Source organism: Hakea prostrata, chromosome 3 (assembly GCF_041222555.1).
Source record: "Hakea prostrata isolate BN-2017 chromosome 3, UWA_Hpros_2, whole genome shotgun sequence".
NCBI classification, from domain to species: domain Eukaryota; kingdom Viridiplantae; phylum Streptophyta; class Magnoliopsida; order Proteales; family Proteaceae; genus Hakea; species Hakea prostrata.
The window spans coordinates 67406235-67478323 of record NC_142602.1 but is presented as its reverse complement, the minus strand read 5'-3'; the positions used below and the strand labels follow the sequence as shown (position 1 = coordinate 67478323).

Here is a 72089-nt window from a genome sequence, read left to right as displayed (position 1 = left end):
ATATGCATTACGTTGATCTTCTTCTTAACTTCATATGTTCTTGTCCTAAACTGAGGTATATAGTGTACAATGTCTATGATCTATGCTAGCATATGATTCTAATCCATTTCCCATCAGTTCCCCTAGTTAATTCATTCAATTCCAATGCAATTTCATTTGATTTCAAGTCATGCTATGATTCTTGTCTTTAGAACATAGGGTTTCAATTTGGGGGTTTCCAATTGGGCCATTAGATTGTGTGAATTCTTGCTGTATAGTGTCCTTACATTGTTATTAATCATCCCTCCAAGTTTCGGATCGATCCGAGCTCTGGAATACCGATTTTAGACCAAATCACCAAAATACTCTATGCAGCCCGATATTGTTCTTGGTCCATCCTCTTTGGTTGATCCCATTGACCAAGCTGGAGTTGAACTGCATTCTTCGCCGTTTTGACCCGTTTGACCTCCGATTCCCGATTTCTTTTCTAATCTTTCATTTATGTTTGTCTATGGTCTTAATACCATCTTTGGATCATTATTTTGAGCTTATTGGATTATCATCATCGCGACTTAAGGTAAGGATGGTTATCACCATAAATACATAGGCTATGTGATTATGTCTTGATGTTCATAACTTAGTGAACATAGTTCCTTTATTACTTTTGAACGTCATAAGACTGTTGTACAGGCTTTAGAACAGTAATATTATGTTTATAAATATTCTTATTATAATGATTAGTCGTTCTTGTTACTTATATATACGATGAATCATTGCGATGTTATGACTTAACTTCTATTATGATGATGTATCATTTGTATATGGTATGATGGACTTGAGCATGTGATTTCTTAGATATAATTTGGGATTGGGGAGTGTCCTATTGACGCTTCTGTCCTTGGGCATCGGAGGGAATAGTATGGGATGTTCTCCGAAGGTGCCCATCGACACTTTTCCGGATTATTGGATAACATATATAGGGCTTGTCTAATGGTGTTTGGTTAGGATGTCCCTATCGTATCAGACCTGAATCGAAAGGGTATTGAGACCGAACGACCCATGGTAGGGTATGGTTTGATGGGCGCTCAAGACCGGTAACCAACCCGTGAGAGGACATAAACCATACTACGGATCCCCGAAAGGGGCCATTTATTGGTAGGGTTGCAAATAGCTAGACTTGGCCTCACGGGTGCTCGAAGATCGGTGAGTCATATCCGTGAGAGGACGTGAGAGCTTCCAATCTACTATTTGTGGATGACCAATAGGGTTGATGAGTCCGGTGGGTAATATTAGTGACTCTAGTGTGAACGATACCGGAAAGGATCCCGGGATGGGAGGAATGGACGTATCTGGATCTGACATGATATGACTGAGTAGATGACTTGCATTGGGCTAGGCTTTACCTTGACATGCACCAATACTAAGACCAAATGGTGATGTGAGAGAGCGGGTGACCGAAACCCCAACCATGGATTGTCCGAGAGGGATGCAGGACCCAATTCTCCCCGGTGTTGAGTGACTCAGACTTACCTAAAGAAGTATGGTGCTATGACTTAAAGCATGTCTACCTTAGAGACTAGCATTCATAGAGTTAGAATCATACTTGTATCATGTGTTTCATATCATATTGCATCATGTTATGGCTTGCATCATATGGCTTATGTTTTATGAAATAATTGTCTTGCTGAGTTATTTTGAACTCACTCCTTTTTACAACATATTTTGTTAGACTTTTCTGCAGGTACTACTACTATTAACTATGACGGTCAACACTCTGAAGACCAAGTTGGTGACTCGGACCACACTAGTTATGGTGAATACGTTGATAAAAACTAGCAGTCCGAGATTGAGACTTATCTGGAGAAGTTCGGTTTTGCACTTGTGTGTTAGGGATGGGATATCGTCTCATTCTCTTTTTAACATTTTATTTGATTTGTTGAGACGTAGTTTAGTTTGTTCCCTTGTCACTTTGGGAACCAGTCGTAACCCTTATTTTTAGTCGATCTACCTTCCGCTATTATTATAGGATGGGTTTCCCCCTTCTTTCTGCTTTTTGGACTATGTATTTTATTGGTATCTTTTCCGCACTCTGATGTTCTTTTGTGATCCTTCTGAGGTCCTTTATTGACTTTTATTATTAAAGTAATTGAATACAAAGATTTGTTATTGCTTTTGATTATGTTATTGTGCTAAGTGGCTATGATTGTTCCTAAACTTGATCGGCGGGACCGTGAATCACTCCCTCGGGTAATCCAGATAGGGTACCCCTTAGTGGATTTAGGGCAGGATGTGACACTTGGTCCTAGGTTCCTCTCCCACCTAGTACAAATTTAGTTGAGTGTAAGTGGGTTTATCGAATAAAGCGAAAAACATAAGGAACTCTTGAACACTATAAGGCCTGTCTAATGGCTAAGGGATACCATCAATAACATGGGCTTGATTATATGGACACCTTTAGCCTTGTGGTCAAACCAACCACTACTCGTACAATACTATCTCTTGTAGTGGCCTATAGCTTGTCAATTCGCCAGCTTGACGTTCAAAATACATTTCTTCATGGCAATTTGATCGAAGAAGTTTACATAACCCATCACCTGGCTTTGTCGTGCCCCCCCCCCCCAAAACAAAGCGTCGGATGTGGCCCGACCGCGCGGAGTCCACCTCCGAAGGCTAAGTCGGTTGATGAACTTAATCACAAACGGCTCGCTGAAGCACGAGCTAATGATGAAGCGGGAAAGGTGATCTGATGCGGGCGCCCGATGTTGGGTCTATCGGTATGTATCCGAACCGAGTCTCGGTGATATTCTCCTTGATCAATTGATCCGTCCCTCACCTTGTATAGTAGTGAGGTTTATATAGAGTGTACCTTCGAATCTCCTTCGTTGGATGCACTCGAGCCTTCTTCGGGTAGTCGTTGGATCTTATCAATAAGACCCGTTGAGCGATAGACTTCTACTAGTTTGGGCTAGTAGAGGACTCCTGAGATAACCGTTAGGTTATGCGATAGTTATCCCTTTGATGATGATTATCCACAGCCGTCAGTTTGAGTCTACTGTCATCAGGGTGATTACCCTAATCCATAAGTAAGATTAGGGCACGCTTGCAGAATAATCTTTCTTCTTCACAAGCCATCTTCGGATCCGGTTCGCTCGGGGCGGTTCCGGTTTCTCCGTCTCGGCCGGGGTCGAGGGTCGGACCAGGTGTGAACCCGGTCTGATCATAAACTCTCCATATCATCGACAAAGCAAATCCACATTTTGTATGTTGGCTACATATCGATCACTATACAGTTAGAAGCAAGCCCCTTGTGTCTAGTTTCACATGTTTACAGAGTTCATGATTCGTACTAGTTTTAAAACATCCATATAGATCCATCTTTGTTCATTTACAATCATAAGGATACTCTAGTTGATGTGCTCATTTATGTGGCTGACATCTTACTGATCGATTGGAAATAGTTCATCAAAAGTTTAAAATGTTATCTCAACCCAACAATTGAATTCTCTATTAAAGATTTGAGGCCAGCCATTCAACTTCTTCTTGGGTATTCAGGTTGTTAATTACAACAAATCAAGGCCTAATTAAATCTCTCATAATCACGCTATATTGATGATCTTCTGGAGGCGTTCTGGTATTTCCGATTGCAAGGTTGTCCTCCCCCTATGGCCACAGCTGGTTCACCTTCATCTTTAGTGGGTGCTGCATGCCTTAGTGATGTAACTCTCTATAGATTGATTGTTGGGGCTCTACAATATATTAATTACATTGACCCATCCATCGGTTTTGAATTAGAGACGTTCAAAATCATGAATCAACGTCGCTGTGAATTTATGCATGCACCCATTGTTGAGCATTGGGGTATGGCCAAACAAATTCTATGGTACCTGAAGCAAACAAGAGATTATGGTCTTTTTCTTTGTCGCAACATCATCTGATCTCACTCTTTAGGCTCTCTAATGCAGATTGGCCGACGATGGAGTAGATTGTCAATTAAAAAGTGGGTTTGCAATCTTTCTTGGCCCCAAATATGATCTCTTGGAGCTCTAAGAAACAAAAAAAACCTATGGCTCGATGATCCAAAATTATATGGTTGGAGTCACTCTTCGATGAAATTGGTTTCCCAATCAAGGCTACACCCATTTTGTGGTGTGACAATATTGGCGTAACATATCTCTCGCCTAACGCTATGTTCCATGCCCGCACCAAACATATAGAGATTGATTTCTATTTTGTGTGGGACTAGGTTGCCCAACGTCGGCTTACAGTTCAGTTCAGTTCATTTCAACCCATGATCAGCTTGCAAACAATTTTACAAAGGCCCTATCCAACTCATGTTACCAATTTCTACGTGACAAGTTGAAGATCTATTTCAACAAACCTTCCACTTGAGGGAGGGGGGGGTGTATCAGTGGATATGTGATTCTCATTCCATATATTGTGGAACCTTCATAGATCGTATATTTTTATATCATATACTGTGAATCCTCTACAGATTGCATGATATCCACTTTTCATTATTTTAGAAGATTTGAGCGACCTCACTTCACAATCTTAACATTGATATTTCCATGGTGGCACATGTGTTATGTATAATAGTCGATATTTCCTTTCAAACACAATGTATATTGTCTTTCCATTTAATCTCTGATTATGTCTCACAAGTTCTTGGATTACAAGCTATTACTGGCCATTGGAGTTGTAGCAATTCCTTGGCTAACATGATTCCCATGTAACTCAAGTGCATATCCTTCGCTTCTACTTCAGCTTCTTCACTGGTATTCTTCTTTTCATTATCCTCATTATACAGCACTTCTTGTCTGCTTCCTCTTCTCCCATCTTCTCTTCTCATCTTCTTGTGCTTCTTCCTCTTCTCCGCACAAAGATGTACCATTCCTTCCCCTCAATCTTGGCTAGCCCTGCAATTTGGCATTTACAAAGTTTAAAAACACTAACCAAGTTGGTACATGTTAGAATGCAATATTTCTTTTTTCATTTGTTTATATATATATGGGTAATTTTCATCTAGACCTCCTGAGGTTTGGTCCATGTCATTTTTAGTCCAAATAAATTGACACTTTGCATCTGTCTCTCCTGAGGTATCCAATAAGATCAATTAAGGACAAATTGTAATTTTTATGACCAAAATACCCTTATATTTATTTTAACGGTGAAAATCAAAATACCCATCTTCTTCATTAATTCGTACTATGCAAATTCTTTCTCTTCAACGGTCACGATCTTCAGGTCTTCTCATCGTACGAATAAGGCTATCTTGTGCCTTCTTCTTCCTCATCCTCTTCTCCTCTTCTCCTCTGTCACTTATTTTTCTTCCATAATGTCTGTGTTTTTGTCTGATTTTTTTAATATTTGATTCCTTATTCCATTTATTCATTGAATCTATTCACTCTTGCTTCCCTGAATTTCTTCTCCTTGGCAGTGGAGAGATCCCTCATTCTACGAAATTGGATTTCTTCTCCTTGGCAGTGGTAGCCGGCTTTCGTGTGGCATCTCGTGTGGTCTCTATAGCTATAAATACTGACTTCCTACTCATGCCGAAACCCAGAACTCATCACTCTTGACAGATCTGGTGGTGTCAGCATATGTCTCAAAGAGAGAGACTCACCATTCCTCATTCTTCTTGTACAGCTTTTGGCCTCCACTCTCATCTGCTGGTCTCCAGTAAGATGAACCCTAATTCCGACTGGTCTTATTGTTCTTGTTAATTAATTTTCCTCATTTTCCCATTTTTCCCTATTTAGCTCCAGCTCCATTCTCAGTCGTTCTTTACCTGTTTTCTTCTCATTCTTCAAGAGGGTTCTTGAAGATCCTCAAGAAAGCTAATAAGGTTATTTATTAGTTTAGTCGAATCAAACCCATATCTCTCAAATTACGTGATGGGTGTAAAAGGTTCCGTAAGAGGAGGGATCTCACCACTGCCAAGGAGAAGAAATTCAGAGAAGCTAAGAGTGAATAGATTCAATGAATAAATGGAAGGAATCAAATATTAGAAAATCAGAGAAACACAGACATAAATGGAAGAAAAATAACAGAGAGGAGAAGAGGAGGAGGGAGAAGAAGAAAGGCACAAGATAGGGTAATTAGGGTAATTTTCATCTGGACCCCCGAGGTTTGACCTATGTCATTTTTAGTCCAAAAAAATTAAGACTTTACATCTACCTCCCTTGTACTATAGAAAAAATCAATGTAAGGACAAATTATCACTTTTATGACCAATTTGTCCTTATTAAGAAATATTTTTTTAATTTAAAATTTTAACATGTTTACATTTCGTTAACCTCGTGCTTCTCTTCGTCTTCGTCTCCGTCTACCACTGATGTCAGGTGAGTTGCAGAGTTTAGAGCGGAGCAATTCGCACGAACCTCTCCATTTTTCCCCATCGTTAAGTTGCCCCATCTTAATCATGCCTCGAACGAACTTCTCGAAAAACAGTTCCTCATCTTTTGCGAAGCTGACGACGATGTCCTTGGTTCTACTGTTCGTGTAAAGATCCTGATCAGAGGTGAAGAGTCTCTGTCGCTTCACCAAGTTAACGAAATACTTGTTGTCGAAGAGGTTGGGTGTACGGACATCTATGTCGGTGGTGACGTTGGGACCGGATTCTGGGCAAATGGTCTTCAGGTCCTCTGCAAATTCGTCTTCCAAGGTAGGATCTTGGGTTGGGTAGAGGAGGTTGGTGAAGGAAGAACAGTGGCCAAGACCAATGGTGTGGCCACCGGAGAGTGCCCTTATTATTATTTTTTTAATTTAAAATTTTAACATACTAAATTAAATTAAACACTACATAGAAAACCCATGGATTCATCACTAAATCCAAAAGAAGAAGAACAAAAAAAACAAAAGAAGAATGGATTAGAATCCTTTGAGATAAGATTGTCTTGTCTAGGAATCCTTACTGTCGCAGACGGATTCATCATTTTTTTGAAAGTTTTGAAAGTTCATTGGGGATTGGACGTTTAAAACTAGGTTGATCGAAAAGCCTTGCACTTTTGGAAGAAAGAAAGAAAAAGTATAAACTTCACGAGAACCTCTAACAACCCATCGGAATTTCAAAACGACTGACAACGACAACGTTCATTTCCAGTGAGAATCCGTTCAAAAAATGTTGCTTTGTGTAGTTCCATGAACGCAGTTCTCAATCAATCCTTCGGCATCCGAATCGATCTCTTTCGCGGTCGATTTAATCTTTGGGATAGGCGACCAGCTAAGATTTCCGTTGGAGAAATGGCCTATCTAAGACTTGAAATGAAGGCGAACTGGGTGGAAGACGATGGGATTTCTTCTTGTCTAGGATTCCTTCTTGTCGCGCGACGGATTCATCATTGCATGATTCACAAAACACACCAGAGGAATCCATTTCCTAACTTTGTGAGTTGTACACAGGGATAGCAGCACTAAAACCTCATTGATTAATCACCACACTGCTTGCATTATAAATATTATACAGCCCACGCGAACCAGGAGTGTATCCATACACCGATTTGGCTGGAGAAGTTGCTCCAGCGTTTACAAACTGAGCACCATTTGCAGATCCTCTAATCACATTAGAGTGACTCACCGGAGCAGCTACCACGACAGACGGGCGGAGCTTTCGCATCAGAGCATTTCGCAGCAGAGTCAAATTTTTAGGTTGCCTAGACTATTAAATTTTAGCGGTGGTTGGAGGGTGTATGTAAAAGTTTTAAATTAAAAAAATAATAATAATGGCAAATTGGTCATAAAAATGATAATTTGTCCTTATATTGATTTTTTTCTATAGTACAAGGGAGGCATATGCAAAGTCTAAATTTTTTTGGATTAAAAATGACAGAGACCAAACCTTAGGGGGTCCAGATGAAAATTACCTTACAAATTATTGATATCATCATTTATTTCTTTTTCTTTTTTTTTTGGGGGTTTGTTGTGGGTTGAGCTTGTGATTTAATCATAATATGTACAACCACTCAATTTATTAGGATCCCTTTGGTTCAAAGCTTTTTTGGTTTACCATTTGAAATAGTTTTAATTTTTAATGAAAATTTAAAATAAAATTAAAATTAAAAAAAATTAAAAAAAAAAAACAGTGAATGAGCCCTTTCTTGTTAGAGTCTTAGCGTGAATAGTCTGTTTAATTTCCATTTTTCTTTGACAACACACAGGTAAGGGTGTCAATTCGGAGCAAATCCAATATTTGGTATGCTAATTGTACGATACTAACTAAATTTACCTCATACCAATATACCATTTCCGTACCAAATATCATATTGTTACAGTACCATATTTATTCAATACAAAATGGTTCCGCTATTCGATATTGTATCAGCTCAGTGTGGTTCATTTGTATCATTTTGTCTATACCATTACCCTATCATTTATTAAATGGTACAACTTAAAAATCGTCTTGCTTATACCAACCTACAGCCATGCAATCAAGATCAAGTTCTCAAGTGACAAAGGAAAATTACAACCCAGCGTGTAGAATAATATCAAACTCAGGTCAAGTGAAGATGGAGATGAAAGGATGCCTCACCCCAATATTTATCCAATTTGGAAGGCTAGAAACTGAGATACAATGACAAACACAAAATACAAAATTAGAAAGTTATGGAGTATCTTGCAGACCAGAACCTGGTTAGGCTCAAAGTCTATCTAGTATCAGCCCATAATGAAATAATTCTTTGCTCCAAGCTTGATTCAATTCTGATGTACAAGGGATATATATATATATATATATATATATATATTATATATATATATATATATATATATATATATATATATATATATATATATATATATATATATATATATATATATATATATATATATTCCTTTCAACAAGCGGTTTAATATATTGGGAATCGAGATATCACATAATAAGCCCTAAGGGGATTCCAACGTCTGATCTCCTATTTGAAATTGTTGGTTTTTTACCAACTGAACCGCCCCTCTAACGTTGATGGACAAGAGTTCCATTGACACATTGACCAGATTTGGCTTCTTGTATTTCTGCCACTTCCATAAGCACACCTGATTCCATTCTATTTGGCACAAAAAAATGCTGCCTTTGGTTTAATCCATCCCAAGGTGGTTTTTGCAGGGATCTACCACTCTAGGTGCAAACTCAACACTATTGTTATTCCCAGATTGACACTGAGAGCGGGGGTGAATCAGTGTCTTCAAAAATTCGCTTCGATGTGAAGCTTCTTTAATCTCGAAACAATATTAATTAGAACATTCTTGTAGCTATCAACTGCACAAGGACACGTCCACCACACACCACAATGTGGCTGGGTCTACCAGACAATGTACCACCACTCTGCAATCAAGGCACTCCAATATGTGCAACAAAGAAAAATAAACCAAAGACACAATGCACCAGAGTTTACGTGATTCGGCCAAATTGCCTACGTCCACGAAGTAATACTCTACCTAGGGTTTCATATATTACTCAATACACTCTTAGATATTTTGACTGCTACAACAGTCCAAGAACACCAATCCCTGCTTTAGTCTAAAATGCAATTCAGACAAGGGCACCAACCCTAACCCCTTAGACAAGCTCCAACTTGCTAGGTTACAATGTAAAACAATAATTCAAATTCCCCCAATTACATTCATGATCTAGGTCTTTCATCAGTTAACATAGCCTAGAAAATAGTAGACAAGAACTTGTGAATACGGGTTACCTCACTTGTGTAAGATGCATGGTAACAACACTTGTTTTTTCTTTTTCTTCAATTCTTCTTTCTCTTTTCAATCTTTCTCTTTTAAAAAAAGCTTTCTGCACCTCTGTTCTCTATTTCAAGCACACCCTTGCGGCACTTTTTCAAACAGGCCTAACAGCAACCCTTTATCTCTCTTGAAAGCAGGTAACAAAAATCATTTTCCCTTCTTTTCTTCTTTTGTTGTTTCTTCTTCCTTCTCTTTTCACTTTCTTTCTTATTCAGCAAAACAACAAACTTTCCCACAACATCTTCTTCTTGTTCAAAAAGTAGATCTTCAACAAGCAACAGTTTTTTTGTTCAAAATGCAAATTTTCAACAAGAAGCAACTTTTTTTTTTTTTTTTTTTTTTTTTTTTGTTCAAAATGCAAATCTTCAACAGCAGCTTCTTCTTATTCAAAATTGCAGCAGCATCAACATCTTCCAGCAGCAGCAGCAGAGCATCTTCTTGTTAAAAAAAAAAAAAAAAAAGGTCTTCAATCAGCATCAGCTTCTTCTTCTTCTCTTTTTAAAATTTCAGAAAAAAATGGAAGATATGGAGGAAGAAAAATTCAAATCATTTTCAACAATGTCTTCTCTTCTTTCTCTCAAATCTTCTTTTTCAAAATCATTGCAGCAATGTTCTCTTCTTTCTTTGAAAACGTTGCAGCACCTTCTTCTTTTCTCTTTTTCAAATCTAATTCCTCCCAAATTGTCGCAGCACTTTCTTCTTTTTTTTCTTTCTCAAATATGATTTATTGCTATATAGAAGACCACTATTCTTTTCACGCACAAAAGCCCTCTTCTTTCTAATCTCCAAAAACGATTTTAAAAAAGGAACTTACCATTTTGTAAAATTATTGAAAAAGACAACTATCTTTTTGGGTGTTGCTGTACCATATCAAAAGAACCATTGTTGAACCAGTTTCAATACTTGGCTGAACCAATTTGATTTGACCCCAACTAATAAGCCACTCAAACATCTCAATAATCTCACTTAAGTTGCCAACAATGACAACACCTTCATTTTAAGCCAATGGAACAACAACTACCATAGTCCATGTCACCAGAACTGCTTTTGTTTCTTGCCCAGCAAAGTGGAATAGCTTACAGTTTTCAATGATCTCATTGATAGTAATCTTTCCTTGATCTTGAGACAAGGATTTCATTTTACCTTCTCCTGTGTTCAGAGCTTTTTCTTTGCTATTGATGAGATCTCTCAATGGCTTCGCACTTCTTCATAAGATTTTTTTTTCCCCATCTTTCTTGATTGTTGTGGGTAAAAATCTAAAGCCAGGTAAAGTATATGGAACGAAGAAGAACTGTTACCAGCTCAGCTTGCTCATGTTGAATCTGGAAGATCCGTTTTCCTTCTCGATAGCTGCTGCCAAATAGTGTTTTGGAGATCACATCTGCACTCATAGCATCTTCTCCAGGTTCTTGGGTGCAACCAAATCCAATCCAACAGTCTCCATCCACACCATGCAGCGCTACCAGAATGCCAAGCACTCACCAAAGATATTATCCACAACCCAAATCCGTGAGGAATTACTAGAAGAAGGGGGAGACAAACCGCGCCGCCCGGGGGGGGGGGGGGGGGGGGGGGGGGGGGGGGGGGCCCCCCCGTCTCGGGAGTGCCCACTCCGAATGAGATTCTTTCCTAATGCGGTGGTTACCAAAATTTATAACCCTATTTTGCAACCCCCCTATGGAAGAGCTTGCAACTATGGAAGACTCGCTTCTCTGGAATAATAATAGAACAACCAGAAGTCTGCAATACCAGCAGCTTAACAGATCCGATTGATCAAATTTGAGTTAAAAATGAAATAAAGGCCAATCAATGGGCTACTATAGCCCAGATTCACTGCTTGGTCAGATTAAAAATCTTGACCGTTTAATTAACCTGCAAATTGTTAATACTTAAATGAATCACGTAATGAAACGATTCAGATTTCCAATAGTCAGTCGTTTCTGTGCTTGCGATTTTATGCCTGTGATCTTACACTTACACTTCCACCTTCTTCCTTTCTAGTTTCTCCGAGACAACAAACTGTACATCAAGTAGATCTATTTACAAAGGAACGAACGAATGTCAATTTGCAGTTTCCAGAACTGAACCCTGCAAAAAATGAAATTAGATAGAAGCTCAAACGTAAAGCAGCGGACGACAGACAGGGGAAAATAGTAGAGAAAGAGAGAGAGAGAGAGAGAGAGAGAGAGAGAGAGAGAGAGAGAACAAACTCACAGAGGAAAAAAGCAGTTCCAAGAGTTAATTACAGAGCAGCGTGAGTGGAGATGAGGAGGAGCCTAGTAATACTTATAATTGTAACTCTAGTTACACACACACACACAGAGGAAGCTGAGGGGGCAAAGGGAGTAGAGAGTAGTGATCAGGAGAGAGGAGACATGCCGGGTTTAAATAGGAAATTGCTTGGGTGCTGCGCAGCTCCTGCAGCAACCAGCGAGATCTCGACCGTCCATTTCCAAAAAGTGTTTTTTCATATTTTTGAGAAATGGACTGTTTTGAAGTCGAGCCTGTTTAAATAGACTTAGGCGTGTAAGGCAAGGGCAAATTATGTACAGCGTTGAGCTGCGTATGCGTATGGCCACAATCGAATGAACGGTCAAGGTTGAGGTCAAAATGTCGACCACTTATTTTGCCTTTTTTTTTTTTTTTGGTTACAAATAGGTGTGGTTGAAACAAGTGTCGAGAATTCCCGTAGGCGGCTCAGCACTGAAGCTCAATCCGAATTATTGGGTGGTAGATAAGTTTTGAAAATAGGAAATTTACGTGTGGGCATTATTGTACTTTTCCTCAATAGTTGATTGTAATCCAATTATTAATCGGGCGATAAGTGATGAAAATCTATATGCAAAATGACTAGGTATATGAGAGTCAATTTCATGTTTAGATATCCATTAACACCATTGCCAAAATAGTACAATTATTCAGCAAGGTTTAAAGTATCAGTGTGGAGTTTCATATCAGTCAGGTGATTTTAAGAGACATATCGTCTAATACCGAGTATCTCATCATACCTGGTCGATGTACTTTAGTGCAACTCAAAAGACGTGTCAAGATGTATTGTATCCATTGTGTCCAATATGATTAGGTATCAACTAGTATCATATCATGAGATTTGATGTTCAAACATATATAGCTTGGCGGTTTGGTGTGGTTTAGTTGGTGCTTTAGGTAGTTGCAGGGGATTAAGGGACCCACCTAGGGGACATCATGGGGACGAGATAAGTCATTATGCTCTGGTTGGGGATGACTGGCTTTAAGGATTTGGAATGCGTGGCCTTCTTTGGAACCCAGATATGCCATTAACTCTATTGAAGACCCCAACCACTCTGGTCTCTGGTCTCTATGGTCACGTCACCTTTAAGCTATCCTTTTTAAACAAGACAAAACCAAAACATCCTCTTCTTGTACCATCGAAAGAAGTCTCATTGTTGACCAAAAATATAAAAAAATTAAATAAATTAAAATAAATAAATAAAAATCTCATTTTACATAATTACATCCTACTTCCCCCTGCAATACTCCTGGTTTTTTCTATGTTCCCGTCGCTCTCTGTGTGTCTCCATCTTCAATCCTGTGTTGGAGAAGCTTGGCTTTTCTCCCACTTTTCACCATGGACAAGCGAAGTCCACGTGTATCCCTTCCCTCACCAAGCCCTCGTCCAACTGGTTTTATGGGATCGCAATCTATGTTGAAACTTTGGTGTAATCAAGAGCACGAGATAACAATATGACAACTGAAGCTTCTAGGCACGTTACTATATCGCTGTCCTTAAGACGTAATTCGTCCATCACGGAAGGTGCTATGAGGTACCAGCGAACCGTCTCCCAGGATACAAAGAAGCCCAAATTCAAGGTTGTTTTCCCGAGTTTTACAAAGCACAAACAAAGCTCAAGAATAGAGAAAACTTCGGATTTCAACTTACTTGATGTTTAGAAACTGGAGGGTATTTATAAGCATTGAGGTGCCTCTACTGAACATTTCATGACTCTATTCGTATGAGTCCACCTCTCTGTAGGAATACAAATGTCAACATTTAAATTTAAGCCGTTGGATCGTTCGGCCGCAAGATCTAACGGTCCAGATTGAACCATCAAAAAGACATTTATGGATCTACTTCCATCGCTCTAGATATGCCATTGATCAAAATACATTGCCCATGCCACGTGTGCGGGCTCGGACAGTTCACCATCCTCGCTCGTACACTGCACACGCAGGCGTGTCTTATGATAATAAATCAAAGTTAATAGGTAGTACCTATTAATTAACTTGGATTCCAACATCTCTGTTTCCAATGTGGGACTATATAAAAAACACTTTCCTAAAATAAACAAAGGAAAGTTTCCACACTTATAAATCCAATTTAAATGAAACGTTTATTATTTTATTATATTAAAAATAATACAACAATCTACTAGGTTCCTAGAAATCAGATAAGACTGGGTGATTCTCGACGGAATGTTGTTTATGACTCCTGCAAGGCACTGGAACCTTCACGAGGCAATGAACATAACCTAATTATACCTTTAAGTAACATTTCTAGAGTGTAAAAGGTTTGGGCTGACTGATTTTGGGGTGAAGAAACTATTAGAACCCGTATTGCACAATTTGGGGTGTCTAAATACCTTAAAGAAAGTATCTCACGTACATTTCAGCTTTGAATGAGTATTGATCGATTACAATAGCAATTCAAGTTGTGTGTGCAAATATCTCAACAAGTATCTATCCCAAGATAATTCAACATGGTTGGCAGGCTTTAGAGGTTCCGTAGGTGTCTTTTCAAATTATTCTCAATATTGATAGTTGACCATATAGCTAGTATCTAGTCATTTGAATACAATATAGTTGACGAGCAAACTTCTATGTGATCGGTGTTTTTAAATTGAACACTTCATGCATGGATCCACTTCATATGCATTAACACTAGTGAAGATGACTTATACTAAAAAAATTCTTTTACAAAACAGGAATACGGAGCTCTTAAACCACAAAATTATTCGATTTTATATTTACGTAGGTATTGACGGTGTGATTTTTTATATGTTTTTCTAGGCGATCAAAGGAGTTCTCTATTTATTTATTTATAGAATGAAGCCACGATTACAACCATCATACAAGAGAATCCATCTACAACTTTATCATCCAAGAGAATCCACCCCAGCTCGAATGATTGTTCATTCCCTTTCAAGGCCTTCGAGTGGAACCGAGCTTGAAAAGCGGCGTGAAAGCACTTAACCCTTAAGAGCATCAAAGTAAGTCTTAGACTTCCTTTGCTGGCACTCTGAAAGGTGTTCTTTATAATGTTAATAAGCTAGTCTAAAGGCAGTAAAATAATAATAAAAAATCATACTTGTTGCTTGGTTTAAGGGAATGAGGCCTTATGGTCTTATGTGTGTGTGGATACTGAAAGAAATGTGTTCTATGGCCTCGAAAGAGCTGAAGCAACAACACTTTCTCTAATGATAAAAGGGAAGCAGAAGCAGAAGTTGTTGGTCGTTGTGCTAGTGAACACATAAAGAAGAGTGTCATCCGAGACAGAAGCTGATGGAAGGTTGAAACCTAGGAAAAAAAATTAAAAAAGAGAAATTTCAGGGACACCCCAAAATGAATAACGATAATCACAAACATCCCAAAAATATATTAATTGGGCAGAAACACCCAAAATATATCTTAAAATGGTGCAACTATACACTCCTCAAGTCATGGTTTGATAATTCATCATTTCTAAAACACCATTACTGTCTCTCTGACTTTATAGTATTACCCTGATCTTAATTAAAATAAATAAAATTATAATTTTACCCTCTTACCCTACCATATAGTAGTCTGGATCGATCATCACCTCTAACTAGGAGCACAAAGTGTTCCGCTAACACTTGTCAGCCACAAATTAGGTGGGACCCACAAACAAAAAATAAATAAATAAACTTAGGACATGACAAGACCCACATCAACGCCCTAATTTTGTGGTTCGAAAGCGTCCATTGGGGTCACAAATTCGGACTCACCATACAAGGAGATTCCTAGTTCACCCTTTTTTTTCCTTCACCCACCACCACCTGAAAACCACCTACCAAAAGGGGGAAAAAATGTATATAGATATAGATATCATCATTGGTGGGTGATTTTTAGCAGGATGAAGGCGGATGGTGGTGGGTGGATTTTTCTTTTCTTCCCCCTCGGTGGTGGATTATTTTCGGCAATGGGGCCTCTAGAGCTTGTCTTGAATGGAAGAGAACCCATTGGTTTCTTTGATACCTTTTAGTTCAGTCAGATTGGAAGGCAGATGGTGCCTTTGATTTTGGCTTTTTATTTTGGGATGTATTTGAAATAAAATTTCAAGTAAAAGATCATGTGATCATTCTATTACCTCTAACTCTCATTAATTTCAAAACATGTGCCAAACAGGGAATGAGACCAAAGAGATGTACTAATTCTAGGAAACTAAACCAAAGAGATATGAACTAAAATCATGGGAGCATTGAAAGTCTTAATTATAGGGTTATTGATACAAAGAAAATTACACCAAACCCATCGAACCGGGTTCGCACCCTCTGTCCTAATTAGACCATAATCGGGACCTACTTTAACCTAATCCCACGATCGTATGAGAGCGCCGCACTATTGCTACCAGTCACGAAACGACCTCCCGAATCTTGCGGTAGGCGAAGCTACCTTATAGGAAGCAACTATCGTTAAGACAAAGAGGGAATCATGCTAAGGTCGGTAACTACCTGCACTCCCGAACATCTAGGGGAGAACCCTACAATCGGACAGTAATCCGCAAAGATCACGAACTCATCTCACGGTCGAGAGTTGGAGGTAAGAATCTATATAAACAATTGACTCACGCACTCCTGAGGTATTTGAATCGTTTCCTTAATACTCGTATTCATATTTACGCTCTGCATCTAGCCAGAGCTTTGTGATCAGTTCAGCGACTAACTTAAGCTTTGGAGGTGGCCTCCCGACCCCCGCAGTCAAGCCATGTCTAACCATATTTTGCAGGTTATCTTCATAGATTCGGAGGCTTAACAATTTTTGGACGCATCAGTTATTTACATTGTATTGCAATAAAAAGAAGAGATATGAGAAATGGATCTCCTTCTACTACAATCTTTACCGGCAGATGCTGGATGTTATTTTCAATAAATGAGAATACCAAAGAGTTAGAAATCTATGAGTTGAAATAGAGATGACAAGAGAGGAAACCTAGACACTGAAAAGTGAGGTCCTAAATCATTCCACTAATCCTCCATTGCCTAAAATTTTGAATTACAGTCACATGAAACCAGTTCCTATGGCAGATCATTCCCGATCGTGGATGTCTACTTCGCCAAAATGAAATGCTGCCGAATTTGAAAAAAAAACTCTTTGACAATTTTTGAATATCACATTCTCGTTTTGAAATTATTGCCTTCAATCGATATTTTCATTCTAAGCCATGCCAATGTAAAGTCGCTTCTTTTGGTCGCCCTCACTCCACCTTTGTCAACTATAAATGACAGTTTGCCTTTCATGCTTTCACTTCATAAATTCCTTTCAAACAATTTTTTCATCAAATAATCAGAATGAGTTAATTGATTTGACATATCAAACCATTCAACCAAGTAGAGGCCATATAACCACTCAATTTATCAGTATCTCTTTGATTCAAAGTTTTTTGCTTTAGCCCTTGAAATTGTTTTCATTAAGATCTTCGTCACTTATGCCCTTTCTCTTTAGAGTCCTGGCATGAAAAGTCTCTTTAACTTCCACTTTTCTTTGATATCACAATTAAAGCAACCACATTTTCTCCATTTTTGCTTGTGAATCAATGTTTTGGGCAATCACTAGGTTCTAGAAAGGTGGAGGCCACCTAATTCAGGCGGGTCATATTTCATATTTTATTTGTTATTATTTTTATTTTATTGTTTTATCAAAGGTTTGTCAGTGCCAACTTACGTGCACCTTGACTACTCCTCCGGAGAGGTAGCTCAAAATATAATTAAGTATAAGGAGAGGTTTTTCCCTGGCCTCGAGGGGTTTCGAACCCTATCCTGCTATGTGGAGGATCGGAGGTGTTGGTCTTTTGCCAACTGTTGGGGTAATCTGGTCATTTACTTCTAAGTCATGTAACAAGTGAACCGGTTGGGTTCATCTTGGTTCATATCCTTTGTATATGAGGATGGCTGGGTTGGTTTATGCGAGTGTGCAAATCGATTTCCTCATTTGGGGATTTTTCTGTTCTACGTTCTTGGAGCTCTCTGGAGATTCTTCCATGGTTGTTGTCTTCGATCACCTGTAGCTCTGATCTTCCTTGGTTCTTGATGGAGATCATTGAGGGCTTTTGATCACTGGAGTAGGACGATCACTCGATGGTACTTTGGAGACCTATGGTTGCTTGTACCAGGTGTATTCGTGAACTTCTTCTTTCTTCTTCTTATCTGTAACATCTCAAGACTTAGTGAATTGGATTCATACCTGAATCCCGGAGAGTAGGCATATTTCCGAACTCCGTAATCATCTCTGTGTCTCTTCTTCTTCTTGCTTCTGTTTTCTTGTTAAATCACACGACCGAATCGTTAGGCTAGGTTAGGGTTTACAGGTTGCGTTTCTTCTTATTGATTCATTGATAATTCTTATATGATTAATCACTTAATGAGAACATGAATTGAGACCTGGGAACATCACCAACTAAACAACCCCTCAAGGTTCTAGATGGTTAATTTGTTTCTTACAAACCTTGAGGATTGATTTTCTGCAGGGTCAAACTAGTGGTGAGTGATTTCCAGCAAGGTGGATGGGATCTGGGGTGGGTGTGGGTGAAGGGTATTCTATTCATTTCACGAACAAACCTCTTAAACTGAAGAGATGAGTGTGAGAGAAGGTGCGAGAGGTAGTGGGAGCATTAGGGTTTGAGCTGCATGCTTTTTTCTGCCTGCATGTCACTATTTCTTTCTTCTCTTTCGAGTTTATAGTTGAATATTTTCATCTCTCCTTGATTGGTTTTGTTGTTGCGAGTGGTGTGAGCTGATTGCCTATTTCTTTTACACTGGGTTCACATTGGTGTGGAAAAAGTGGAGGGTGAATCACCACTAGTTGGTGGTAGGGAACCTTCTTCTTACCTGCTCTGGTCTTTTCTTCCCATTTTTACGCTTGCATGTCGTGGTGCATTTGATATCCTCCTCCTACTGGGAAACGGAGGATTACTTTGTTGGTATCGTCGGTCGGAGCTGGCGTTTGCATGCAGCTGCAGAGATCCACTCTCTTACAGGTGATAGATTGATTATTGCTTATCATCTAATCTATTTTCAACTCGCAGAAGACTTGCAGGTTCGGGCTTACAGAAAGCGGTGGAGTCTTCTTAGCTATCACATATCTATTTACTTTGTGCTGAAGTTTCCATGCCTTCTCTGTCTCTCTGTGATGTAATAATTTCTCTTGTTGTTAGCGTGCATGGTGTTTTTGTCATCTTAGGGTGTTGTTGCTCACTATGGATTAGCGAGAGTGGGACAGTGCATGTGCCAGTTGTGACGAGTTCGGGCTGTGATGATGGAAGTGTTGGAGAATTATGTAGTCTATGCTATTCAAAAACACAGCAAGAAAAACACAGAACAGGATATCATAAGCAGCCTGCAACTTTTCAAGAAGGAAGAGAAGAAAAACAGAGCCTATGATGCTCTTGATAACTTGTTGTTATAACTTCCTTAATTAACAATAAAGAACGGCTTTAATATGAGCTTGTAACTCAATTTCCTATCAACACTCCACAAAATAACAAACTCCAATCACAAGTAAATGACTAACTAACTTCCTAAAAAAGTGGAACAACCTAATGACTGCTAAACAACTTGTTGATTAATTTAAGATCTGTTTATTTCCGTTTCGGTTTCTAAATCATATTCCAACACCCTCCCTTGATTCAAAACTGCATACCCCTAACTTATTCGATATTCATGTTTCTTCCTGGAGAGATTTAGTTAATATTCGCAATTTGCTTCTGGTTGCAGTATTTTAACACAACTTCTCCTTTTGCCACCAACTTTCTAATGTAGTGATGTTTGATTTAATATGTTGTTCTTCCATGATTTGGATTTATACTCATTGTTGCAAAAGAACTATCACACTAACTTCGTGCCTCTATTTGCTCCTTGCCAAGATCGATAACATCTTTCTCATCCACGCTTACCGCAGCTGCTATTCCTGAACATATTCAACTTCATATGTTGATAAAACAACTGTTGCTTGCTTCTTAGACTCCAAACCACGCTCTGGCCAAGTTACAATAACCACGCTCCTTAGACTCCGCTTTTCGCACATATTCAACTTCACATGTTGATAAGCAATTGCTTGCTTCTTAGAACTCAAACCACGGCTCTGGCCAGATTAACTAACTAGAGTGCTTTTTCTATCATCACGGGACCTGTCATTGTCGAAACCCCTTTAAATTAAAATATAAGTGCAAGAATACCGAATACCAAGTTAACGTTCCACATGTGCAATTCTTTGCGGCTCCAGTTGTGCTGGTAGGATGTGCTTTTGGCACATGCTATAAGTAATATCCGGTGAGTATGCGTCAAGTAAATCAAACCTCCCACTGCTTTTGATAACTTAGATCTTCCTTCTCGTCCATCATCTTCTTTTAGATTTCCATTGACATTTATTGGTGTAGTAGCTTTTTGCAGTTCGATATGGAACTTCTTCAAGAGATCGTTGCATACTTCTTTTGGGAGTAAATATTCCATCACGCTATTGGATTATTTCCATCCCACAGTAATGGAGCAACCCATCTGTCATTTCTTGCTTCATCATGGACTCTTAAATCTGCAATTAAACCATCGGTGGCCAAATAGATCATGTCATCTACATATAGACATACCGAGCGGTTCTCCTTCACCTCCCTTCTTTATGTATAGTGTTGGTTCATTCTCACTCCTCTTGAACCCATATTGGATAGGTGTCAATTTTCATATACCAAGCTCTAGGAGCTTGTTTTAATCCATACAATGCCTTCCTCGGCTTGTAGCCTTGGATATTTTTCATTTATAAAACCTTGGTTGTGACATATACATCTTCACTTAGCTCTCATTCGAAGCTGATTTCACATCAACCGATAAACTTACCACTTCAAATGTGCTGCTAAGGCAGAATCCTACGTTTCAAATCTTGCACGGAGAGAAGTTTCTTCAAAATCTATACCTTGTTTCTGTGAATATCATTTTGCAACTAGTCGAGCCTTGTGTTTCTGGAGTGAACCGTCAGCATTATACTTGAAATTAAAAACCCATTTGAGTCCTACAACTTGTTTTCCATGTGGAGGATCCACCAACTCCCAGTTTGTTTCTCTCAATTCGAAATTTCCTCTTGCATGGCTCTCCTCCATTCTTCTTTATCTGCATCGTCATTAAAACTAATAGGATCTAAGGCATACAATGCAAAAGTACATGTCTCATATATCTCTCGAATTGACCTGTACTTCATGGGCGGAGTTTCTTCGATCTCTAAAGTGTCTTCACTCTCTGATGTGCTTTTGGGAGTTTTTGAGCTGCTTGTTGGGTAGAACATCGATCCTTAGCATTTATTGGTGATGGGTTCTTGAGTATCTCTTCTTTTCACGGTAACTTCAGCTGCTCCCTTTGACATAGTTTCTTCATCAAGTTGAAGTTGTGTTGTTTGGTTGCTTTCCCTTATCATCCCAAGTCCAGGCATCATTTTCATTAAAGATGACATCCCTACTAACGATGACTTTACAATTTGCTGGATTATAAAGTCTATATGCCTTAGAATGTGAGCAATAACCAACAAAGATGCATTTAATAGACTTTGCATCTAACTTCTGTTGATTTTGTGAATTTACCATTGTATATGCTACACAACCAAATACCTTCAAATGGCTCACTGAAGGCTTCCTCTTGTACCAAGCTTCAAATGGTGTTTTATACATCACTGCCTTTATTGGGGACATATTCAACAAATATACTGCCGTACTGACACCTTCTGCCCAAAATTCATCTGGAACTTTTCTTGTCTTCATCATATTCCTTGCCATTTCAACGGTGGTTTTATTCTTCCTTTCTGCAATTCCATTTTGCTCTGGCATATACGGGGATGTCAATTCCCTGTGAATACCATTGCTTTCACAAAAAGAATTAAACTCAGTTGAGAGAAATTCACCACCTCTATCTGTTTTCAATACTTTGATGGAACTCCCACTTTGCTTCTCAACTAGAGCTTTGAATTTGAGAAAATGTTCAAAAGCTTCTGATTTATACTTTAAAAAATATACCCAATTCTTACGTGTGAAATCATCAATGAATAGAGAAAATACTTACTTCCTCCTAGTAATTCGGTCTTCATGGGTCCACAAAGATCTAAATGCACAAGTTCTAGGGGTGTAGATGCTCTCCATCTATGTCCAACAGGAAAAGATCTTCTCTTGTGTTTGCCAAGTACACAACCTTCACATACTTTGTTAGACTCCTCAATCAGTGGCAATCCAGTTACTATATCATTTCGATTTAAAAGCTTAAGCCCATTTACATTCAGATGCCCATATCTTAGATGCCATTATTCAGAAATACTCTCATCAATGACAGCAAAAGAATTAGTTTCCAAATCAGTAATATCAAGAGGAAACATAAAATTCTCAGTCATGCATACTTTAGCAAGTATATGGTTAGTTCTCTCTTCAGTAATACTGCATATTTCATCATCAAATACAATTGAGTACCCACATTTCATCAATTGTCCAACACTAAGCAAGTTATGTGCCAATTTTGGAGCAAACAAAACATTAGAAATAAGCATGCTCTTACCTTGCATGCTCTTTGCTAGAACAGTCCCCTTTCCTTCAACTTGAATCTTTTTATTGTTGCCTAGCCGAATCAACTTCTTATATTCTTCATCTAGATCTTTGAATAGAAACTTTGAGCCAATCATGTGATTTGAGCAACCGTTGTCTATAAACCACATGTTTCTCTCCTTCTTCTCATGGTCCAGAAGGGCCATGAATAGATATGTTTCTTCATCTTCATCTGCTTCTTCTGCAAAGTCAGCTTGATTCACCTTGCTTCTGCAATCTCTTGAGAAATGCCCTATTTTGTTGCATGTATAGCATCTTCTCAGCTCTTCAGACCATCCTCTCCCACGGCTTCTTCCTCTATAGTTTCCTCTTCCACGACCTCTACTGATAATTCTCCCATCAGATGAGCCATCCCTTGCTTGGAAGGCTTTTTCTTCTCTTTTTCCGTTTGACCTGTCATCCTATCTTCATGGGCTTGCAGAGATCCCATTAGTTCATCAAAGGACAATATAGAAAGATCCTTTGATTCCTCAATTGCGGCAACCACATGATCAAACTTTGCACTCAAACTTCTTAATACTTTAACAACAACAGTAGCGTCTGAGATTTGTTCTCCATAAGATTTCATTTGATTCACTATTGCTTTAGTTCTAGATAGAAAATCTAGTATAGCTTCATTAGTTTGCATGAAAAGAGTCTCAAAGTCTCTACGGAGGGATTGCAACTTAACAGTAATTACCTTACTAGTGCCTTGGAACTCCTGCATCAAGATTGTTCAGGCTTCTTTGGTTGTCTCGCGCGTCGGAGATTGTGTCGTGCACCCCTTGCTGAATAAAGAATAAGGCTTTTGCATCTTTCTTCTTGTTCTCCTTGAGCTTCCCATTGTCATCTGTGTTGTTGTACCCTTCTTCTACAACCTCCCTAAGTTCTTGAGATTTGAATAGTGTCTTCATCTTAATTTTCCAAAAATCATAATTTTTTCCCTTGAAGATTGGAATCATAGATTGCTGATTCAAGCTTCCAGATGTTGCCATCACGATCTAAGTCAAGGATTGTAGCCTGGCTCTGATACCACAATGTTGGGGAATTATGTAGTCTATGCTATTCAAAAACACTGCAAGAAAAACACGGAACAGGAGATCATAAGCAGCCTGCAACTTTTCAAGAAGGAAGAGAGGAAAAAACAGAGCCTACGATGCTCTTGATAACTTGCTGTTATAACTTCCTTAATTAACAATAAAGAAATGGCTCTTAATATAGAGCTTGTACACTCCATGTCTCCTATCAACACTCCACAAAATAACAAACTCCAATCACAAGTAAATGACTAACTAACTTCCTAAAAAGGTGGAACAACCTAATGACTGTTAAACAACTTGCTGATTAATTCAAAATCTGTTTATTCCTGTTGCGGTTTCTAAATCATATTCCAATAGGAAGGACTTCCTTTTTCTTGGGTATTTATTCTCTTTTGATACAGGTCTCAGCTACTCTTCATCAAGTTGATTCAAGGTCAAGGGTTTCTAATATATCAACAACCTTCATCAACCTTTTTCTCTTCTCAAGTTTCGGAGAACTATATATGGCCATGTATTCGGCTTCGTGTCACTCTTCTTCTTCCAAGCCTTCTTCTTTCGATCGTTTGGCAACGAAATTCGCCAAGATGGAGTTGCCGGTTCGACCTCCTACTAAGATCTACTTATCTGATGGCAAACTTGAAGATATCTGGGATAACATCAAGTTCACTATGTTGGGTTGGGTGGTGGATGGTATTGTTGTTACTATGTATGATCTATCTAACTTCATCACCCATGCTCTAAAGGCAAAGAGCTTTGAAATATATGGTTATCATCTCATGGACGGAGCTTATGATCGGTTCACTTTAAAGTGTAGAAATGAAAAGACTATGAACCTTATTCCATTTGCTCGACCTTGGAATTATAGAGGGCATCTTATTATCTTTAAGCAATGGGGTCACTTGGTTCCTGCCTCTATTCTCCCGTTTCAATATGTTATTATGTGGATGCAAATTCTCAAACTTCACTGGAGGTTTCATGATCATGAGGTTCTAAACCTTATTTTCAACAAAGTAGGGTATGTTCTTGAGATTGAATGCCCTAAAGGGGATGGCAATCCTCTGTTTGCCCCTATAGCCCGTGTGCTCATCCCTTTGAACCAAGACTTGGTGTCTTCGGTCATTTACGAAATCTCTCCTTCAGAGGTTATTTCAGTTAACTTTGCTATGAACGGTGACCCTCCTTGATCTGTTCCTATTGTATTCGAGTGGGACATAAGAGCCAAGACTATCGTTTTAGACGTCTTTCTCCTTGACACTCTAGCTCCTCAACCACATCAAGTGAGCCCTAATATGCTATTCCTCCTTTGGCATTTCATGCTAAGAGAAATGGCTTCGTGAAGCTAGTTAAGGACTTGTATGACAAAGTTTTTGTTGGCTTTTTTCAGGCTGATCCTACTAATCTATAATGGGTCGGTGCCAAGAGACCGAGAAGAGGCCATTCAAAGAAGTTTCTCAAGTTAGCTTTTATTTTTAATGTTAATATTCCTAAGCATGTAGAGGGCAGAAATTCGCCAGCGGTGGCTATCATCTAACCATGCAGGGAACTCTACTTCTATTGTTCTCTCGGCCATCCAAGATGAGGATATGCATTTCATAATTCATCATCTTAACCCTCCCAATTCTCTTCTAGAATTCTCTCATGTGAGCTCACTTAAATCGCCTTTGGATAATGTTATGCTTTATTCTCCACCTCCAGCTCCTCCTTCCACACCAGTTGAATGATGCTGCATTATTCTTTAATATTCCTTCTAAAGTGGACTTGCATGCTATTGTGTATGCTCATTCCCTTCCTCTACTGTTGCACTTAAGAAGGATAAAGCTAAGAAAGTCTATACTTCTACAGATGTGTTGCCGAAGTAAAAGAAAATTGGTATTGCATGAACTTCCTCGCTCATTCAAGATTGGCAATGAAGATGAAGGAGGCAAGAAACCTAAAGTTGACCAATATGGTTAATGCACTGAGGTGATGATGGACAGCCTTGATAGGCCATCCGAGGGGAAATGAATGGCATTATGTTGAATTGTAGAGGATTGTGTCGGTCCTCTATTCAAAAAGAACTTAATGTTCTCATCAAAAAAATGCAACCCACCTTTGTTTTCTGTCTGAGTCTGTATTCTTGTTGATGTTAGTGTGTTCTGTAAAAATTTAGAGTTTTCAAAGTGTGTGTTTGTTCCCCCAGAGAGGAGAGCTGGAGGTCTTGTATTTTGTTGGAGTGATTCTGTTAATGTGGATGTGGTGTGGTTTTCTTCATGGTGTGTTCATCTTCTTGTTGGAGATTTTGATAATATATGGTATCTTACTTGTGTGTATCTAAGTTTGAATCCATACATTCAAAAGTATCAGTGGCAAACACTATCAAAATTGGCATCCTTCATTGACAAACCATGGACCATTGGAGGAGACTGAAATTTATATCTTGAGCCAATTGATTGACAAGGGGGTAGGCCTTTAACTTTTGCATCCTTAGCTCCATTCCAATCTTTTGTTAATGAGTTTTGCATGCTCAAAATCCCTTCTACTAGAAATAAGTTTACATGGTCAAATAAGCAAAGAGATGCTCATCGTATTGAGGGACTACTAGATTGGGTTATATGCAATATGGAGTGTTTTTCTAAATTTTCAGAGGCTTCTAATTTTTCTAAAGGTGGATTCTCATGCATGTATATAGAGCCGTCCTTTGGACTCATGAAGAATCTTATATGGACCTTCTTATTCGGTGTTGGACAGTGCCAGTTACTAGATCTCACTCATATATTTTGGCAAAAAAAAAACTATCCTCTTTATCTTTTTCCTTAAGAACTTGAAGAAAAAAAAAGACAGTGAAAAGGCTGGAGCTCAAAGAAGAGGCTCTAAGGAAGTCTATTGCAGCGCATGAAAGCGTGGACCTAGCGGACAGATCAAAGCAATGGTATTTAGAAGAAAAGCGCAGACTCGCCCTCCTGAAATTAAATTTGACGTAGCAAACTGACAAGTGGAGGCAGAAGTCCCGTGCTAAATGGCTAATGCAAGGAGATCGTAATTCTCGTTTTTTCATCAAAGTACGATGGTTCAAAGGGCTCACAATAAGATATGCCTGATTAATCACAATGGTCTCACCTTCTCGGATCATGGTGCCATTGCTCATATTTTTAAACAACACTTCAAGCACTTATTCTCATCCACTAGTCCTATGGCCTCTAATTCCTGTTTTACCCCTATATCAAATAGGGTTCCAAGGAGGACAAACTCTGGTTGTTGAAACCTTTCACAGATGAGGAAATCAAAGCTTAGTATCTGATGTTAACAGGATGAAATCTCCAGGTCTTGATGGCTACCCTGGTTTGTTCTATCAGCATGGCTAGGATTCTCTAAAAGATGAAGTGCAGGTCATGGTCCATCAATTCTTTCATACAAGTACATTTTCATTATCTCATAATGCAACCTTCATTACACTTATACTTAAGGTAGACTCCCCTCAGGCAGTAGGAGACTTTAGACCGATGAGTCTTTGCAATATGAGCTACAAAATCATATCAAAAATCTTGGTGAGTCGCTTGAAATATATTGTCCCTCATCTTGTGTCCTTTCAACAAAATGGTTTTGTCAAAGGTCAGCACATTCAGGACAATATTTTCATTGCTCATGAGATTCTTACAAAGATCCATCAACATAAGAACAGAAAGAAAGGCCTTATGGCAATCAAACTTGAAATGAGCAAGGCCTATGAATGGAATTTTCTTCAACAGACCCTTCATTTCGGCGTCCCTCCTAAGTGGATTGGCATACTCTTTGCTCTCCAAAATTTGAAGGTGGTTTGAATTTTAGAAACCTTCATGCATTTAATCTGGCGCTTCTGTCTTGGAAGGCATGGGAATTACTTCTTTTTCCAAATTCTATGTGGGGTAGATTAATGCAGAACAGATACTACAAACATAGCACCTCTTTGGAAGTGCAACTACAATCGACGAACTCATGGAGATGGCATTCTATTATGAAGGGGCGGAATCTTATCAAGCAGGTCATGTTCATACAAGTCGGAAATGGTAATCAAATTAATCCTTGGACATCTAATTGGATTCCATATAGCTTGCATGATCTGGTCTACTATTCCTATGCTAGGAATGGACCCTCTAAAGTGGCTCAATTGATTGACGTTCGTTCTCATACTTGGGATCCGGGAATCTTGCTTATTATGGTGGCCCAAACATATGGTTGACAAAATTCTTGCCATTCCAATCCCTCGGCTACCTATTGAAGATTGCATCATTAGGTACTAGACTATGTCAGGGACTTTTTCGGTTAAATCCGCTTATAGGCTTGCCTACCTTCATCTCCATGGTCAAAGAACTCAACATCTCTCCCCTACTTTATGGCAAAGACTCTAGAGATTCACTTTACCTCCACAGGCTCTTCATTTTCTATGGAAGCTCTTGCATCAAAACTCCCTATACCTCTCTTCTATCAGCACAAGGTTGCCCATGCTCCACTTTGTGCCTTTTTTGTGGATAGTCTGATACATCTCCAGATCACATATTCTTGCATTGTCAGTCTACATTACAAGTATGGAACAACCTACAATACCCGGGGATGGTAGCAGGAAGATTAATTGTCGACATTGTCAAATAGCTTATATCTCTTTGGCATATTGATGGTGCTAATGCGAAGATCGTTGACACCTTACTTTATGGCTCTTATGAAAAACTTATACTACACAACTGGACACGGCCTCTAATCGACTAGCAACGCATCGCAGTTTCCAAATATGGAAAGGTCTTCAATTTTACTCCTTTAATGTATCCAACAAGACAGAGTTGGCACTTCCTACCAGATTGATCAAATGGGCTTTCCCTCACCCCCCCCCCCTCTTACCAAAATTAATGTCAATGGTTCGCTGTCCAAGGAGAAGCATTTAGTTGGGTATGGTGGTATTGTACGTGATCATATGGGCAAGATGTTGTTTGGCTTTGGTCATGGTACTACATAACAAGATCTCCTCATTCTAAAAGCAATGGCCATGAGGAAAGCTTTACTATGGGCGCAAGACTTTCTTTTACACAAGTAGAGATTGAAAGTGACAATCAAGCATTGGTAGCCATCCTTCAAAAAAACCCTATTGAGGCGCCTTGATTGGAAGATATTTCCCATCATCTCAGATATATTGGGTCTAGCTAATGCCTTTGACTCTATTTCCTTCACTCATGTGCCCAAGGAAGCAAATATGGTAGTAGATGCTTTGGCTAACGAAGGTGCTTTGACGCAAGAGGCTTTTCTTTACATACACCCCCTCGCATATTTTGTTTTTTTTTTTTTTGTAGGAAAGCTTTTCATTCAAATAGGGGCCAAAGCCCAGAAATGGCAGATAACACCTCATGCAACCATGGGGAGGAAAGTGGCCACTCAATCGGAGAGCAAACAGTGAGAGCCCTCCTGGCTAGCGAGTGGGCAAGCCCATTACAATCCCTAGAAACAAACAAAAAATTACAACTTTCAAATTCCTCAATGAGGATCCCAATATCAAAGAGAATGCCAGCCACGACTATAGGGGGGTTGGGGTTATGATTATTCAGGATATTGATGAGGGCTTCACAATCAGAGACAATCTCGATCTCCCGGAATCCATGATGGTGACACTCAACTAATGCAGCCCGCACATCTAATGATTCACCCACAAAAGCCTCATCAAAGTCCATGGACTCTGAGACTAAGTGGCATGCTTGACCCCTGGAGTTTAGTATGGCAAAGCCCACTCCACCTTTAATAGAGTTGCAAGGGAGAGCTGCATCACAATACACTACATGGGCTCTAGTAGAAAATTGATTCAGTGAAATGGGCCTACTGTTAACCTCTAAGCTGCTTTGGGCTGCATCAATCAGATTAGATGGTTTTGTAATAGCTCAGAATTATGCCCAAGCTCTTTGAGCTCTTTTTCAATAACCTCCTCTGGCTGCCATGCACATCTTCCAAAGACTCGATCATTCCTGGCTATCCAAATGTACCAGCAGATGTAAATGCATAAGCTAATCATTTCTTTCTTTTCTTTATTCAAAATGGATTCCATCTCACACAAAGAGTCCAGCCACTTAACAACTGAAGGGGATTGGGTAGTAGGAGTTAGATAGGAGAGGGGGCATCCAAACCATACTACCTTTGCAAACCTACAGCCCAACATAATATGGTCTGTTGTTTCAACTTTAGCTCCACACTCCCTACACATTGGGTCAACATCAACTTGTCTTCTAATAAGATTCTCCCCAGTGGCCATACCTTCTGCAACAAGTCTCCATAAAAAGGATTTGAGTTTTGGAACTGAAGCCACACTCCATACAAGCTTCCAAACTCTATTAGGGACCATCTCCCATTTGTGAGATCTAGATGATGATGGAGAACTGGCTTGTGATCTTTCTCTTTTATTCAAGATGATAAGCTGATTTGGTTGTATACACTCCATTGCATACTGGTCCCCATATTCGCTTGTCCTCTCTTGGATTGAAGCTTAACTTTATGTTACAAATGGCATGTTGATCCCTATTGTTGAAGATTTGGCTAATTAAGTCAACATTCCATTCTCTCTTGTGGCTATGGAGCAAATCAGCAACTTTGTTAACCATGCAGTTGATGGGCTTTACAATAGTAACCATGTAGTTATCATTCCTTGGAATCCATCTAATGTCCCATATATCTACTTGAGATCCATCTCCAATTTCCCAAATCAAGCCATCCTCAAGCACCTCTCTCCCAATTAGAGCACTTTTCCATGCCCATGAGAGTCTATTTCCTTTTTTGGCCTTCATAAAATCCGTATGTGGATAGTAAATAGCTTGCATGAACTGTGCCCAAAGTGACTTTGGATTTTGAATTAACCTCCATGCCACTTTTCCCAACAGAGCTCTATTATGGAGCACAGGTTCTCAAAAGCCTAGTCCCCCTTTTTCTTTAGTTTGCATAATCTACTCCAAAAGACCCAATGAATTATCTTTCCCTCCTCTCTTTGACCCCAATAAAAGTTACTAATACACTTAATGAATTGAGTCATGAGTAGTTGTGGGAATAGAAAAGTGAGACCCTACATACATAGCCATTGAAGATGCCACAGATTTGATCAAAACTTCTCGGCCAGCATGGGATAGATACAGGTTCTTCCATCCTTGAGTCTTTGCTTCAGTTCTTACCACTAGCTCATGGAACACCTCTTTTTTTGAAACCCCAACTTCAGTGGGAAGCCTAAGATATTTTGATGGACCCTCGCTTTGTTTTACTCCCAAAACTTTGGCAAACCACCTTCTAAAACGAAATGGTGTATTGGGGCTGAAGGTGATAGTAGACTTCCCTTGATTAATAGCTTGGCCACTAGCTTTACAAAAGATCTCAACACAGCTTTTAAGGTTCACCACTTCTTGAAGCTTCATCTCTGAGAAAAGTAAGCAATTGTCAGCAAAGAGAATATGTGAAATAGGAGGAGCTCTTCCTCTTACTCTAATCCCTCTGATCAACTTGTCACTTTCAGCCTTTTCCAAGATTTTTCTTAACACCTGTGAACATAAAATAAAAATAAACGGTGACAACGGGTCTCCTTGTCTAATCCCCCTTGTGGGGATAAAGGAACCTTTTTCCACACCATTAAGTAGCAATGTGTAGGCAGGGGCGGAGCCAGGATTGAACATTGGGGGGGGGCGAATGTATCTGGGCCAATGTGGGACCCACTGTAGGTCCCATATCAAAATATATTATTATATTTTAGTGTGGAGTTTACATTAAAAATTAGGTAAATTAATAGAAAATTTGTGAGTGTGAGAGAGAGAGAAAGGAATAATTTGAGAAAGAGAGAGTGAATACCTGATGTGGAGAAGATTTAGGAAAATTTCAAAATTCGCTAACTACTTCAATATTTTGTGAGACGTGTGAGAAAAAAAAAAGAGAAAAAATAGGAATAAAAGAGGAAATTCATGAGATAATAAATAGAAATGAAAATAGGAGAGAATATATAAGGAGAAATTCATGGATCGTGAGTTAGTTTTTAAGTTGGTTTTTAATTAGAATTTAACCTTTTATTTCTTAAAACTAGGGATTTAATGATAACCATTAGATAAAGATTATGAATGACATTTGTACCCATCATCTTTATCTTAAATTTTTATTTTTTATTTTTGGAGGGGGGCCAAATAGTGGTATTTCACATTTAAAGATAGAGAGATAAGGAAAAAATAAGGATATTTACAATTTCAAAAAATCCAGGGGGGGCCATGGCCCCCTCCGGTCCCAACGTGGCTCCGCCACTGTGTGTAGGAGACAGATGTAATGGTTTCCATGATAAGATCCACCCAATAGTTGCAAAAACCAAGTTTCAACAAAGTTGCCCTGATGAAATCCCAACTAAGCCTATCATAGGCTTTTTGCATATCAAGCTTAACTGCTATTTTCTTCTTTTTTCCTTTCTTTAGGTTCTTGATATAATGGAAAATCTCATGAGAGATAAAGATATTATCAGATATTAACCTATTTGGAACAAAAGCAGCTTGGTATGGTGAGATAATACCTGATAATGATAGTTTCAGTCTTTCCACCATAATCTTCCCAATGGCTTTAATTGCAACACCACCAAGACTAATTGGTCTAAATTGATCGGCTCTCTCTGGATTCTTTACTTTTGGGATCAAACACACATAGGTCCAGATATAATTCCTCCGATAGGGTCTTGGATGTAAAGAAACTGACTACGCAATTATAAAGTTCATCCTTCGTGATGGTCCACATCTATTGATAGAAGATAGGAGGAAACCCATCAGGCCCCTGGAGCTTTAAGAGGCCCCATGCTCCCAATTACTTTCTGCACCTCCTCCATGGTGGGGACAACGCATAATGCCCTATTTAAATCTTCAAAAATTACAGCATCAACACACGCTAGAGATTCGGTGATAGTGATACGGAAGATTTCTACTCGACCGGGTCTGACCCGGATGGGGCTCCACATGCCAGTTAATCAGGAAAGATGCCGATCATCCATGACCAAAAGCGTAATATATGCCACAGATATAGCAATCATCCTTGTTATAGAAGGTCAATTCAGTGATTGAATGGGACCAACGCAAGGGCATGATCCAGGAGAACATCGCCCTTGTCTAGCTAACTTACCAAATACATAAAGGTAACACCCACACTATAAATGCACATCTACCCCTCCGGTAGCAACCAATACACTTTGAGCATAATCTTGTGTGCTTTTGCACGAGCCTCATTCGGTTCATCATCTAACTTTGCCATTGGAGGCGGCTGCCCGACCGCCGGCTCGCATCTAACCTTTCTTGGGACTCATCGTCGAATCGAGGGAGGCTCTGATCCGGCTAATTGATCCATCGGTTTGGCGCCGTCTGGGACGCAAAATTCAAGTCATGCCAGACGAGAAATAATCGTTCGAATGAAATGTTGGGGAATCGATTCAGATCAAACACATCAAGCGATGGAGTCCACTCAACCCGAGTGCGGATCCTCCAGGGAACCTGTCGTTGAAAATCAAGCGGATGCACATCCGAGGCCCTCTGGGGTTGCTGGGGTGTTTTCTTGTTTGTTTTGTTTGTCCCTTCTGTTGTTTTTTTTGAGTTCGTTTACATGATCAGATGATCGAGTTTACATGATCGAGGGTCGGTTTACAATGATCGGATGATCAGAATTTACAATATCGAGATGGTCGAGAATTTACAATTCGGGATCGATTTACAATGTCGAGAGGATCAGAATTTACAATGATCAAAGACATCGGTTGGAAACCCGTGTGGGTCCTTCTACAATCCGTCATCTTACACCTTTTTTAAGGTACTAATTTGAATCGGGTCAATCCCATTCATCTTCGCCTTCCATAGGACTTACACCTTTTTTAGGTACTAATTTGAATCGGGTCTCAACCCCATTCAACTTGCGCTTTCCATAAGGACTTACACCTTTTTTAGGTACTAATTTGAATCGGGTCAATCCCATTCATCTTGCGCCTTCTATAAGGACTTACACCTTTTTTAAGGTATTAATTTGAATCGGGTCAATCCCATTCAACTTGCGCCTTCCATAAGGACTTACACTTTTTTTAAGGTAATAATTTGAATCGGGTCAATCCCATTCATCTTGCGCTTCCATAGGACTTACACATTTTTTAAGGTAATAATTTGAATCGGATCCACCCGGTCAACTTGCGCCTTCCATAAAGACTTACACCTTTTTTAAGGTAATAATTTGAATTGGGTCCATCACGCGTACTTGCGCTTCCATAAGGACTTGACCTTTTTTAATCTTCCTTGCTATCCCACACGATGTAAACACGTCCGGGATAGGGGGCTTATGATACGGAAGATTTCTACTCAACCGGGTCTAACCCGGATGGGGCTCCACATGCCAGTTAATCGGGAAAGATGCCGATCATCCATGACCAAAAGCGTAACATACGCCACAGATATAGCAATCATCCTTGTTATAGAAGGTCAATTCAGCAGCTGATTGAATGGGACCAACGACAAGGGAGCATGATCCGAGGAGAAACATCAGCCCTTGTCTGGCTAACTTACCAAATACATAAAAGGTAACACCCACACTATAAATGCACAGATCTACCCCTCCGGTAAGCAACCAATACACTTTGAGCATAATCTTGTGTAGCTTTTGCACGAGACCTCATTCGGTTCATCATCTAACTTTGCCATCGGAGGCGGCTGCCCGGCACACAAGCCGGCCCGCATCTAACCTTTCTTGCAAGACTCATCGTCCCGAATACGAGAGGAGGCTCAGTCGGATCCAGAAGCATAATTGATCCGCATCAGATAGCAACCTGGTCAGTTCCTTCATCCCTATCTGCTTTCTCAAAATGATTTAATAGAACAATACTCACCTCACGTTCAGAGTTAACCCAATTCCCCTCTTCATTTCTGATGCAGAGAATCTTATTCCTATTTCTTCTTTGCAAGGTGGTGGCATGAAAGAAAGATGAGTTTCTATCTCCACATTGAAGCCAAGATAATCTAGATTTTTTATGCCAGTACTCTTCCTCCTCCATCTCCTCATTCAATTGTTTTAAAATGTGGTCCTCCTCAGCCAAATTATCCTCAGAGCTTGGACGGTATTGGATTGCTTCAAGCTTTTGTTTTAACTTCTTAATGTTCTCTTGAATTATGCTAAAATCTTCCTTATTCCATCTCCTTAATTCTTTTTTGCAGTTGTTCTGCCTTTGAACCAGTTTGCAATCCTCACTAGCCCCACCTACATTAAGCCACCCCTCTTGCATAGTTACCTTGCAGATTGGATGTCTTAGCCACATTCTTTCAAACCGAAACGGGCGCTTACCTTTAATTTTCCCTCCATTAGAGTCTAGAACAATTGGGTTATGATCAGAATTTATCGTCGGCTTCACAAAAACAGCTGCATTTTCAAAGAGGGTACGCCATTCCACGTTTGCAACTGCCCTATCCAAACGGATTTTAATGTTCTCTTCTCCCCTTCTTCAATTGGACCACGTATATATAGGGCCATTGAAACCAAGATCCATTAGGTTGCAGTGATTGAGCACATCTTGGAAAGCTATTGAATCCCTTGACAGTCGGTGATTCCCCCCATGCTTCTCAGCCCAAACAAGATGTGAATTAAAGTCGCGCACACAAACCCAGGCACCACTTCTTTTCTTCTTTTTATTTTTAATTTTTTATTTTGGATGAGGTTCATCCGGGCCACCTTACGCACACCACGATTACATCCTCAAGGGAGATTTTATATATATATAATTAATGCCGCCGAACGGGTGCGAACCCGAGACCTCCCCTAGGGAAGTTGGGCCTTTAACCGCTTTAGTAACCCATCATTGGCACCACTTCTAGTATTCCCTATCTTCTTGATGCAATCCCAAACTTGTTGTCTTTTCCCTTTTTCAGGGTCCCCATATACGCAGGTGAGGTGGAAACATTCATTTTGCTCATTAATCACATATGTGTCTACAATACGATTACTTGAGGATAAGACTTGAACTGTGTAGGAATTGCTCCAAAGAACACATAGTCCTCCTAATTTTCCTTCTGCCTCCACTGTCCAACAATTGTCAAAATTCAGTTTCTTTTTTATCCTCTCCATACTTTTCAAATTACTCTTGGTCTCAATTAAGAAGAGAATATTTGGATTCACCTCCTTGGAGAGATTCAGTAATGATCGAACTGCACAGGGGCTCCCCATCCCCCTGCAGTTCCAGCTGCAGATTAACATTGTGACCCATGGGACTTAGCCCCAGTACCCATGGATGGAGAGTCTAAAAAATGGCCTTCACACTTATTGAGAATCTCCTGCTTTGAAACAACTTCTTCCATATTTTTCCTATACTTAACCTTCTTAGATTTGCCTGAGAACTTCTGCTGAGTGTTCTTGGGGTGGATATGGGAGCAAGGTGGTTTTCCAGGGTGAAAATAAGGATGAGAGATTCTCCTATGGTGATATTGAGAATCTATTGGACATGCAGCAAGATCCAACAAACGATGATCTTGGGTCAATGAGATGGGGTTGACTTTGGTCATCTTTCTGATTAAAGCAGCTGGGGGAGGTAGAGGGTCTTTTGAAGAGAGTTTTTGATTAGTTTTGTCAGACTACCAAGAAAAGGATTAGGACATAAGGGTTTTTGAAAAGGAGATTATCATTGTTTGATGTGGGGAATGAGGGAGTTGTTGCACTCGGTATTGCAGTAGTGGGATTTGAGACAAAAGTGTTGGTGGGGTCCATAGGGTTTAAGAGGCAAAGTTGGTTCAAAAGGTTCAAAATAACCTAGTGTTGTTCAGGGTTAAATTGTAGGAAGTTCTGGAGAGAGAAATTAGTGGGAGAGTGTGAAACATCATTTTGGAAAGGGTGGTTAATGGGACCTTGGGGATTGGCAGCGATAATTGATGGAATAATGGATTTTGATTGAGAGTTCCAAGGTTGCGTATGGGTTGGTGAATGAGAATTTCGAGGGTTTGGGATGATGTGTTGATTTGTGAAGCAAGAGATGAAAAGGTGTTTCCAATGTTACAGTCCTAACATGCCTATATTGAGGTGTCAGCATGGTTTCCCATGCCCAAATCTGAATTTTGTTGTGTTGTGGACCAGCATCTCCGATCATCTTCTCTGGCATCCCAAAAAGCCGGCGTAATGACTGACCCACTTCTCCTAAAAATCATTGATGCTCTCTGCAGCAATCTTGCATCAGGGGGTGTTCCACGAATTTTGTGTTCTTCTCTCGCCTTTGGTGCCAAGTCGCAGCCCTCAACCAGACTGCATAAGTGTTCTTTGCTGTGTTTTTCCAGAGCTTCAAAGAAACCATTGCAGCATTTATCATTGTGGCCCAGAACGTTGCAGTAGTAGCACACAGTGGGGAGCCTTTCGCACCTCACACTGACTTTAATCTTTTCACCATTTTCTCTTCTGACTGTAACTAGCATTCTCAGAGGTTTCATGATATTCACCTTCACACGTGCTCGCACATAAGCCACCTTTCCACCAAACTGATACCCATCGATGGCCATAATAGTTATAGTTTCACCCACTTTTTCAATGAGTTGTAACAATACTTCTTCATCAATTAACTCTAGAGGCACGCCATGAAGTTAGATCCAAAACTCATTGTATTGGAATGACCAATCTTGTTTTTTCTTCCATTCTTCTAATACAAGAAGGTTGCAGGATACTGACCAAGGGCCCTCTTGCAAGACATTGATCTTATCCATTTGGGAATGGAACTGGAACAAGAAGACTTTGTCATGAATGGGGAATATAGAGACCCGTCCCTTAGGATTCCAAGCCGTTTGAAGACCATCGCAAACCGCTTGCTTTCTGTACGACTTTCCTTCCAAAATATATCCCACCAAGGGTGTTAGGATAGCTGGGGCAGAGCTTCTCTTCTTTGCATTTGTCAATGACAACATTGTCATCTAAATCAAATAAACTAGTAGGATGGACATGAAGTTGAGATGGAGGAGATGTGAGGAGAGGAGGATCGGGTAGAACAAGGGGTCTTGAGGAGGAAGATGAGGCATGTCGCTTATGTCTCTTCATTATAGAATGGTAGCACCGGCGCCGGGGAAGATGATCAAAAATGGCAGAGGGAAGACACGCATAGAGCGGAAGAAAAAAGTCAGTACTTTTTCTTTGCCCTGACTCCCCCCCCCCCTCTATTGGCCGTTTGTGTTGGGGCGGTTTTCACTAATAAAGTGCCTTTAACCCCCCCCACCAAAAAGAAAAAACCTTCTCAGACTATATTAGTTGAATTGAAACCCAAAAGTGATTTTTTTGCACTAACGGGACCTTAAACCACACAGTGGTGAGGTCCATCTATAAATACTAGAAGGAAAAAAAAATTAGAGATACATATTTCAATGGGTCTTATATAAGCCCCACCTCCCCCTAAGGTCTGGTTCAAAAACATCAAAGGAGCACATTATTCTTCCCCAATGAGGAACTTATCCAGACTCACAATTATTTTAATTCTCACTAAGAGAATCCACGCATAATACCATATGTAGTCAAAATATCCACAAAATGAGGCAACAATGGTCACAAGCTTCTTATGCCTGGAAATAGAAGCATGCGAAATTATTGTTCGATGATTCCATCCCTATGAACTAAAAAATCCCTTTCCACGGTGACACTTGTGCACATGATCTCATCGACCTGGTGTTGATGCATAGATTATGCAATCAGACTCCATCTCTTGCTAATTAATTTACTTTTAAACAATTTAGATTCATCGAAAATTTAAACTTCCATGGTACCAAGTTTTAGCAATCGAATTCCTCTTTTTAAGTTCTGAAACAGTCAAAATCACAGCCTGATGTTGATGCAATACACAGAAACTTCCATTAATGGAAATCGTAACTCCAAGGTCGCTATCTTAGTTTATGATTCTCCAAACTATCAAACCTAGGGTTGCAACCTGCAAGTTTAGTTGTACTAAAGGTTCCACCTTTCTTCCCTCCCTCCACCCTTCAATTTGAACTAGTGGCCCTGAATCTTTAATAGTTCAAGCAACAGCATTTGTCCAAAGAAACACTAGAACCCTGGCTTAAAAAATTAATAATAATAATAATTAATTGTATCAAAATTATTTCTGTACAGTAGAGACACAAAAATAAATAAATAAACACCACATTCACCAAACCTTGAGCTTAATAATTTCACAAACTCAACTTTGGCCAGACTACTGTGATAGGTTATCCCGGCTCTATATACGAGGAAGGATGAAACTTATATCATTCCATGGATGCAAAATTTTCCAAAACAAAATAATAAGGAAAATTTGGGAATGATTGGCAAATCTATGAGTTTCACACAAACCTAACAAATTAACAAACTGCATGGAGAGGTGCAACGATGCAAACTCAAGACCAGGTGAAATGTCATACAGAACTAGAATTAATGGATGTAGCTATATTCTAACTACAATGTCTCACTCTCACCATTGACATCAGTATCAATACCCTGCCTAGCTGCAAGCACCTTGTCTAGGGTTTGGTCAGGGATTGTGATTCCAGATGTCTCCATGCCTGCAACAATTGCTACTGCTGCGTCAAGTTCACCAAGATCAAGACATAATGAGATGATTTCATCATACAAAGGGCTGCAGCGAAGACAAAAAAAAAATATCAGAAAGGCATTGGCATTCCAGATTTGAAGGATCATGCAGTTCACAATTGATATTAATTATTTCTAAGGAAGTTAATCTTACCTCCCAAAGACATAACCCAGACTGTGTGTGGTTTCCAAGATTTTCAAGAAAGCTGAAGGGAGTGGAGCTCTAATGGCTGCACGCAGTATCATGGCACAATCCCCAATAGTTGGTGTTCCACCCAATTCAATCACCTGACATGACATAATATATCTACATAAGGTGAAATTCATACTTGTAAGGCTGCATTATAAATTTCAATTAGGAGAACCATCACGAAATGTTTGGAAATTTTGGTGTGCATATACAATGAATGTACATGTCAACATATATGTATATCAATAGATAATTTCCAAAATAGTTCATTCTAAAATAAACAACTTTACATTAAGTATTGGGCCCAAGAAAAACCATTGAATGTTGTGCTTGGTGCATCAGTCAAGTGCTCACTTGCTGAGTGCTTGGGCACAAGTTCAAGTCAGGGAAACAGCCTCTCTGGAAACAAACATAAGGCTGCACACATTTGATCCTGCTAAATGAAGGAGCCTTGTGCACTAGCTACGATCAGAAGTTGCTTGAGTTTCTAAGCTAACACAAAGGAAATGGCTCAGTTTGGCCAGCTCTAGTCAGGAAAAAATCATGATCAGAATCAGGACTAAATCCAAAAATTTTCCTAGAAGGCAAAAAGATAACTGAAAATTTTAAAAATCTAAAAGAAATGATGTTATACCCATTAATGTTGGTAAACTAATCTTTTAAAGTCAATTTTTCACCTAGCACAATGATGAAATTGAACATCTATGACTTGGAAAAGGTAGATCGTAAACACAAAAAGACAATTTATTAGCTCATAGATAGAGAAGAATCGATATGAAAAATGCATAGTACAAGATCTCAAGATGAGACGGAGACAGCAAGCGACACAGGATATGTGCAAGATCTTGGTATTGCACTGAGATTCCAGGTCATAACTCAATTTCAAGTCAACCTAGACCAAACCAAGGCTATGAAAAGGCACTGCCTCAGCAAGATGTCAAGCTCAACTCAATGAAGGAAAAACACCTTCCAAGGATGTTGGTGCTTTTTGGGGGGTAAATATCTCATTGATTGAAGACTAAAACTTGGAGACTCAAGCCTGAAGCTTCAACAGCATGAAAGGGAGCTGCATTGCCTCTGAAGCAGTTTAAGGTTCTTTTCCTGGGGGAAAAAAGATGACAACAATAACATCGTTGCTTTGATAATCCAGCCCACCGTCTTTTCAGTACTAACTATTCTCAAATGAGAAGACTTGTTATACAAAAGGTTATTTTTTTTAGGGACAATTAGATATCATTAAAATCCCCAAGAAAGGGAAAAGGAAGAGGGGGGGTGGAGGAAAAACCAGCCTTCAAGAAGGGGACTAAGAGGAGCCTAAACCCCAAGTAACAACAATGAGCCTGTTCCTTGGGGTATTCAAGACAGGGGGAGGGGAGTACACTGAAGCCTAGCAAAAACATCAAAACATATGGCTTTCCAAATCACGTCCAAAAACCTAGATATGAAAGCCATCTCCTAAGCTTATGCTCCCACCACAAGTGGTGGATAGTAGTAGCACTGTAAACCAACTTACCAAACCGACTGCAAATAGAGGAGCCTAAAAGTGCTCTCAGAATCCAAGATCACTCTCAAGCAAAACTAAAGGGGCATCTAGAGAGGGGCCAAATGGAGGGGAGGGTTTTCCCCTAAAGGAAACAGGAAAAGGGGCAAGAAAAAAAAAGGTCATCAAGGTCCTCTAAACCATTCTAGCAAAGGATGTAGTTTGGGTTAGCAGGGATGTGGCGGCTAATAAGAAATGATTAGGTGAGGAGCTTGAGGTTGAGAGCTCTCCAAATAGTGAGGGAGTGCCACAGTATATGACCTTTGAACCAAACAAAGGCAAACCAAGGAACTCAAGGGGATGGGGAGCAGATGAGGTTCCAAGTTGATGAGGAAGAAAAGGTTTTGGAAGGGGAAGGAAGCCAAATGGTGAGGTCATAAAGGGAAAAGGAAGGGGGGAGGGAGGTCCAAACTTGAATTTTGAGGCAAGGGGATCAAGAGCCATCAGTAATGAAGGGGAATAATAGGGTGGACTTAGGGATACGGGGATCGTACACAATTAGGGGGCCAAGGAGGGTATAGAGAATACCCATCGGATGCCACATGTCTAGCCAAAAGGAGGTTTTGGAGAAGATAGCAGAGAGGATAATCGGTCTTAGGAGGAGAAGCTTCCAACAAACCCAATAAAGGTTGGAGGGCAGGGGAGTAGTCCAAAATGAGTCGGACTTGAGGAGATAGGAGTAGACCCAGCTAACCGAAATGGACTCATACATAGAAGCAATCTTCTACATGAGTTTTAGAAGGAAAGCCATGTTGACGTCTTGGATGTGGCAAATACCCAGACCAACCTCAGCTTTTGGATGACAAACGTCTCGCTAACTGATAGGGTGAATGAAACAAAAGACCTGTTGGCCTTTCCAAAGAAAAGTGCAAAAATGGGCTTGTGTTCCACCAATGGTGGACTTTAAAAAAGAGAAAATACCACATCAGTAGATACAGGAGGCTTAAAGGACAAAGTGTTTGTAAAATAAAAGTAACCGCAAGCGCACTGTATCGTGTAGCTAATGGGTCAATCTCAGGGAGATTAAGTAAGAAGAAAAATAGGGGATAGAAGAAAAAAATTAATTAATAAGACCACATTTGTTGGGAAGAGGGGTAAGGAGAGAGAGAAAGGTGAAATGGAAAGAAAAGAAATGTGGGTAATGGGTTAGTGAGAAAAGACAAATAAATAAATAATAAGGTAAAGAAATAGAAAGTAGGGAGAGGGGAGAGAGAGAGAGAGGAAAATAATTTAGTAAGGAAATAAAATCTAATAAAGTAAAATATTCTATAAATCTATGGAAATTTGGAAAAAGATCCTAATCTTTGACTACTTTGTGGGCCCAAATACCCCATACATACACTAAGATTTTTCTCTTCCAAAAAAAATAATAATAAAAAAATTCTAATTAATCTCAGCCATCAATAAAAATTGCCTTCTTTTATTCATAAGATATGCTTGAAGTGAGACGATCTGGCCTAAAATAGCATCTCGATCCACTTTTAGCCCATCATGCTTAAAATAGGGCCCTCTTCGCACTTACAAAATTAAAATGGGACCTCTTTAAGTGTATAATAGCATGCATCATACCCGACAACTCCAAATATTCATTTAGCTCCCAAAACATCCTAAAATTTGTAAAAACAACAAAAAACCCAAGGTAGTTCCACTTTAAGCGTGTAAAATGCATGTTTTATGCCCTAAGATTTCACATATAAATGTACTCATCACAAAGCAAATATGCAAAACTCTACCAACAAAAGAGATAAGCTTTCTTTTCCATAGTTGGAGTTTTTTGCGGATTCGGTCCAACACTGGGGGCACAGTGGTGGGTGGTGAGCCTCCCAGGGAGGAGGGGAAGACCCAAATAAGTCATGGGGAAGGAGCAAAGGGAGAAGCCAATGAGGTGTGGGAGAGAGTTGCGGTAGTGCATGAGACTCTAAAGAGGAAAAGGGTAGATTTGTTGATGTTAACACGGAGCCTTGAGAGAGATTCAAAGAGGGAGAGGGCAGAAAGGATGGATGATAAGTAGTGGAGGCTTTGGAGAAGATCATAAGATCATCAAAAAAAGTGAGATTGGTGAGGTTAAAAGCCTTACACTTAGGAATGGGAGAGATGAGGAACTAATTAGTTTTAGATTGCAGGATGTGGGAGAGGACTTCTAAGGCAAGCGAGAAGAGGAAGGGGGAGAAGGGGAAACCTCAGCGAATACCAACAGGGGAAGGGAAGAAACCCACGAGAAAGCCATTGGTGATGATAGATAAGTGAGGGGAAGAGATGTAGACCTCAACCTAGTGGACGAAGGAAGGAGGGAGACCCATTGACAGATGACTTCACTAATAAAGTCCCAACAGAGAGAGTCAAAAGCTCTGTGGAGGTCCACCTATAGGAGGGCTGCAAGGGAGTGGGAGGCACGATCAAAGCCTCGTACGTTCTCCACAAAAAGAAGGATGTTACCTGCTATGCTACACCCAAAGATGAAGGAAGCTTGGTTAGGGCTAACAAGGGAAGGCATCACTTTTAGGTTATTTGTTTAATCTATATCCCATTCTAGGTTTCTAATAATTATTAGTAAATGAGAGTTGGATAGATTGATCATATCCATAAAAGACTGCAAAATGAGGGTTCAACAGCTCCAATGGTTAGACTTGATGCTATTAAATTCCTAATGCTTAATCAAGTTGCTTTACACTTCCACTTTAAACATATGTTGTGTTCATGTGGAATAGCCTAGGGCATCAGTGCCATCAATTACCAACTTAGGGTCTGACCTCAAAGAACAGTTTTGGGTTTAAATTTGTAAAAACTAATGTTTCCATAGTGTTTAAAAGACCTTAAATAATGGATGTCAAGTTTCAGGACCTATCATGGCCATATAGTCACCAAAACCCACCACCAAGTCATGACAGGGAAAAATATACACCAACAAGCCAAGATCTTGACAGAACTTGGTTCTGTGGTCTAGTCAAACCGAGACCCAAAACCTTGGAATAATGTACACAGACTAATGGAAGAGCAGTCCAAGACTTGGTATAAAAAACAATGGTTGTGAACATCTATTCAGTATTTCCAACATAAAAAGTAAGATTTGTCTACTGGAACACCTACTAATGTGCAAGGACTGGTTACTGAGATCAATTAAAGCATGAAATAATGTATAATTAGAAAAGACTTATAAACATAAAGGAAATGAGTGTATTGTCTGCATTAGTGAATATCATCCCAGTCATTTAATTGAATCACTGAAACAAGAAATGCTTATCTGATTAATAATTAGTTAAAACAAGTCAATGCCAAAAAATCAATGGCAACCCAACCATAATCTGACTGATCCCTAGTGGAGTTTCAACCCCTAGTCACATCACCTAGTTAAAAGAAAGAAAACAAGAGATGAATGCTAAAATTACTTAGGGACATCTTTTCTCTTTGAATTGACTGGGCCTTCAAAATCGTTTTGATATGGAACTTTTAAGTGCTTTAAGCAATGGGATATCTTTTCTATCTCATTCTTGATGCTGCTATCCTAAAGTACAGTTCAGATATGCTTTCAGCTTAGTTTGCTTTAGTTATTGATTTAAAGCAGAAACATTAAGAATAAATAAACAAACAGAAGACCAGCGATAATAGAAAAATAAAACACTAGTGGCAATACAAGACAAAATACAAATACAAAATAAATAAAAAATTATGCAGCGGTGAAAACATAAATTTTGGGAAGAAAGAAGAAAAACACATGCCTTCTGCATTAATTTGATAGCCAACTCAACTTCCCATTCTTGAGTCCATTTCTGAGGATGCCTGTTCTTCAGTTCTCTCTCCCACGTCCAACCCCAAACATCAGCTATTGTATACATGTCTGAAACATCAAAAATCCTTCTCTCTCTCATTTCCTTAAATGCTTCATGAATGTCCTCAGGAAACCAGTCATCGTCATCATCATTATCCTGTACAATGTGAGAACATAGGGTTTGAAGAAACCTTGCAGAAGAAAATCCAGTTTATTAACACAGTAATATTTGATGTTATTCAATCGGAGCTTGATCAGTCATTCAGTCATTCAGATAATGACTTAACAAGGGGAGAAGTGAGGTTCAATTTTGTATAATGGGAAACCCAAGTGCAAAATGAGACATTGGTTTGATATAAAATTTCTATTCAGGGCACCAGAATACTTGACCTGATTGTGTGGGCCATATAAACAAATTACCAATGAACCAAAAGGCCCCAGGAACAAGGGAAGACCTCCACCCAAGAAATGATTTAGATTTATAAGAGCAGATTCAGTCAGAACCAACGCCAAACAAGTTGATCTATTTTTCAGCTTGCAACAGCTACTTTGAGGTATATTTATTATTTTGAATAAGATGCTTCAATCTTGGGGTTGGAAAACAAAATTCCTGTTTCCTGGGAACTTAAGTTTAAAAAGTATAGTCCTATAGAACAGATCCTGTTCAAGTAAGCAATAAACTCTTTTATTGTTTTCCTTAAGAAAATAATATTTCAACTGAAGCTCCCTTAGCCACAAATGAACACTGAAAAATCTCCCCACCATTCTAAACTACATGATTCCCTCAATTCAGCTGCAGTACTTTTACTTCAACGAATGGGGCTGTACCAATTTTTTTCCCTCTCAATGAAATGATGACTTTACAGCAGCTAATTCACTTCCTTTAGCTGGGTTCATTTGTAATGGTGATGATGACCTAGGTGGACATCAATTCGCTATTTTTTTTCTTTGATCTTTTTCCTTGTGCATACATAAACCTACGTCATGAATATCAAACTTATTTTATAGCTTGATTAGAATCACATTTACATCTTACAGTAGTTTGTCTGAGAATCAAAGCATCTTGAAAGTGTACTCTCAAACCTCTAGTGTGCTTGGATGTTGGTAGCTTGTTGAGCTGTAAATGGATAACTGAAATCCACATTTATATCTGGAATTCGAATTCATTCAAAAACTAATAGGGTGCTCATATGGTAATAAACCTTTCTAACTGATTATAATCCGATTAAGTTACCAAGTTGGTTTTTTCTCTTACTTTTATAAATGTTTAACTTAAGATAATGGAATTGTATTCTTTTTTCTTTTTCTTTTTCTTTTTCTTTTTTTCTATCAAAACAAATACAAACTAAAATCAGCCAATAGTGTAAGAAAATCAACGACTAAGCAGAGTAAAAGAAAGTAAGTGTTGGGAAATGCAATGTCAACATTGCCAAATCAACATCCATTAGTTTTGATGATAACAAACACGAATTACTAATGTTTATATTAAGTTGTGATTGTCCAGCTCAATACAAAAGCAAGTGGACCAAGTCCAACTTGTTGGACCAAACTCAACGGATGCTCAAGCCCAAGTCAAGGTCAAGTTAACTTGGACAAGGAACCTAAGTCAAGATGAGAATCAAGATCAAAGCACAAGAAGGTGCGAAAAACTAAGTCAATTTCAAGACTTAGATAAATTCAGGACTTAGGACACCTCCATATATACTCATATGTAATTGCACTCAATTATACATATTTCATGTCATCAGATTGACCTAGGACATATGAGGAGAGTGTATTAGGCTTAGGGTTGGCTAGAAATACAAAAAACCCAATCAAGTCCCTGAATGCATATTATTGTGCAATCTGTACAGTAGATGGACATCTGTCTAGTTTAAAGTATGCCTTAATGGCTACTTTTTAACGGCTATTTCCTAGATGGAGCTCTGGCTGATTCAGAAGGACATCCGTCTTGACTGAAAACTGGGAGAAAAATTATATCCATTGGGAGGTTGGTCCAAGCAATTGAATCTCATCTTTATAAGCCCAGCCACCCCCATTTGAGAGCTTCTACCTTGCCTATTGATTTATTACTACCTTACAACTCTAAAGCTCTCCATTTGTGAAGAAACATTGATTACTTGCCTTCCAACTTCACTCAACTTTGAAGAACATTTCAAAGTTGTAAAGCAAGCTCATTAGAGTAAAGGTTGAAGTGATTGAAGGCTATTGGTACTTCATTAGTGGTGCATTCATTCCTCATTTGAGCACTCATCATCATTGCACCACACTCACACAAGGGGTAAAGTGTCACACCCCTTGTTAGGTAATATCCTCCATCTCTTATATTGTGTTGTTGTTCAATTCTAGTCTAGGTTGATTAGAATTGATAGAGGGTGCTCATGCCCCCATTTAGAACAAAGATTGTAAAGGATGCTCTTGCCCTATTTAGAACAAAGATCGTAAATGGTGTTCTTGCCCTATCGAACATAGATTGTAAGAGTTTGATCTCTACCCACTATATTGAAAGAGAATCTCTAATGGAAATGTGGAAATATTCTCTTGAGGCCAAGAGAGAAGTGGACATAGACTTGCAAAGTTGAACCATAATAAAATCCTTGTCTTGTGGCTGATTGCACTATCTTAATTTCATTGAAATTTACAATTTATCTTGTATTTGCAATTAAACCCAAAAATTAGGCAAATCCATTAGTTGCAACCTATTCACCCCCCCCCCTCTAGGTTGCTTTAACGGGAAGGTTGCAAATTCTCAAATCTGAACCCCAACCCCACCAATAAAATTGCAAGGATGTCAACAACTAGTCAAAAATATATACTTGATCTATGCTCTACACCACTTAGGAGAATTTGTATTAAGAAAAATAACTATCCAAATCCTTCTGAAAACTTATAGGATGTTATCCCGATCCATCCATGTATAATAGGATGCAGATATGGTAATGCCAATATCCAATATGTTTACACCCCTAGTAGCTTGCACATAAAATGAAATTTTTGACCTATGACATTCACCTATAAGGTGATATAAAAGACACTAGAGATGATTTACCAGATGCAAAATAAAAATATGATGCAGTAGAAAATATTTCTTAAAGCTTTCTAAATGCCACTGCAAATTACACAAAAGGGATCAAAGGGTGGATAATCCAGTTCTGGACCTGAATTCGTCTTCGGGAAACTTTCCTTTTTGATTTGCTTGATGTGGCAGTTGTTTCATCAGAATCTTTCAGCAACTGGACACCAATCATTTGAAGAGGCTTAGCAGTTACTTCCTTATCCTTAACCCTGTCCTCCACTTGGTTTTCAGTCTGCTCAGCTTCCTCTTCCTCTTCATCAGCCTCTTCATCGTCAACCTCTTTCGCAGCATCCTCCACAACATCAGCATCATCAAAAGTATCAACATCATCAGAAGAATCAGTATCATCTGACATATCTTGAAGTTTTAAGTTCTCCAGTTCAGTTTGCTTGCCATGTTCACCATTGATGCCTTCTCCAAGAAAACGACGCCTCCAAAACTCTGTATTTCCCTCTTCCAATTTGATCCGCAAAATTAATTCATCTAACTCCTCATCAATCTGCAAGAAAAATGACATGAGAATTACTCAAAAAAAGAGACTTTCAGTGGCACAGGAAGGAAAGAAATACACCACAGAATGTCAAATTCAACTCATGAGACATTACTATGAATATGCAATTTATACACAATAACCAAGATTGACACACTGGTCAAGACAGAGCTATAGACCTCCTCCTCTTCTTCTTCCACAGGAGGAACCCAAAGAGGCCGACCACGCGAACGATTTATTCTTCTTGCTTTTTGCACTCGCTGGTAAAGCACATTTCTAGTTCCATCAATAGGCAAGCCTTGTGCTTCTAGCTCTTCCTTCAACTCAGAGACAATCATCTTACTAGCTGCCTTAGGCTTTAATACATTTTGATCAGGACCCTTGATAATCTTCTTTAATCTCTCCTCAACTCTGAGATAATCAGATTCAGATGCATTCCCAAGGGCTGCAGGTCCTTCATGCCAAAGGATCTTCAGTAGTTTGCGATGGTGTATCTTCCAATTGTCGAGACAACGCTGTTTGAAAGAGGTTTCCATCGGATTTGAGTAAATAAATCCAAGTGCATCAGGATCTAGAGGAGTTTTCCCTCTACGTGGTACCCACCGTTTGCGCTCACCTGTAAGACCCCCCTCTTCTATGTACCTGAGAATAATAAAGGACTTAAATTCAGTACAAGAATTAACCACAAAAACTTAATCACATGAGTTTGTCAACAAGAAATCAAGAACCAAAGAATCATTCCTTTAATTAAGGCCTACAGGGAAAAAGTATAGTAACTAACTAGGCTGGGAGTCTTCACTTCTTTTTAAAACACTGTTTTTGTTCTCTTCCCCCCCCCCCCCCTTTCTTTAATTGTTAACATGTGTGCAGCCTTATTCAATAAAAATTACAGTCAGCCACCTGGTGGCACCAAATAGAATCATGCTAAATATGTTTAATCCAACTGCAAAGAGGAGATGAAATGTGTTCCATCTCAGGCACTGTCCCTCTGCCTTGGAAACTTGAATTCCTCTTTCTAGCTACTTGAGGATAAAAGAAAATTCCTCAAGGTGTTTAGAGCTCCTAAGGGATGACCAGCTAATGATTTCAGCAAAATTAGGGAACATATTATGGAACCAAGTTCCTCTCTGCAATTTGCTGGTATGCTAGGAAGGAGATGAACAATCAGATTTTGAACATATGTACCACACTGAAGAAATTTTAAGAGGAAGGTTTACAGAGACCCATTCTCTCAGGTGTCAATCCTCTAGTAGATCATATGACACAACAGGATCATTTCTGTATGATAAGGAGGGGACGAAGTGCCATTGCAAACTCATACTTCATCTTTTAGTGTTTTGTACATGAGCCACACCTAAAAACTTTGCAGAGTTCATGAACTTCATATAATTTGGATTTATCAACAACTGAATATTATCTATATATCTTACTATTCTAAAAAACCTAGAGAGAGAATGAAAGAAGAAACACTGTTTTCTTGTGCCACCACATGAGTTGATGAAACAGATACAACAACAAAATTATGCTCAGCACTGAACTGTTCATTGTTAAGCCAATATCTTAGAGGAAAAATGGTACAAATACACTAACCATTAGTTTTTAGTATGCAGAGAAAACAATGCACTGAATCTGTGCTAATCAGAAACCCAAGCACCAAGAGAAATGTGAAAGTTCAGTTTTGTCATAGTAACTGACTTGGAAAGACTGGAGATTGGATAATGATTACTATCTTTTAAAACTTGAAAGTATAGATGAGGTAAACCTGGCAACGTAATCGATTTCATATCCAAGTTCGGCTTCTTCTTGCAGAGGTTCAATCCACGAGCTAACTAATGTCCTGTATTTTCTGCTCAATATCATGGCTCTAGATGGAATGGATTGATTATCTTTAGCCATAGCTTCTAAAGCTTCAAGCAACTCAACAATTCTACCTGGTTCAGAGCATGGACAAAGCAGTTCAGCAAAAAATCAAATATAAGTGCTAAAGGAGAGGACATCCTATGCAGAAAGGGAATCCTGATTGAAACTGGTTTAGACAACCAGATTGTTTATAAGGAGAACTAGACGTTTTTTGTCAGCAAGTGCAAATGTTCTTTATGTAAAGTACATAATGGTTCTACCCACTGCATGAGGGCCCCACAACTATGAGGTCTGTGAAGGGTTGTAATGTATGTAGCCTAACCCGGTAACCCCCACTTCATGGATAGGTTGTTTCCCAAACCAATGACTAGACCACTACTAGGCCACAACATAAACACCTATATATATTTAACTTTGTCCCAAGGTCCATAAAACATATATTTTCATGGACCTTGGGACAGATATGTATAAATTCAATTAAAGAGAATGATATGCTACACAGATTTTTGTATTGGGCAAAGTTGCTAGGTTGTCAATCCTAGGTTACCTTTATCATTCAAGACCAGCAGGATCATACCCTAAAAAAGCAGAAATAGAACACAAAAGATGAGATAATCACCCTGGAGGGATGGTAAGACTTTTAATTTTAGATTGATTGCATTCGATGTGGGATGTATACCACTTCTTTGAGCACATGATGACATTTTTTTAATCACGAGGATATGATGAACCAACGTTCCATATTAATTAAACATGCAGAGAAGATTATTGCTCCTACCTCCCAAATTTTTGCCATAGATTAGCATTAGAGCAGTTAAATAAAAGGACAAAAAGCTGAAACTTGGCTCCTAGGACCAGCACCAGGCACTAATACCTAGACCTCTGGAGTTGGATTTTACTTGGAACTGTAAGTCCTTTTTTCTTGTCAATTCCTGTAATATAATTCTATATATAGGAAGCTTCAGTTTTGGAGTCTTCACAAGTTCTTAGTGAAGCTTCTTGGCTAAATTGATCTCTTCTCTCATTCTTACTCTCATTATCTCTGTTTTCCATGCTATTTTAGAATTACATTCCTTCTGCTAGAAGTTAGAGAGCACCAAATCAGTGATTGGAAAAGCACACTACTTTCTGCTAGACCATAATTCAAAATTTTGTCTTAGAGGTCCATTTTGGTGGAATTTTGTTGAAATCTTTATGGTTGGCCGTTTTGGTGGGTTTTAGGTCAAATTAAGGCTTCATATTCAATGGAAACTTGTATTAGTCTAACAGCCTATTGGAGAAGGATGCACTTCAGGATCAATTTAAAAATAAATGTGGAATAAATTTTTTGTGAGGAGCAAGCCGGCATCTTTCATTTTTGCCAGGATGTTTTACTCTGTAATTTTTTTTTTTTTTTTTTTTTTTTTAGTAATACTTACTTTGGTATGTAAAATGGAAATCGAAGGCTATGAGAGCATTTTGGTTATAAAAATGATTAAACTAACAGAAACCATTTGGTTATTAACGGTGTGTCCTTAGTTGGTCTTTTCTGGATATCATAAGAGAGGTAAATGCAAAATGTCACCTTTTTTTTTATCAAAAGTGACTTGGGTCAAACTTCAGGGAGTCTCAGTGAAAAGTATCCTAAATTTAAATGCTGGAAAATACTTTACTTATTCTTTGATGGCTGGGGTGCTTATTTCAATTGATTAGTGTGACAAAAATATGGACTGAAAAATGGAGAAGAAATGATTTATTTGAACATGATAAAGAAGAAAGGCATACCTTCCCGACATAAAGCCCTGAGGTACAATGAAAGTGGATCACCAAAGTTTCCTTCATTGTGGAGTACTTTTGTTCCGCCTTCAAAGTTCTTAAGGGCACGAAAATGCCGGATAGCCTCTCGGACAACACAATACTTGGTAAAGCATTCAACCAGTAACCTGTTTACAGAAGTAATTCGCAGGTAGAAGAGCAATAGAAAACTCATTAGCCTTACTAAACAAAATGGGTTGCTACATGATTCCTGTTTTGCGGTTCAACTCAATTTAGTTACAACATCTAAAAAGCCTCAAAAAGATAATAGCAAGTTAGAAAAGGCACAAAATAAGGATCTCAGTGTCCTTTATATGAGGTGGTAGATTGAGTATTTCCAACTTTGATCTATGATAAATAAGAAAGACTAATTTTCTACACTGGAGCGTGAATAATCAAACTTAACTAATACAGCAAGGAAATGTTATTAAATTGTTATATTTGGACAACTTATTCTTACTTTTTATTCAATGCAACTTAAGTTTCCAGTAGCCACAATATATTATGACTAAGGAAACTATTTTATCCTCGATGGAAGTTGATTGTGCTTACGCATATGTTTTTACATCTGGCTGCAAACGCTTATGATCTTCAACCATCATGCCAAGTAACTCTGCAACATCTTGAACCCTGAAGTCACAAACAAAGCATTCAAATTAAAAGAAGATATTAATATTTTCCAGGAAGAATACTAATAAAAGTATGAATCACTGAGAACTACCATACATGATTGAACCAAGAATGGCTAGTAACGCCTATCTGTTCTCATTAACAAATGAATATACGTGTATGTTAGCAAAAAACACGTGAGTAATGGTAAGAAAATGAAATTTCCATGGCTCTATATATTTTGTGTGTTGAAGAATGCGCAGAAAGGCACAATGCCTTGGTGCGCAAGTTTCTAAAAGAGGGTCTTTCCTCTTTTAGATATGGGCATTACTTTCAGTGAAGGAGTCTTGGTGAACAAGGTTTGGGTTTTTTGGAAGTCTTACTTTCTATTTTTCTGTTAGTCACTAATTCTAGAACCTTTTTTTTTCTATACTTTCTATTTTGGACAGATCTTAGGAGTTAGAATGCTAGTATTTTCTGTCCACAGATTGTAATTTCTTATTTTCTTTTTGGAGGACAAGTTACTTGTCTCTCAAATTGTAAAGTTACTATAAATAAAGGCAGCCTGTGATTCTAGTGACTCTTGCTAGAATCACAGACTTGTGAGGATCATCTCAATTCTTCTTCTCTCTTCTTCTCTTCTCTTCTTCTTTTTTCTTCTTCTGATTTCTTTTTGTTGCTGCACTGTTTGGCTCATTAAGGTTAATTTTCTAACATTGTGAATACAAGTTATGCTGTTGGCTTAAGAATCAGTTGCAGTAAGCTGCAGTAGGCTGTTAAATTGTATGTCTCAGCTGGAGGTCATAGGTGTCCATAGACCTTTATGCCAAAGGATTATATTCTTATGTTAAGTTGCTTAATTTCTTCTAATTTCTTTCTTTCCCATTATAACAAAAATTTAGTTCCTGTTGTGATTAGGCTTTAGGCTTATCTAACTTAGCACTTTTTATTTTTATTATGTAATCCTTTTTGGTTAATATAAATTCACTTTGCAACGTGTGACAGACTATTCAGTCTCTAACACAGTCCCTTCGCCCATCTTCTTCCTCTCCTTCTTTGATTCTGGTATCCAATGTTCTGGATTTTTTTATGCGTGATCAGAAGTATAAAGTTGATCATGGGGTAAAAGAGACTTTTTCTCTTATCTTTTAAAATTGCACCAACAGAAAGTAATTGACCAATCTATTTACATAACTCTGGTTAAGACATTGATGAAGGTTGATAAGAGTTCATAGATAATTCAAACAGAACTTCAATTGGAGCTCCCCAATAAAAGGCTCCAGTGCAATGGAGAATATCAGTCACTCTTGACTCTTCAGAGAACTAAGTCACACATGAAAGGTAAAGGACCTACAAAATAGAATGTTAGGTAATGTCTTAGGCATGAAGACAACCTCAAGCAGGAACCAACGTTGGACTGTAAAACCAAATCATTGCATCAAGATCAACGATCCACCAGTTGGAAGGTTAAAGCCATCAACATAATTTCATTGAACGAGAACAGTATTGAGTTAATTCATTACTATTCTGTGTCGCTTGATAGATTAACTTCTATTGTGTAGCAACTAACAACTTTACTTAAACAATTGGTATTGACTAACTGGTTACTTTTGATAAGAGGTAGTGGCTTATCTATGAGGTCCTAAGTCATTTATTTCATATACTAATGAAAACAAGCAAACAATTCAAGGAGCAGCTACAAACCCCCCCCCCGGGGGGGGGAATTCTATCGCTTCATTTGCTTTAAAAAGAACTTACAAAGTCTAAATACAATAAGTCATATCTAAATGACGATCTGCACACTAATTAGAAAAAGTAAGACTGAAAATCTAAAATCACTAACACACACAGCAAGGGCAGCAAATTGAATTTAACATTTCAAGCATAAAAAGGAGAAACTAACTGATAGATTTCTGGCAAAAGAACGATGAAATAATCCATCAGGCTGGTAAAAGCATTAAATAGTTAATCCAACATATATTACCGATCATATGATTCCGCCCTGGTGTATGCCTGAATGACCCAGTTATATGTCTCTGTATTAGGTTTCATATAGTCTGCAATAAAATAGTAACAGTAATTAGCATAAAGGTAAATACCTAAAAATTCTGTGACAACTAATGAGGATATATAAGAAGAAGTGGTTGTCATGGAAGTGTTATTTAATATGATGGCATAGAGGCACAAAACCTAACTCTTCCTAGGCTCACACATTGCATGGTATGTCTAAGCTCAATCTTTATGTCTACATGGTGAAAATTTTTCAAGGTTGCAAATTTATGAAAGACTTCATCTTTAAACTCTCTTTCCATGTTATCTGCATAAAGAAAACTGAATGCCTTCACATTCTTCTGTATTTCTGTACTGTGAGAGCTTTTAATACTAAACAAGCAAAAAGAATTTTTCTCTAACCACCAACTACTCCAAACCAGTAGATCTTATGCAGCAGATTTTGGAAGGAAATAGTAAACCTTCTCCATATTCCATGTTCTCAAATGTTGCAAAAGCTATCTCTGGTATTCCACAAGTAGCCTACATGAAAAAAACGAACGATTTAGATGGAACAACATGTTAAAATTAGCTTTACTTTGCAAGAAAAGGCTAAAACAACCTGCTTGTAACCTATAAAAAAAAATTGATGCAGTACGTAAAGAAACTTGTTATGACCACATAATAACAAGAGTTTGAATAACACACAAGATGGCAAAGGATTTTGGATGACAAAAGGAAATACCACACCAAAATATACTGCTACAAAATTGGCATTGCTTCCTATTAGCTCAGTCCTAAGGATTCATTTCAAGAAAGATCGGTTTTGACAATCCAAGGAATGCTTCCATCCAAATGTTAATGCTTTCAAAAAATGTCTTTTAACAGAAAGATGTTGACTTATATAAATTCAGTCTTAATATAAAACAGTTCAACTAGGTTAAGACACTAACTACCTTGGCTGCACTAGTTTTGAGGAAGATTGGGGAGGAAATACTGAGCACCAGCAAAGTATTGTTAAGTCTTTATGGGTGATGCAATTTAGTAACCTGAATGGCATTCTTATCAAACTTCTTTACGTTAGGTATATTCCAATATTACTAGATGAGTTTTATGAATCAAGGCTCAAAGCTTTCACAAACCCAACAGCAAAGAAATAAACAAGATTCAGGTTCAGAAGCTGTTGTCTTGCAGCACTTTTTTGGGAACAGTGGATTTGTATATAGCCACTTCTAACACTGGTATTTGTGTTAAATGTGGATTTGTATGTGGCTTTTACCTCTAAAATTTGCATATTTTGTGGTTGCAAGTTCAGGTCTAATCACTTTATAAAGACTACCAAAACAGTTGATAACACCATTTTGATCATCTTCATATCAATTCCGGTATGTTAAAAAACCTGAACAAAATTCCTAATTCTTATCTTCACGCCCTCATTTTTTCAGTCATTTGAGGTGGCACAGCCACGTTCAATGGAGGCTTGTAAATGCCCCTGTACGGAGAAGTGATTAAATCTAAATTGAATGACTTAGAAGAACTAAGGGCTGACCTAAGATAACCTTAAGAGAAGTGGTGAAAAAGAATATGCATAGCTCAGGCCTTACATCTACTATAGCCTCGAGCAAAGTGGATTGGAAGGCAAGCATCCATGTAGCCGACCTCATTTAGTTGGGACAAGGCTTCTTGTTGTTGTTGTATAATGCTATCAGCACTTTAGTAATGATTTGGCCATCTTTTTCTGTTCCATTCTGGATACTGTGTTGAAAAAGATCATCCTTTGCATAGAGAAGCACTTCAATCAGATTGCCTAAGCTAGTTTAACACAAATTTTCTGACACTTTAGTAACCTTGGGGAAAGAACAGAGTGACTTGAAAGCGTAATGATTTACTTGACTCCATCTGGCTTCCCTCCCTTTTAATATGATGAAACCTCTGTCAAATTTCAATAACTAGCTAATATGGAAGATAAATTCCATTCACCAAGAAAAGACCTATTATTAGCAACTAGAAGGTGCGCATGGAGGCGGTATCTCAGACAGTCCATGATGGCTGAAACAGATCACATACTAACATTGGAACTACAGAAATCTGGAATTTTCAGTCGGAAAATGGCATCTCTAACGTACCTGCACACTGAGAAGACAATTGAAATGACATGTAGTAGCCATTCGGCCAGCAGCTTCCATTTCATAGGCAATGGTTAACGCATTTGAATGATCTCCGGCTTTGCAGTCAACCTCAATTATAAGATCATATAATTCATCAGTGGCTCGAAGTCCACCTTCAGCACCTCGAAGGAAAACCTTATTGGCATCTTCCAGATGATTGTTTCTGATAAGCTCCTCTGGTTCAATAACTTGCTCAACTTAGAAAAATCTTTTCAAAACGTCGCTGGAGCTTAAAAAATAAAAATAGGTCGAGAATTTTGTAGTCCGTACCAACAAGAACTAGCCAAGCTTGACGGACGTCATATTTTAACTTCTCCATTGCCGCAAGAATTTCTAATCCTCTGGTAGCATGACCTTGAGAACCAAATAATCGAATTAGCGCAAGGAACGATTCATGGAGAGGACGAACACCTGCACTCAACTCCCTTCGAAGTGCCTGCATCTGTTTTTGAGTACAAATCAACAGTAAAAGAACGGGGGAAAATATATAAATTTTTATGATCTGCAAAAGGAACCGGGAAAAAATATATATAAATTTTTATAATCTGCAAAAGGATTGAGAGAAGATGAAGATAGTTACAGCTCCCTCAGAATCGCCTTGAAGAGCATGGGAAACAAGCAAGCCATGGAAGGAACGAGGACCAGGAGTGAGACCAGCAGCAATCATATCGTAGATGACTTCAGAAACACCGGCAACATCACGATTGCGAGCACGCTCCATCAGCTCCTCCATAAAAACGAACCTCAGACTTTTCTCGGCAGCAGAAGATGAAGATAAGGAGGAGGAGGAAGAAGAATCATCGCTCGTGGACGACTTTTTTTTCCTGGTTTTCTTCTTGGGAGTAGCAATGGCAGAGATAGCGACGGCATGTCGAGAATTGAGAGAATAGATTGAAGAAGAAGAGAAGGAGGAGTGAGCTTCAGCATCTCTGTAGGTGAATTTTAGGGGAAGAGATGCAGAGCTTAAGAAGCTGGCCATCTATCTCTTCTTCTGCCTCTAAGTGTGCAGGAAAGGGTGAAAATGGATAAGACTGAAAATATTGGGAGGGAATATTTTGTAATAATGCCTAAAAATAAGAAAATTTGAAAAAAAAAAGAAATTGTTAAACAACAACAACAATAATGCCTTTTCCCAACTAAATGGGGTCGGCTACATGGATTCTTGCCCTCCAATCGGTTTTGTTCAAGGCCATGCTAGATACAAGGCCTAAGCTATACATATCCTTTCTCACCACTTCTCCTAAGGTTATCTTAGGTCTACCCCTAGCTCTTCTAGTTCCTTCAATATCACTTCTCGACGGCATTTATAGGTCTCCGTTGCGTGCGTCCCCTCAAACTACTTTCTTAGCTTATCACTTATGGGAGCAACTCCCGCCAACTCTAATATGATCGTTTCTTATCTTATCCATCCTAGTTTTGCCACTCATCCATCTTAGCATCCTCATTTCTGCTGGTTTATCTATATGATTCTTTTTAACTCAACACTCGTTCATCATAGCTAGTCGGACAACGGTCCTATAAAATTTTCCTTTAAGCTTTAATGGAATACGCCAATCACATAAGACCCCGGATGCACCTCTCCACTTCATCCACCCTATTTTAATTCTTTGGGAAACCTCATCTTCTAAATCACCTCTTTTACTTATGTTTGAACCTAGGTACCTAAAACAATCACTCTGAGGAATCTCTTTATCGTCAAGTATCACCACTTCATCATCTGCCCGATCATGACTAAAGTTACAAACTAGATATTCTGTCTTCGATCTACTAAGTTTAAAGCCTTTTGATTCCAAAGCTACTCTCCATGATTCTAATTTGGTATTAATCATCACTTGGGTCTCATCAATCAACACAATATCATCCGCAAAAAGCATACACCAGGGGACCTCATCTTGAATGTCTTTGGTTAATTCATCCATTGCCAGTGCAAATAGATATGGGCTTAAAGTTGACCCTTGATGTAGCCCAACTGTTATCGGGAATTCATTACTTTGTCCCCCCATTGTTCTAACACTAGTCACCGAACCATAATACATATCCTAAACTATATCTACATATTTACTTGCAACACTTCTTTTCTCTAGTACTTGCCAAATTAACGCTCTAGGGACTCTATCATAAGCTTTTTCTAGGTCAATAAATACCATATGAAGGTCTTTCCTACATTCTCTATACCTTTCCATAAGTCTCCTAATTAAGTAAATAGCCTCCGTTGTAGATCTTCCCGGTATAAACCCAAATTGGTTCTCCATAACTGTAGTTAAGTGTCTCAACCGGGTTTCAATTATTCTCTCCCATAATTTCATCGTATGGCTCATCAATTTAATGCTTCTATAGTTATTACAACTTTGAATATCTCCTTTATTTTTGTAAATTGGAACCACAACACTTCTCCTCCAATCATCTGGCATTTTCCCTGTGCTCATAATCTTATTAAACAGCTTAGTCAACCAGACTAGTCCATGGGTTCCTAAGCTCTTCCATACTTCAATTGGGATTTCATCAGGACCTTGTGTCTTGCCGAGTTTCATCCTCTTTAAAGCTTCTTTTACTTCGGACATCGAAATTCTACGTATATAAGTTCGGACACCAGTGCCTTGGTGAAAAGTGTAATCGTCCGAAACATAAGTGCTTGAAGAATGCTCATTTAGTAAACTAGAGAAATAGGTTTCCCATCTTTTCTTAATATCCTCCTCACAAACTAATACTTTACCATCTCCATTTTTAATACATCTAACATGATCAAGATCTCTACTCTTCCTATCCCTCATCTTAGCTATCTTATAAATAGATTTCCCCCTTCCTTTGTGCCCAACTTATTGTATAACTCTTCATACTTCATTTCCCTTGCTTTTCCCGCAATTTTCTTAGCTTCATTTCTATTTAACCTATACCTTTGAAGATCCTCAACATCCTTAGTTCTTTGCCATGTCTTAAAACTAGCTTTTTTATTCCTAATGGCAGCTTGAACCTCACTATCCCACCACCACGTCTCTCTATAAGAATGGATCTTTCCTTTTGATTCACCTAGAACATCTTTAGCCACCTTCTTAATACACATAGCCATCTCATTCCACATTGCGTTGGTATCCCCTTTAAAATCCCATTTTCCTTGTTTGGCTACTTCATTAACGAAGGATTTAGAGTACTCTCCTTTCAAATTCCACCATCTTATTCTGGGATAGTTTACCTTGGACCTTTTATGTGTTCTTGGGACTAAGCACATATCCAAGACCACAAGTCTATGTTGTGCGTTAAGCTTTCCCCGGTATCACCTTGCAATCCTTGCACAACAATCTATCAACCCTTCTAGTTAGGAATGAAATCTATTTGGCTTCTATCTTGTCCACTTTTGAAAGTAATTAAATGCTCATCTCTCTTTTTGAAGTAAGTATTTATAATAGATAGATCAAAAGCAGTAGCAAAATCCAAAATTGAAATCCCCTCGTCATTCCTTTCTCCAAAACCATAACCTCCATGAACACTCTCATATCCTCTTTGATCTTTTCCAATATGTCCATTTAAATCACCTCCTATGATAATATTTTCTCCTTGAGAATTCCTTGCAGTAATCCACCCATATTTTCCCAAAATTCTAGCTTTAGACTTTCATCTAGTCCTACTTGAGGTGCATATGCACAAATTATATTTCTGAACTCTTTCTCCATTACAAGCTTGATAGCAATAATCTTATCACCCACTCTTTTAACATCCACCACATCATTTTTAAATCTTTATCCACTATTATACCCACTCCATTTTTATTTGTTTTATCCCCAGTATACCAAAGTTTAAAGTCATCCAACTCTTTGGCTTTTTACCCCTCCATCTAGTCTCTTGAATGCAAGCTACATTAATCCTTCTTCTCCTCATAACATCTATCAATTCTAAGCTCTTACCGGTTAGAGATCCTATGTTCCAAGATGCCAATCTAATCCTACGCTTATGGACTAGCTTCTTACCCGCACTCGTCCACGGCGCGGGAACCCTTGCCTACTTATCACCGCTCCGGGCGCCGTGCGTGGTCGGGGCGCCCTAGCTAACCCTTGCCCACTTATCACTACACCCGGGCCAGTGTGCGCTCTTTTGTCGGGACGCCCTAGCATAGCTTTATCATATAAGGTCGAATCCATGAAAAAGGTTTGGCTAGATTTTTCCGGTGCCGGCGCCGCCGCGCCCCCCTCCTCCTTACCGGGCTTGGGCCGGCGCCTCGGCGGAGTTAAAAATATATATATGATTAAACATTTGATTAAAAATATATGTGTGATTGGATTAAATTTAATTGAACTAGCCATACCCATGGGTAGGCCGTAGGGGTGTCAATGGTGTAATTTAGTATAGTTTTCGGCTGAAAAACACGTAGCCCAACACAAGCTTGTTAACGGAAAAAAGGTTTTGGACTGGTTTGGGTTTGGACTAACAGTTTTTGGAAAATAGTTTGGTTTTGGACTAGCAATTTTTGGAAAATATGCTTACAGACGTATCTCTGCCTCTCCTTAGGCCCCACCAACTTTCTTCTCGCATTTGTTGCACATAATATAAATTTCATACGTAAATCAGATGCATGCAACTTTTCTAAAAGGATGAGCTGAAGTATGCTGCATCTTCGAGAAGGATCTAACTGCTAAAGATCCCAGTCCATAGCCCAGTGCCACATCTAAGTTACCCTCTAAAATTAATGTCATCCTCTAAATTGCCAATTGCCAAATTTATTAATTAGACCCCTATAGGGAAAACTATATCAGTACACCTGCCATTAGGAAATTACAATCACTTGCCAATAAGCAAGTAAAACTTTTCAAAAAGATAAAAATAGGAACCTATGCTTGACTTGTCATTGTCTTAATTTATTGGCTACAACCATTCCTCTTTTTCCGCTCTTATATTATTAAGATTTTTTTTCTCATGATTTTTTTTCTTTTCATTTCATTCTCCATCTTCTTCCCCTAATTAGTAGGGGTAATATTGACAAGGGATAAATAAATACAAGTTGAGACTAGTAGGTTAGCATTCCGATCTTCTACACCCTGCTACACAATGCACCCAACTTCCCTCTCACAACCAACCTAACATAAGTGGGCCTGAGGTAGACTATGAGAGTGAAAAGTTAGCTGCACCATGCACTGAGTGGAAAAAATCCATAGGGTCTGATTGATAAATTGAATAACCCACTCAAGGGATAGCATTGTAATTGTCCCTTTCTTCTTCTTTTCAGTGGTGGTGGTACTACTGTTTGCAATGGAGGTGCAATGTCTAAAGTACAACCTACGAAAACCATCCTTAAAATCTCTCGGTTGCTTGACATCTTTGACCTGAGAGGCGAGAAGAGCCTTGTTTACCCCGACTTAACAGCTTCAAACCTCTCTCAAATTTCTATTATAAAAGCTGTATGGAGCTTACGCATTCTGCACCAGATTAACGACAATTTTTCCCATTCAGCTCCAGAGAAACACTGTAAGCCCTTAGCTGTCTAAGGCTCTGCAATTAAGAATTGTTCTTCCACGAATTTCCTAGTGCCTCAAATTCCACGAGCTTCTGAATGAATGAAGAAAAATATACCTGACTCTACAAGATTCCTGTAGATCTGACATTATTTTATCATGATCTGCAAACCAACACCACATGCCCATGGGCGTCCTCAGAAACTCCATCACAAACAGCAGGCTGTGCTTGTGAATTAGTAATTCTAGCACATTACGAGAAAATTATACCCAGCACGCCATTCGTCTTGGAAAGCTTCGCATTCCATATAAGAGAGATTTGCTAGTCACAAAAACACATGAAAAACTTAACTGATCACATTCAACCTACAATTCAAGCATCCTAGACTTCGTGAAACCTGAATCTTCTATTTATTCCCCCCTTCCCCCCATTAAGAATTCTGACATTTGTGTCAATCAATTGAGAGGTTCTATTACAATGTAATCAAAAGTTTCTCATCCCAAAACTTCCTACAATTTGATCTTCCCTCTGGCTATGATTACATGAAGTATGTGCCTCTTAACAAGAAAAATCTAGGCAACACAAATTGGGGTTAAGAGAGAAACAACCCAATGCCGAGAAGAATGATAATACACTCTTTATGTTTTCCCTATGTTTTATGGCATTGAACAAGAATGTCACATCACCAAACAACGCATGGCAGAGCTGTGCATGTTGGCAAAGGATTTTAGTAATCCATGCCACCCATGCCACCCATGCCGCCACCCATTGGAGGACCCTCTTTCTCATCTTTTGGGAGTTCACACACTACAGCTTCAGTTGTAGTCATCAATGAAGAGACACTGCAAACAACACCACAATAAAGATCACTCAACAAGTGAAGCAAAGGAAAAGACATCTTCAACTATTCAACTGCAAAAAAAACGGGAGCATGTCTTCAATCATTTATACTCAAATTGTTTAGAACCAAGAACATACCTGGCTGCATCCACCAATGCAGTTCTTATAACTTTCAAAGGATCAATAATCCCAGCTTTCACCATATCCACATATTCACCTGATAATTCAAATAAGGAATGGGGAAGTCATCAAACAAATGTGATAAAAATGAACACGGACCACTTTTGTGTTCAAAATACATCATTAGAAACCCAGGAGGCCAAGATAAGTGGTGGCAAACCTTTAGCTGCATCATATCCAAGATCAGCGTTATCTTGCTCCAATAGCTTGCCAACAACAACAGCCCCCTCAACCCCAGCATTGGCAGCAATTGTGTGAACGGGCATCTGATTTCCAACAAAGTCCCCAAATATCATTAGACAATACACAGCCAAAACTGAAATGTAGAATGAGCCGGACTTCAGTCCTTCGATCACAGTGATCACAGTTCAAGGTACACCGTATTAGTTATAAGGTACACAGACAAGGGGAAATAAAGTCTAAAGTTCTATTTCTTTAGGGAATGAATATTAAGGGTAAATTTGTTCAGTACCGTCAATACCCATACCAAATCACTTTCCGTGCCAATGATACATATGTTCCAGTACCATGCACTTAAACCATCACTAAATTAAGAGAACTGCATGCCTCCCTGAGGTCCAAGCAACCAAACCACTGATCAAGCCTTAAAGAACCTAAGGACAACAACATAATAACAACAAAAACGATCACCTTGTCCTTGGAGTGAGTCACCGACTCAACTAATAAAACAGAAAAAAGAAAAAGCATATGGGGATGTTCTGATATTTGAATTCAATACCACAATAAACCAACATCCCCCCCCCCCCCCCCAAAAAAAAAAAAACCCCCGGAACACCCAAATAAAAGAAGGAAAAAATCCAAAGAAGATGATTAACCATATTATTCATGTGTACCATTTTCTATTATGCCATCACTTCTGGCGATGTAATCAGTTGTCCATATTAACATGAATGAATAATTCAACTAACTGTTCTTATGCAACTTAACATTAATACTGAAGTAAGGTTACTTCTCTAGTGAGCATACAGCTTCAAAAAGATGCATACCTTGAGAGCATTCTGAATAATCTGAACACCAATCTTCTGGTCAAAGTTAGCAGTTTGCAACTTCTCTAGTTCCTTGGACGCATATAGAAGTGCAACACCACCACCTGTATATAGCCAAAGACATTGCTTAAGATAATAACCCAAAAAATAAAGAAATAAAACAAGACACTTCAATAAAATAAAATAAACCAATACCAGGTACAATTCCCTCTTCCACTGCAGCCTTTGTGGCATTTAGTGCATCGGTAAATCTATCCTTTTTCTCGCCAACTTCAGCTTCGCTAGCACCTCCTACCTGCAAATAATAACACATTAATGTTCTGTCAGAAACCTAAAGTAAAATAGTGTCAAATCAACAATAAAACGGAAGCACAACCAAGTAGATGCAACTAGACCTTCAAAACAGCAACACCGCCAGACAGCTTTGCCAATCTTTCTTGCAACTTCTCCTTGTCATAGTCAGAAGTGCTCAATTCAACTCCAGACCGCAGCTGTCAAAATAAAGGGATATCAATCAAAGTGAGATTTGAAAAAAAAATTCCATTTTCTTCACTAAGAATTAAATCATTCAGCAGCATAAAAAAAGAGATAAACCTGTTCACATCTTTCCTCAATGGCTTGCTTGTCACCGGCTCCATCTAGGATTACAGTGTCATCCTTTGATATTGTCACCTACGAAATGACTGGCAAGTTAGCGATAAAGCAAAACGTAAGCATATAAACCAAAAACCATTCCAGCATATGGAAATGAGAAGACAAGAATTTCACCAAAAAACTTTTATCATGTTTGCAACCCCCCCCCCCCCCCCGGGGAAACCTCAAAAGAAATAGCTTACCCCCCCCCCCCCCCCCCCCCCCCCCCCCCCCCCCCCCCGGAAAAAAGAAAAAACCAGGGTGAATGCAAGATTCAACCCCATGACATAACAACAAACAGCCGCTGCAATTAGCAATTATGCTAACTGGCACCTCTAGTGTCTTTAGTTCAAAGAGTAGCCTTTTTGTATTTAGAGAAAAAAGTAGAGGCAAAGGCTGAATTGCTAATTTGACTGGCGTGTAAGTTATCAACTGCATCTAAACATTGCCTATAGATACCAAACCAAAAAATATTAATAGCAAAATTAAATTGCATATAACAAACTATCAAATTGGATTATTTCCATACGGTTGAAAGGCTCACCTTTTTGCATGTGCCTAGCATTTCCAAGTCTACCTTTTCAAGGTTCAGACCAAGCTCTTCAGTTATGACCTACAATAGAAACGAAGAGGGAATCAATACAGATATCTCTGCCACAAAATTTGTCTAAAAGTTACCACGAGTTTAATCGACATACTTCACCCCCAGTGAGAGTTGCAAGATCTTGCATGTTGGCCTTCCTGTTTTCTCCAAATCCAGGAGCTTTAATGGCACAGATCTACAAAAGACCAAATCAGATTAATTAATGGATAAAATATGCCCACAAAAGCAACAACCAACTTATCATGTTCTTATTAAAACAGCCATACCTTAATTCCAGCTCGGAGCTTATTCAAAATGAGAGTGGCCAACGCATCACTTTCTATGTCTTCAGCGACAATCAACAAAGGCCTTTGCCTCTGAAAATCCCAAGAAAATGTTAGGAAAGAAAAACAAACAACACAATAACCACATGGAAGACAGTGAAACTGTACTAACCTTCAGAGCCAACTCTAGCACTTTAACGACAGCATTTATGCTTGTAATTTTCTTCTCATGGACTAAGATGAGAGGATCTTCCAACTCCTGTAAGAAGATAAGAACAAGTCTTGCTTCAGCATGAAGGCAGTTCCCAATGAACATAACCAGAGGATCTAAAAATCAGATGACGAGACACTCAAAAACCAGATGATAAGATACTCACACATTTCTGGGTCTTTTGGTTGGTGATGAAATATGGAGATATATAACCCCTGTCCAGTTTCATTCCCTCAACAACTTCCAACTCATTATACAATGTCTTGCCATCCTGCAACAGTTAAATAGTGACTCAGAATCATAACTAGGGGAACCTGGAATATAGTAATTGATATTAAGCCTAAACACAAAGAAAGAAAAGCAACATCTACTACACCCTTACATGGGGAAAAAAGTGAGGAAGACAAAGATGCATTGGCAAGATAGCTAAACAACACCAAATACCCATCTCTTTACCTTTTAGTGCTTCACCCCACCCCCCTCCCTGACAATTCCATAAAAGAGACAACAAAAACAAAAAACGAGGGACAAGGAATGGTTTGCCAATAGAACAAGAACAAAGATGAGAGCAAGAAAAGGGAGGAAAAGATAAATCAAGTCTGAATGCACACAATGCGTCGAACAGGTTAATATTCCTTAGCAAAATTGATTCCAGATCATAGAAACATCATCAAGTAAGCACCAAAACAACAACATACTCCATATACTGGATATGGTGCTAAAAGGGGACCAAGACCTGCAACTGGTTTAAACTCTCTCACACAGATGCTTGGGAGAAGAAACTCCAGGGTTTTGATTGCCCATTAAATCCCTACCTTCAGTCGAAATTCCTGGGCTTTGATCGGGTATGAAAGCCCCACCTTCAATCAAAGTATTGAAGGAGCCGACTTTTTCTGAAGGAATTCCAACTAAACTCTGTTATCTTTTTTTCAGATAACTAGAATTGGAAAGAAATAAGAAGAATGGTGAAAAGATGAGAAGCAATGATTGACCACTCGACTAGCAAGGCATGCAAACATTCACTACCTTGAGCAAACTCAGTCGGATCTCATTCTCATTCTATGTTCAAGTCTAGTTGCTTCAATTTCTAACCATAGTACATTCAATATAAGGCAGACTCCCTTGCATTAGTATAAAAATTTAACTAAATTAGGAATCAACTAAATATTCCCAAGCAATAATCTCCAATATTTCTACCCAGCACTAATAAAATAAAATAATGTATCACAACCAAACAAGCAGCCCTTGCCGGAGCAACAACCAGTAATGACATTAGAATCAGTCCTCGGTTTGGGCTACAAAGTGGGGTTCATGCTTGCCCAGCCAAGGTAAGCAACTGCATCATCAAAAGAAACAGACCAAACCCACTGAAATGCACCAATCTAGTAACAGATTTATTCAATTCACTCCATGTACAGCAGCATAGAAAAATGCAATACTACAAACAGAAGATGAACATTAAGCAACTTACAGATATAGTGATGACTCCCTCTTTGCCAACTTTCTCCATAGCTTTCGCAATGAGCTCACCAATCTCTCTCTCCCCATTTGCAGAAATTGTGCCGACCTTGTCTCCAACAAATTAAATCAGATGCCTAATAAATAAAGAAAGAAAGACATCTACCACTTATTGCAAAAGGGGGGGGGGGAAGGACAGGAAAAGAACCTGTGCAATTTCTTCAGATGTGCTAATCATCCTTGCTCTGCTCTTCAGGTTTGTAACAACAGCATCAATTGCCATTTGGATTCCACGGCGCAGGTCCATTGCGTTCATCCCAGCTGCAACTGATTTGCAGCCCTCCGAAAATATAGCACGGGTGAGGACTGTTGCACAGGTAGTTCCTGTATATACGACAGGATCAACATATTAGTCACTGTATAAAAAATCAAAAATAAAATCCTCTAAAGAGTTCATGACCTTTGCCCTTTCAATGAAAAGAAAATGGGCAAAGTTGCAAAGAAACTTTGATTCTGTGGCAGGAGAAATTCCAATGTAAACATCGCTCATTGGGACAGATTATTAATATAGAGTTTAGAATCATACCATCGCCTGCCACATCATTTGTTGCATTAGCAACCTGCTTCACAAGGCTTGCACCCATATTTTTAACTCTATCCTTGAACTCAATGCTTTTTGCAACAGTAACACCATCTTTTGTCACTTTAGGGGCACCAAAGCTTTGTTCAATCACAACATTACGTCCCTATAAAAAAAGGTAAAAACACAAGATCCATCAATCATCTAAGCCAAATGACACACAACTAAACACTTCCAAGGAAATAATAAATACATAAAAGAAACAAACAAAATTAACTATCCGTTTCAAATATATAGATGCAACAACTGGGGGGGGGGGGGCAAATGTACAAAAAAAGTCAACTAAGCAGGCATTCATGGACCGAAGAGACCAGGAAGAAGTAGAATGTACACCACCAGTTACAAACAGCCATAATTTGAGAAAGATCCGAGAAAATAAATACTTTTAGCAGGACTAAGCTTCTGCATCATCAAATGCCAAGCATTGGCCAGCAATGCGGTTTTGATCACTAATGCAAAATGTTTGCTTCAAATCATTTCTAGGTATGCTAAAGAGTTTAATTCAATTAGCCGACAGCTTTTCTTTTGACCTTCAATTTAATTATATGTATCATATAAAAACTCGAGCGAGTTTATTGCCTAAAATAATCTATTGCACTAATATCTCCACTCCTGCCGCCGTTCCAAATCTGGAAAAGAAAATCTTACTTCGCGAGAAATCAACGCAGAAATGTCTGCATATTCAATACCACCAATATCTACACAATATAATGCGCAGCAGATGAATATAATGCCCTCTACCTTGGGTCCCATGGTTACTCTGACAGCATCAGCAAGATCTTCAACACCTTTAAGCATCAAAGCACGAGCTTCGACTCCAAATTTAATTTCTTTAGCCGCATAATTTCTATTCCAACTCAACCTGCTACCAATCTGCTTGTCCGAAAATCAATTGAGAAACTGACATTAGAAATGAAAAAACCAAAAAAAACTCCAAAACATCAAATAATTCATCTCCTCATACCGACATACTATAATCCAATTACAAGATATCAATCCAGTAAACACTAATACGAAAATAAGAGAGACACGTATCCTCACCTGTTGGCTACTGTTCCTAGCGATCCTGTAAACACAGAAAGCAGAAATGAGGATTTTCATTCAAGGATGAAGAAATGCAGGAAGAAATGAAAAGATCTCAGAAATGAAAAACGACATGACACAAACACTGACCTGGCTTTGGAAGCGAGGTTGGCAGCCATGCGATACATGGTTGTTAATGTTGAAGAGGAACAAAAGAGAAGCAAATGCTACTGGTTTTGTTTAGGTTGGAAGGGACAGAGCGTTCCACGCAATGGGAACGAGGGGATGTAAATAGAGAGAGCCGGCGGAGCAAGGTTTGGTTCTGGAAGAGAGGAAGACTCTAGAAGCAGCTTCTCCTATGCTAGGGTTTAGGGTTTTTGTTTCCAGACACTTTTTTTAACTTTCTAACATCTTTATCTCGCCGTGTCTCCCAATCACAATTCACAGGTCGCACCACCGCGCCCACGTACACGAGATCTGGAAGACGAGGGATGGAGCCTTTACAATTGGTCTGGGCCTTGGGCCTTGGGCCTTAGGCCTTAGGTTTTGGGCTTTGGGTCCAGGGTTTCCTCCGGACCTTAGCTCTTTTGTTATGACTTATGAGCCAAGTAGTGTCAAATGGGAAATTTATCTCTATTTCTGTTTCTTTGTGGATGTGTGACATGTGTCATAATATCATATCAAATGGTTGATATTTATCTATAAGTTATTTTAAAAGATTTTAATTTAATTTAAAAAAAAATTTGATGTGATTTATAAATAGATCTCAATCTTTAGATGTGATGTTAAAACGGCTGTCAAATGGAACGATTCTACGCCCTTCTCGGCAAAAGCCATTTTCACGGTTAATAATTTGACCAAGTGGTTGACTCACAAGTTCATGACTTGTTTTTTTTTTTTTTTTTTGATAGTTATCGTTGCTGGTCCTCTATTATAGTATAAGTTTTCTTGATAGAAAATATCTTTCTTCAACCGAGTGGGCAAGAAAAACCCAAACCAAGGAGTGTTAACCTTTTTTTTTTTTTTTTTTTTGTCAACCCCGGTTTTCTAAGGCTTTGCCCTGACTAATCCGGTGTTCAACCCAGGTCGTACACTTGGCTGTGGTGGGTGAGTCTCCCAACGGGGATTTTTTGCATCTACAAAGTTTCAATACCGGAATCTTGCTTAAGCGGACCAAGCTGCTTACCACTTGGACCAACCCCCGTTGGTAGGAGTGTTAACTTTTACCACACACACAAATGCCGATGAGTGGGCTTTGGCTGAACTGTCCTACTTGCAAGGGAACGGGCTACCTTATTTGCCTCCCTTGAAATGTGACGATATCAACACCGTCAATTCATTTCCTAAGCTGTCTAGTGTCCTGCCTCATATACTATTATAACATAATTACTATCTTATCTCCTATATTTTTTGAAATTACTAATCCAATTTTAAACTTTGCCTATAATTACTGATGCTCCTACTATTAAGCTCCATCAGTTGTGATAATGTAGTATTTTAGATTTATTTAAAAACTCCAAAATAACTCTAAAGTTTTGTATTACTTGTTTATATTTTATATTAAATTACATTACTATTCTTAAACATAAAGTGTTGATAATCTTCTTTTTTATTCCAAAAAATAAAATAAAAATGCAAAGAACTCATCTTGTTCTCTTGCCTTGTCTAAAGAAAGAAAATGGATGAAAAAGAAGAAAAAAAAAGAGTCTCTCTTCCTCTTCCTCCCAAACTTGTTCCTCTCCTTAAATCACTAGATGAAACCCCAAAAAAAAAATTCAAATAAAAGGCCATGAGAAAAAAAAAGCAACTCCTTGTTTTTCTTTTTTGTTTTTTTTTTTTTTATTTTATTTTATTTATTTCTCATAATTACTTTCCAAGCTGATGGTATCAATTTTAGGACGCTCCTACTTCCAATTGGTTATTCCTAAAATTAAGCTGTAGTTTTGGGACTCAATATTCATTACATAATATCAGATTTTTTTACATTTGATGAAACTTACCCCAATCCCTACTAATCCAAGGTTGGTAGAATTAATTTCTTTTTTTATCAAGATTTATGGTCAATTCAAATTTAATGATCACAATAGTAATCCAAGGTTGGCACAATTAGTTTCTTTATTTGTCAAGATTTATGGTCGATTCAAATTTAATGATCAAAATATTAGTTTCAGTTATAACCTCCGTTTATAGACTTTTTCTACCCCATTTGTGTAGGAACCGTGTTTCTTGTTTTAGGGTCTGTTTGGTTACATGAATCTTCTCTGGATTCATGAATCTGAGAATTATACCTGTTTGGTTGTAAAAATCTCTAGATTCATGAAATCTAGAGATTCACATTTTTACACTAAAAACGTGAATCTATAGATTTATGGGTAAACGGTGAAATCCAGAGATTTCAAAAAAGCTATATATTTGCACATTCACAAAAATCACGTCAATAAAATAGTTTTTTTAGGATGAATCCACAGATTTCATTCTACAACCAAACATTTAATTTTATAAATTATGACTCCATAGATTTGAAATCTATAAATTTGAAATCTCTAGATATTTGAAATCTCCAGACTCATGTAACCAAACAAGCCCTTAATTTCTTCACATTAAAACAAATTTTCAAGTATTAAGCTATTGAGAGGGGAAGAGACGGTAGACTTGGCTGCTCTAGTTGGAGGATATCTTAGGTTTCATCTCATCAGGATATGACTTTTTGACCCAGACCAATAACAAAAAAAATTAATGAGGATCCTAATTTTTGGAATCTAAAATAACAATAATACAAGCATAAAATTGGTACTTCATACTCCCTCCTCCCTCCTTAACGAGGATAATATGTGTTTTGGCTTCTGAGTTCTAGAAAGGCAACATTAAGCATCCAAGTGTAATGGTCACTTAAAATCATTGAAGAAAGTATAGGGGCCAATAATGATTCTATAAAGAATAGGACCCCTTTAGTAATTAAGTATAGTAAAGAGGGCCAATAACAATTATCCTTCTTTTTTTTTTTAAATAGAACAATTTTTCTCTTTTAAGTTGCTTGTTAAATATCAAGTTTACCTCCCATATGCAAAGGGTATCAACTGATTTGGTTCTTCTTTTTAGAGGAGGTGTCCTAATGAGTGTACACTAAGTTGTAAGACCTAGTCAATTTAAATTTTTTGGTAAAAAAATCTAGTCACAATGAGTCCTAACTAGTAAAAAAAGAGG

General features: G+C 38.6%; 2 protein-coding genes across 2 annotated transcripts; both read right to left on the bottom strand.

The window, feature by feature from the left end:
- Positions 1 to 38590: 38590 nt before the first annotated feature.
- On the bottom strand, positions 38591 to 57603 carry PTAC3 (plastid transcriptionally active 3). The gene is made up of 13 exons (XM_089150738.1): positions 57165 to 57603; positions 56855 to 57026; positions 56543 to 56760; positions 54899 to 54959; positions 54412 to 54484; positions 52371 to 52448; positions 51789 to 51946; positions 49927 to 50095; positions 48344 to 48806; positions 47757 to 48173; positions 44549 to 44755; positions 39257 to 39390; positions 38591 to 39148 (listed from the first exon to the last, which is right to left on the bottom strand). Exons 1-13 carry the CDS (start codon positions 57561 to 57563, stop codon positions 38968 to 38970), a joined length of 2730 nt encoding a protein of 909 aa, XP_089006864.1. The 5' UTR covers positions 57564 to 57603; the 3' UTR covers positions 38591 to 38967.
- Positions 57604 to 62413: 4810 nt separating this feature from the next.
- On the bottom strand, positions 62414 to 69299 carry LOC149022839 (chaperonin CPN60-2, mitochondrial). The gene is made up of 18 exons (XM_089150737.1): positions 69036 to 69299; positions 68904 to 68928; positions 68604 to 68735; positions 67809 to 67968; positions 67431 to 67606; positions 67236 to 67331; positions 65931 to 66035; positions 65726 to 65812; positions 65557 to 65646; positions 65385 to 65465; positions 65231 to 65299; positions 64648 to 64725; positions 64449 to 64544; positions 64249 to 64348; positions 64054 to 64157; positions 63207 to 63312; positions 63005 to 63083; positions 62414 to 62868 (listed from the first exon to the last, which is right to left on the bottom strand). Exons 1-18 carry the CDS (start codon positions 69071 to 69073, stop codon positions 62754 to 62756), a joined length of 1737 nt encoding a protein of 578 aa, XP_089006863.1. The 5' UTR covers positions 69074 to 69299; the 3' UTR covers positions 62414 to 62753.
- Positions 69300 to 72089: the final 2790 nt, after the last annotated feature.

What these genes read in the sequence shown, in the direction of transcription:
- PTAC3 (XM_089150738.1), bottom strand. Translation starts at nt 57,563, where the DNA reads ATGGCCAGCTTCTTAAGCTCTGCATCTCTTCCCCTAAAATTCACCTAC. An exon ending in GAACATGGAATATGGAGAAG is followed by an intron (nt 54,485 to 54,898) that starts GTTTACTATTTC and finishes ATTTTATTGCAG; the next exon opens with ACTATATGAAACCTAATACA. An exon ending in TGGAAGAAGAAGAGGAGGAG is followed by an intron (nt 48,174 to 48,343) that starts GTCTATAGCTCT and finishes TTTTTCTTGCAG; the next exon opens with ATTGATGAGGAGTTAGATGA.
- LOC149022839 (XM_089150737.1), bottom strand. Translation starts at nt 69,073, where the DNA reads ATGTATCGCATGGCTGCCAACCTCGCTTCCAAAGCCAG. An exon ending in GCGGTGTTGCTGTTTTGAAG is followed by an intron (nt 64,349 to 64,448) that starts GTCTAGTTGCAT and finishes TATTATTTGCAG; the next exon opens with GTAGGAGGTGCTAGCGAAGC. An exon ending in GCATTGGTGGATGCAGCCAG is followed by an intron (nt 62,869 to 63,004) that starts GTATGTTCTTGG and finishes TGTTGTTTGCAG; the next exon opens with TGTCTCTTCATTGATGACTA.